The 72089-nt window shown below is 43.5% G+C and overlaps 1 pseudogene; it reads right to left on the bottom strand.

Moving 5' to 3' along the window:
- Positions 1-15565: 15565 nt before the first annotated feature.
- On the bottom strand, positions 15566-42217 carry LOC144797980 (melanocortin receptor 4-like; annotated as a pseudogene).
- Positions 42218-72089: the final 29872 nt, after the last annotated feature.

Below are 72089 nucleotides of genomic sequence, written 5' to 3'. Positions count from 1 at the left end.
AACAGGAAAAAATATTTGCTGCCAATACTGTGCAATTTGGGTTTTACACAGGTAAAACCAGCTTTGTTGTTCCTGCAACTTCTCCCGAACTTAAAAGTAGCATTCCATGTTGCTAGCTTTTTGGTTGCAGGTGCTCGTACAAATAAGCACCGTTCTAAAACCAGGCACCTTGTCCCAGGTTAATGTTTACTTTTTATATTGTACCGATTTTACTCTTTTTAATATTAATGTATAAATGTATTCTGTATAATGTGATTTTAGGGTTTTTTAAACAAAATATGTGTTTTGATGAAATGAAATGTTGTTATGTATCATTGCTCGCTCTTTTATGATTTTTAATAATCGAATAAAGATAATTGACTGACTGACTGAGTGATAGTGTAAGTAAGTGAGACTAAGTGAGTTAGAGGGAGTGGCAAAAAGTGAGTTTAAGTTAGAATTAGAGAGTGAGTAAAAGTGAGTGCAAGTGAGTGTGAGCTAGAGCGACTGAGTAAGTGAGAATGAAGAAGGGTGAAGGAGGTAATTATTGGTATGTGATGTACTTAGGTAAAATGCAGACACATAAGCGGTAATTCTTGGCATATGGGACAGCTGTGTAAAATCCTGTTGCTGACCTACTGGGCATAATTCTTGGTACAAGGGGAACCTATGGCAAAATGCAGGCACGCAGATATTGTAGGTAATTCTTGGCATATGGTATGGGGCACCCATTGCACAATGCTGGTGCTGGCACACTAGAGGTATTTTGTTGTCTATAGGATACCAGTGGTAAAATGCTGGCACTGACATAGTGGAGATTCTCCTTGGCATTTGGGACACCTATAGGAAAATGCTGGTGTTACCATACTCAAGATAATTCTAGGAGTTAACAATGGAATATTGGGCAGGAGACACAGCCTACCACAACAAAATTCTGGCCATGACATACTATTGGTAATTTTGACCTAAGGGTCACCCATCATATATATTTGGATGCATTCAATGGTAGCATTCTGCCACCGGTATGCTGTATGCATTCTTGGCATTAACAGAGTGCCCGTGGCATATGGGACCCATCCATATCAACATTCTAGCCCTAGGTAATTATTGACATACAGGGGCAGCCGCTGCACATTTTGAAATAAATGGGTCGCTTCCAGGGGAGTGTCTGCCTTCATTGACTTAGCACATCATTAAAGTACTTCAGTATTTAATAAGTGCACTTTTAGAGACTGTGTATTATGAGCAAGTTTATGTGAAAATTCTGCTTTGAAATACTATATTTGACCCTGTTTAAAAAAGAAAAAAATAAGGGGAGACACCCCCTGGCAACCTTCCTTGAAGCAGGTTTATCCTCACTTAGCTTGCTCACTGAAGTTCAGAGCAAGTGTTACACCACTCCACTTAAAAATGCAGCTTTTTAACAGAACAGGGCATTAAAGAGGAAGAGAGAGGATAAGTCGAAATGGCTAGTCTGGCCATCGATGAAGCTGGGGAACCGGGTTTGAGTCTCGGCAGGTGGCTCAACATCCTGTGGTTCTGGGCAAAATACTTAATCTCTTTTCTTCTTACCAAAAGATGAATGTGTCTGTGTGTAATGCAGCTGGCTCATGTATAGCACTCCCATACCTTCGGAGAGTGGCGACAAAAGTTAAAAAAACATTTAGTCGACAAACACTTATGAGCACAAAGAAAAAGTAGTGCTATAAAAGGTGGATGGAACAGTTTGAAGGGAGTACTTTGTTCAAGCTCCACTGATAAGAAAACACAATGAGAAAGACGAACACAACAGGAAATAGAACACTGCAACCAACAGAAATCAGGAGAACAGAACGAGAAGCATGCAAACAAATAAAAAGTAAGGGCTGGATATAACCTCCTTTTAAGATTTTTTCTTTTTCATTACAAAAGATTTCAGAAGCACAGAGCAACCACTGGGCAGGCGAAGCCTAAAAAAGTCTAGAGACTGCTTACCTGGTATTGAAAATGAATGAAACCTGTCCACAATTACAAAATATTTAGAGACTTTTACCAATATTGACAAGCATGCTCACAAAGCCCACAACTTGCTATGGCCAGAATTTGAATCTGCGCAAGAAAACCTGATTGAATTTCAAGTCCTTGTGTAATGTAACTGGTGCTCTTGTAATGCTCTCCAGTCGAGTCGCTAAAACTGCAAAAATAAAAGTACAGTGGCTCAAGATATTGATCCTCACAGTAATTATGAGAAGTTTGTAGCATCTACAGCTGCCACCTGGACAGATTTTACTGACATGACCAGTATTTTTATGCGGATACAAAAATTAGGAAAAGCACCTAACACAGTTATTCTGTATCCCTTATTAGTGCGTACCTTAACAAGTAAGTGTAGCATCCTCCCCAGCCCAAGAGAATGCAAATAAATACACCACCCACAGAGCTCTTTAACATACCTCTTTATTTCTCAGTATACAACCACACACAGGGCCGTTTCTACCATTAGGCAGGACTAGGCAGCCGCCTAGGGTGGCAAAAGGAGGAGGGCGGCAACAGTGGCGTCACTGGGGTTGGTGTCACCCGGTGCGGGTAACTCATGGTGTCACCCCCTCACGACTTACCGCATGGACCACCTCTGTCAGAAATGTACGGCGCTAGGTACTGTCTTACTCCCTCTAGCTCCCTCTCTCTGTCTAGCTCCCTCTAGCTCCCTCTAGCTCCCTCTTTCTGTCTTACTCCCTCTAGCTCCCTCTGGTTCCCTCTCTCTCTCTGGCTTACTCCCTCTAGCTCCCTCTCTCTCTGTCTTACTCCCTCTAGCTCCCTCTCCCTCTGTCTTACTCCCTCTAGCTCCCTCTCTCTGTCTTGCTCCCTCTAGCTCCCTCTCCTACTCCTTCTAGCTCCCTCTCTCTCTGTCTTACTCCCTCTAGCTCCCTCTCTCTCTGTCTTGCTCCCTCTAGCTCCCTCTCTCTGTTTTACTCCCTGTAGCTCCCTCTCTCTGTCTTACTCCCTCTAGCTCCCTCTCACTCTGTCTTGCTCCCTCTAGCTCCCTCTCTCTCTCTTACTCCCTCTAGTTCCCTCTCTCTGTCTAGCGCCCTCTAGCTCACTCTCTCTCCCTCTTACTCCCTCTAGCTCCCTCTCTCTCTGTCTTGCTCGCTCTAGCTCCCTCTCTCTCTATCTTACTCCCTCTAGCTCCCTCTCTCTGTCTAGCTCCCTCTCTCGCTGTCTTACTCCCTCCAGCTCCCTCTGTCTCCCTCGCGCTATGTCTTACTCTCTCTAGCTCCCTCTCTCTCTGTCTTACTCCCTCAAGCTCCCTCTCTCTGTCTAGCTTCCTCTAGCTCCCTCTAGCTCCCTCTCTCTTACTCCCTCTAGCTCCCTCTCTCTTACTCCCTCTAGCTCCCTCTCTCTCTGCCTTGCTCCGTCTAGCTCCCTCTCTCTCTGTCTTACTCCCTCTAGCGCCCTCTCTCTCCGTCTTAGTCCCTCTAGCTCCCTCTCTCTGTCTTGCTCCCTCTAGCTCCCTCTCTCTCTCTTACTCCCTCTAGCTCCCTCTCTCTCTGTCTTGCTCGCTCTAGCTCCCTCTCTCTCTATCTTACTCCCTCTAGCTCCCTCTCACTGTCTAGCTCCCTCTCTCGCTGTCTTACTCCCTCTAGCTCCCTCTGTCTCCCTCGCTCTATGTCTTACTCTCTCCAGCTCCCTCTCTCTCTGTCTTACTCCCTCAAGCTCCCTCTCTCTGTCTAGCTCCCTCTAGCTCCCTCTCTCTTGCTCCCTCTAGCTCCCTCTGTCTCCCTCTCTCTCTGTCTTACTCCCTCTAGCTCCCTCTCTCTCTGTCTTACTCCCTCTAGCTCCCTCTCTCTCTGTTGTACTCCCTCTAGCTCCCTCTCTGTCTGTCTTCCTCCCTCTAGCTCCCTCTCTCTGTCTAGCACCCTCTATCTCCCTCTAGCTCCCTCTTTCTGTCTTACTCCCTCTAGCTCCCTCTCTCTCTGTCTTTCTCACTCTAGCTCCCTCTCTCTCTGTCTTTCTCATTCTAGCTCTCTCTCTCTCTGTTTTACTCTCTCTAGCTCCCTCTCTCTCTCTGTCTTACTCCCTTTATCTTCCTCTCTCTCTGTCTTACTCTCTCTAGCTCCCGCTCTCTGTCTAGCACCCTCTAGCTCCCTCTCTCTCTGTCTTACTCCCTCTAGCTCCATCTCTCTCTGTCCAGCTCCCTCTCTCTCTCTATCTTACTCCCTCTAGCTCCTCTGTCTCCCTCTCTCTCTGTCTTACTCCATCTAGCTCTCTCTCTCTCTGTCTAGCTCCCTCTAGCTCGCTCCCTCTGTGTCTTGCTCCCTCTAGCTCCCTCTCTGTTATTCCCTCTAGCTCCCTCTCTCTCTGTCTTGCTCCCTCTAGCTCCCTCTCTCTCTATCTTACTCCCTCTAGCTCCCTCTCTCTGTCTTACTTCCTCTAGCTACCTCTGTCTCCCTCTCGCTGTCTTACTCCCTCTAGCTCCCTCTCTCTCTGTCTTTCTCACTCTAGTTCCCTCTCTCTCTGTCTTTCTTACTCTAGCTCTCTCTCTGTCTTACTCCCTCTAGCTCCCGCTCTCTCTATCTTACTCCCTTATCTCCCTCTCTCTCTGTCTTACTCTCTCTAGCTCCCTCTCTCTGTCTTACTCCCTCTAGCTCCCTCTCTCTCTGTCTTGCTTCCTCTAGCTCCCTCTCTCTCTATCTTACTCCCTCTAGCTCCCTCTCTCTGTCTAGCTCCCTCTCTCTCTCTGTCTTACTTCCTCTAGCTCCCTCTCTCTCTCTGTCTTAGTCCCCTTATCTCCCTCTCTCTCTGTCTTACTCTCTCTAGCTCCCTCTCTCTTATTCCATCTAGCTCCCTCTCTCTCTGTCTTGCTCCCTCTAGCTCCCTTTCTCTCTATCTTACTCCCTCTAGCTCCCTCTTTCTCTGTCTTTCTCACTCTAGCTCCCTCTCTCTCTGTCTTTCGCACTCTAGCTCTCTCTCTCTCTCTCTCTCTCTCTCTCTCTCTCTCTCTCTCTGTCTTACTCCCTCTAGCTCCCTCTCTCTCTGTCTTACTCCCTCTAGCTCCCTCTCTCTGTCTAGCTCCCTCTAGCTCCCTCTCTCTTGCACCCTCTAGCTCCCTCTGTCTCCCTCTCTCTCTGTCTTACTCCCTCTGTCTCCCTCTCTCTCTGTCTTACTCCCTCTAGCTCCCTCTCTCTCTGTCTTACTCCCTCTAGCTCCCTCTCTCTGTGCCTTGCTCCCTCTAGCTCCACCTCTCTCTATCTTACTCCCTCTAGCTCCCTCTCTCTGTCTAGCTCCCTCTCTCTCTGTCTTACTTCCTCTAGCTACCTCTGTCTCCCTCTCGCTGTCTTACTCCCTCTAGCTCCCTCTCTCTCTGTCTTTCTCACTCTAGCTCCCTCTCGCTCTGTCTTTCTCATTCTAGCTCTCTCTCTCTCTGTCTTACTCTCTCTAGCTCCCTCTCTCTCTCTCTGTCTTACTCCCTCTAGCTCCCTCTCTCTGTCTTACTCCCTCTAGCTCCCTCTCTCTCTGTCCTGCTCCCTCTAGCTCCCTCTCTCTTATTCCCTCTAGCTCCCTCTCTCTCTGTCTTGCTCTCTCTAGCTCCCTCTCTCTCTATCTTACTCCCTCTAGCTCCCTCTCTCTGTCTTACTCCCTCTAGCTCCCTCTCTCTCTATCTTATCCCCTCTAGTCCCTCTCTCTGTCTAGCTCCCTCTCTGTCTTACTTCCTCTAGCTACCTCTGCAAGATAGAGAGAGAGGGAGCTAGAGGAAGCAAGACAGAGAGAGAGGGAGCTAGAGGGAGTAAGACAGAGAGAGGGAGCTAGAGAGAGTAAGACAGAGAGAGAGGGAGCTAGAGGGAGTAAGACAGAAAGAGGGAGCTAGAGGGAGATAGAGGGTGCTAGACAGAGAGAGGGAGCTAGAGGGAGGAAGACAGACAGAGAGGGAGCTAGAGGGAGTACAACAGAGAGAGAGGGAGCTAGAGGGAGTAAGACACAGAGAGAGGGAGCTAGAGGGAGTAAGACAGAGAGAGAGGGAGACAGAGGGAGCTAGAGGGAGCAAGAGAGAGGGAGCTAGAGGGAGCTAGACAGAGAGAGGGAGCTTGAGGGAGTAAGACAGAGAGAGAGGGAGCTGGAGAGAGTAAGACATAGAGCGAGGGAGACAGAGGGAGCTAGAGGGAGTAAGACAGCGAGAGAGGGAGCTAGACAGAGAGAGGGAGCTAGAGGGAGTAAGATAGAGAGAGAGGGAGCTAGAGCGAGCAAGACAGAGAGAGAGGGAGCTAGAGGGAGTAAGAGAGAGAGAGGGAGCTAGAGGGAGCAAGACAGAGAGAGGGAGCTAGAGGGACTAAGACGGAGAGAGAGGGAGCTAGAGGGAGTAAGACAGAGAGAGAGGGAGCTAGACGGAGCAAGGCAGAGAGAGAGAGGGAGCTAGAGGGAGCAAGACACAGAGAGGGAGCTAGAGGGAGTAAGAGAGAGGGAGCTAGAGGGAGTAAGAGAGAGGGAGCTAGAGGGAGCTAGAGGAAGCTAGACAGAGAGAGGGAGCTTGAGGGAGTAAGACAGAGAGAGAGGGAGCTAGAGAGAGTAAGACATAGCGCGAGGGAGACAGAGGGAGCTGGAGGGAGTAAGACAGCGAGAGAGGGAGCTAGACAGAGAGAGGGAGCTAGAGGGAGTAAGATAGAGAGAGAGGGAGCTAGAGCGAGCAAGACAGAGAGAGAGGGAGCTAGAGGGAGTAAGAGGGAGAGAGAGTGAGCTAGAGGGCGCTAGACAGAGAGAGGGAACTAGAGGGAGTAAGAGAGAGAGAGGGAGCTAGAGGGAGCAAGACAGAGTGAGAGGGAGCTAGAGGGAGTAAGACAGAGAGAGAGAGCTAGAGGGAGCAAGACAGAGAGAGAGGGGGCTAGAAGGAGTAAGAGAGAGAGAGGGAGCAAGACGGAGGAAGAGAGAGGAAGCTAGAGGGAGTAAGACAGAGAGAGGGAGCTACAGGGAGTAAAACAGAGAGAGGGAGCTAGAGGGAGCAAGACAGAGAGAGAGGGAGCTAGAGGGAGTAAGACAGAGAGAGGGAGCTAGAAGGAGTAGGAGAGGGAGCTAGAGGGAGCAAGACAGAGAGAGGGAGCTAGAGGGAGTAAGACAGAGGGAGAGGGAGCTAGAGGGAGTAAGACAGAGAGAGAGGGAGCTAGAGGGAGTAAGCCAGAGAGAGAGAGAGAACCAGAGGGAGCTAGAGGGAGTAAGACAGAAAGAGGGAGCTAGAGGGAGCTAGAGGGAGCTAGACAGAGAGAGGGAGCTAGAGGGAGTAAGACAGTACCTAGCGCCGTACATTTCTGACAGAGGTGGTCCATGCGGTAAGTCGTGAGGGGGTGACACCATGAGTTACCCGCACCGGGTGACACCAACCCCAGTGACGCCACTGCGGCAAAATAACCTAGAAACTGCCCTGCGTGAGGTATAGAAGAGGGCAGGGGTCACTGTCATTAAGCCCCCCTCTCAAGGTGCAGGGATTCCGAGCACTGCCAAGGGAGTGTACATGTGAGGCGCAGTAAGGGGCTCATCAATTACGCCACTATCAGAGTGCAGGGACCCTCATACCGGCCAGGGTGGCAAAGTGCTTGGCAAAGGTCTTTCTTCAGTCATGCTCCTCATGCACGCGCTCAGCCCGGGGTCCCTCTTTTGTCTCAGTTATTTGCATTCATTGTTAAAAGGCGCCGGAAACAAATGTGGCCGAAATCCGGCAGCAAAAGTGGGTCGGTGGCCGGGAGAGGTGCCATACATCAGGCTCGGCACGGACAGGGATGAAAGAGCTCTGCGCCACCCTGGAGCTGCGCGGCATCAGTAATTCAGTGCGCCAAGAAGATTATACTAGTGGATGAGGAATGAGGACTCAGGCGCTTGCTACTGGTGTTTTCTGGTTTCCTGGCGTTGTAAATGATGGTAATAACATGTTACTAATTCCCAAATGGTTTTAGCAAGTAAGTGCTTATCCACACTTTGGCCAAGTATTGTAGTTTTTGCATTAGGTGGAGATTGTTCGTGCTATGATTAAAGTAAAGTAACTTTTATAGCGTTGTTCTAGGTAGCACCCAAAATTACCAGCTGTGTAATTTCCATGTATAATGTGATGGAGCAATAGTGTTTTAAGGCACCTTCAGAATGATGAGAAACAATAGATACACGTAAAAACATGGTAATTGCTATAACAATTATTAAATAACGTGTTATGATACTTTTATCATAATATTAATTACAAAGGAATGCAAAAAGTGTAAAAACACGTTTTGTTAATCCATTTAAAAAAAAAAAACAGTGTAATAACACTTTATCGAAATATGTTTATCACATCCCCAGTACTAAGTAAACTATTACTTTTATTGTAAAAATAGTGTAAAAAAAGGGAAATTAAATATTTTTTATTGTAAATAATTTTCTAACAAAAATATCAAAGTATTTTATTATGGCGAGAGTTATAAAAATAACAATGTGAAAGTACGTTCGATTGTAGTAACTTTAACACAAACCAATGACAAAGGTGGGTGATACTTTTATTGGCGTACTACTAAACAGGCGAAAAGAAAATGGGAAGGCAGGATTTTTGTAAGAGCCACAACAAAGTGAAATTCCATTTAAAGGAGCAGAAGATATTCACTGTCGGATGCTTGATAGTAGGCATAGTGTGTAAATAAATATAATATTCACTGATGCGTATACAGCCTGAATTATTAGTAATAATATTAATTTATTATTCATGCTCGCCTTGAATACATTTCTCCTTCCCAAGTTGAATATTGAAATAAAATTTTACTGCTTCAATCTATTTACCAATTGCATCTTACAGTCGGTGAGTTCATAACTCAAACAGATAGACCTTTAGAAAGCGCCTCATGAAACCCAAGTTGAGGCCCTGCAAATTAGCTTCCCATGCACTAGCGCACTGACTGACGCTCTTCTTTCTGGTCACTTGATCGAGCGAAGACTATATCATGTGATGTCAAAGAACGCTGCTAGCTCCACCCACCCAACCATCCCCATCCCGTCCTTTTGCCACCCGCAAACAGAAATAATACAGTTATTTTCATATAGCGCTTTATACGATGCGTATACAGTTTCCAAAGGCTGCAAATAACAGGTTTCACGATTGCTCTATTTACCTACCTCGGCAGGATGGAAGACCGAGTGTGCTTAGCAAGGATTACAAACTTGTGGCTGATGAGTGAAAGGGAGGGGGGCGGCATTTTTCAATTGTCGCCTAGGGTGGCAAAACGCCTAGAAACGGCCCACACACTGCACTCTGATTACGTCATAACTATTAATAATTACACCTTAACACATCACAGCAAATTACGTAAATCCTCTTTTGAGTCTTCCCAGAGCCACAAGGGTCCTAGTGCACAAAGTCTCACAACACTACATCTGCCCGTCTGTTAAATAAAAAGTATAAACAACAGTCACACTATATTTCTTCAATAGATCGTGGACCGCACTCTGATTGTGCACCGATGGCATTAGCTCTGATGCTTGATTTGGACTTTTAGGTGGGATCGCCTCATTCATAATTGCTTTGGCTGATGAACGTTGCAGTAGGTGCTTAAAGTGTGACACGTCACGTGTAATGGGCTTTTCGGGCCGATGCGCCATCACCATGTGTCCTTTGCATGTCAAAACCCTCAGAGGATTGACAGCAAACAAAGTGTCTGCTTTCTTTTCTGTAGGAAAGTGGCTATTTTTGCATGGTTACCCCTAAACCTTTGCCAGATACCTGATGCAAACTTGACTGAGTGTGTGCTGGGGTCCTGCTAACCAGGCCCCAACACCTGTGTTCTTTCCCAAAACTGTACTTTTGTTACCCACAATTGGCACACCTCAGGGCCACCTGTAAGTACACTGAAAAAGGTACCCCTGGTACCAAGAGACTTATGACCATAAAGGGCCTCGTAGGGCTGCAGCACCCTCAGAGACCCTCACCTTAACACCCACACACTGCCGTTGCAGGCTGAGTGTTTTGGTGCAGACCAAACTGAAGAGTCAACATGGCACACATCCCTGTGTGCTATGCCCATCTACACTGACTGTGGCATGGGTAAGTCACCCCTCTAACAGGCAGGGTGTACCATACCACAGGTGAGGGCATAGCTGCATGAGCAATATGGCCTTACAGTGTTTGTGCCATTCACAGACATTGTAAGTGCAGTGAAGCCATTTTGAGTATATGGGCTGGGAGTTTGTCAACACGAACTCCTTAGCTCCTTGGTGGCTTTACTTAAGTCTGAGAAGTTTATTATCAAACTTTCCAGCACATTAAACTCACACTGATGCAAGTGTTGTATTTAAATAAAAATCCATACAGAGGGCAACTTATAGACGTACCCGGAAAAACAACCAACTATGGTGTAGTTCCTGACTAGCTCCCAGCCATCTGCCACCACCAGATAGGTTTCTAGCCCCCTTGGTACTGAGCCCTCCACTATCTGGTAACAAAGCATATCCTGGGCAGAGCTGTCTTGCCTCCTCCCCAAGGATGGGCAGGTACTTCGAAGAGGGAGCTTCAAAGGACTGCCACCTTTGTTAGCTGCCCCTTCTACTGCTATCAGCTACTGGGTCCCACCGGTTCTGACCCCTATTTTGGGTGCGAGTACAGGTGGGAAAACCTAGCTAGGAAGGGAGGTGTGCCCGTCTTTGCCAACCCGACCCCTCATGTGGGGTAGGCAAGGAGAAGCACACATCTCAGTCCCCGCCATCTTGATGATGAGGAGATCCAGCCAATATGGAGGAGGTCTATGCCCCCCTTCTACTGGAGGATGACATACTAGGGGGCGTAGAAACGCCAGGGAAGGGACCCATTGTTCCAAACCTGCACACCCAATGTAAGGTCCCTGAATCTAATATTTAGGGGCACCCCTGAACCTTGCCTCTTCAGATTTGGCATGACAAGAAGAACAAGGACTGATGAGCCGCGCTGCAGAAGAGGAGGACAATGACAACTGCTTTCGGCGCAATCCTACCAGCCTGGTTCCTGCTCTGAAACTCCTGCGAGCTGAACCCAGCATGTCCAGCAGGCAGCAGCCTCCAAAAACCCTGGAGACCTGCCCTGCTTTCCCAGAGAACTGTGATCTTCTATGGACACCAGATTTGTCCAACACAAACCCAAGCCAGAACTCTAGATCTGTCCAGATCCGCAAGTTCTTACCACTCTGCACTCAAGTGTCCCAACACCTCAGCGAGGTCCCCCCGTGATCCTGAGCTGTGACTCAGCTTTGGACGACCACCACCGACTTTCTGCTCGACACCTACAGCCTCATTCCTAATTGGTCGCCCCAACCACGACCGGATCCTGTGAAAAGAATCCGACATGAAAGGACACCTCTGCACCTGTACCTCCTGAGTCCTGCGGTGCCTGACCGACAGTGTCTTGGGGTCCAGAAATTGTTCATCTTCATCCTCCAGTCATTGGTTCCCTCCATCCAGTCTCCTGGCTTCAGCCCACAGTCCTTTTTCGCGACCGACATCCTCTATTGAAATGCACAGTGCTCCTGACACCTATTGAGCACCCTGCACCGGGCCGCTCCAGTGCCGCTGGTGGTGTGGAATTGGTACTAACCTGGGACCCCCTTTACTCTGATCCCAACCCTAGGAGTTTGGCTCCTGAGACCGAGTGGCCTGCACGTGAGCGGGCCAAAACCGACGTACCCCTTAGCCCCATTGGCTAACATTGGCACCCTGCACGCTACACCCAGTCACCCAAGTGCCGCTGGTGGTGCCCTCTGAGTGCCAACCTGAACCTTGGTTCTATCCCCCAAAACTCCTATTCTAAAACCATTTTACTCATCTGTAAACTTAACACTTTGTTTTCTCCATAGGACTGAATGGTGGGTTTTCTCTGAAAATTCTCCTTTGTTGAAATGTCTTATATTGTAACAAAAGTAACTTAGTACCTGCAAAAAATTGAACCTGCCTGCTAATGCCCTGTGTTGCTAAAGCAGTGTTGGGATTGTGTTTCAGCCAAAGGAATGAAGTAATCTTGAAGTAATCAAAACGTATTCTAACAGTAATTTCAAGTGCTTTTAAACACTTTATCAATGTTTTTCTCAACTGCAAAAGTAATCTAAATGTTCCTACCAAACCTGGGTACACTACATTTTGAACAGTAACATTTTATGAGTATCACTTACCTTCTACTAAGAATATCTTGGTTCTTAGAAATAAAATAATACAAATTACTTCTATAAAAACAATTGGTCTGGATTCAGTCTTTGAGTGAATGATATCATTTCTTGCCCGATTGTGCACAAGAAATTCTTAACACTGCCCTCCTGATAAGCCTGACTGCTCAACCACACTCCCACAAAAGAGAGTAAGGTATTATCTACTTTAGCCTCTGCTATACCTTTGGGGATTCACTGGACTCTGTGCACACTATACCTTACTTTATTATAGTATATACATACCAGCTTCCTACAGTTTCTGCTTGAACAGACCCAGTCACTTTCATCAAAGACTGTTTACTGAACTATTTGATGCCAATCGGCATATGTTTTAATTTTTCACTTTCGAAGAGTGTCTGTGTCACGAACCTTATCATCATTCAAGGATCGGCATACTGTCAAATGTGGCAGGTTGGTTCTGATAGCTCTTCCCAAATAGCAAGCTGGCTTAACTCTCACCAGTTGTGGAGTGAGGTGTTGAACGATAAGCATGGAGGGCTTGTCACAGGGCTAGGTTTAACTCAATCCCCCTCCATTGATGCTCGTTGAATTGCCCTTTGGAGGGTAGCCATGAATCGTTCTACAACACCATTTGCTTGGGGCCACAGAGCTGTACTCCTTTAATGCTTGACATTTAGTCTATCTAGAAGATCTTTGAATTATTTGCTATTGAACGGCAGACCACTGTAAGATTTGAGAATGTTGGGGATACCCTACGCTGTAACGATGTCATCCAGATGCTCAATGACATTGTTATGGGTTGTTGATGATAATTCCTCTACTAAACGAAAGTGTGAATACTCATCAATGACTACCATGAGGTGATGTCCATGTCTTAAAGGCCCAAAGAAATCACTTGGAAGGTCAGACATTGTCAATGGATGCTGCATCACTTTGGGGGAAAGGCAGTTGCAAAAATGGAACTCTTATCATTCCCTCTCAACTCGCTTGTCTAAGCTCGGGCCCAACACTCAGTCTCTTAGGGCTCTTTTGGTGGCTACAATGCCACTATGACCTTCATGGGCTAGTTCAATGACTTGCTGTCTTAGACTCTGAGGTATGACTATTCTTGAGCCTCTCAGTACAGCACATTCCCTAGTCACAGACAGCTCATCTTGAACAGTTTTGAACTTTTGAAAATCAACATTGTCAGCCAAAGGTTGAGCACTCTTCGTCCACGATTGAGTTAAAATGATGTATTTGAGGATAAGCACGTTCTTGTCGGCATTACTAGCAGCAATAATCTTTTCAATGGATAGGGATGCTGGCTTCCTGGACCTCAAAATTAGGTTCATGTACTCCTTGGCCTTTTTGGATGTTAAACTGTGACAATGTCGCGACACTCGTAAAAAAGTAATCAGCAGGGTTCTGATCTTTACTTGGCTTGTGTACAATTGCATAGTCGCACTCTTACAATAGTAACCCCTACCTCTCAATGAAAGGGGGCATCTTGGCTTTTGGGTTTCCAAAAATAGTGAGCAGCGCTTGGTGGTCTGTAAAGATAGTGAAATATTTTCCATATATAAACACATTAAAATGTTTGTAGTCTCACACTACAGCCAGACTCCTTTTATGGCTGAGAATAGGTACTTTCTGTTTCAGGCAGGCCACGACTGGCACAGACTACAATGTGTCTCTGAGCAATCGGAATACCATTGTGTTGGGCAAGGTTTGACCCCAGCCCCAAGGGCTCATATCTACTGTGATCTCAGAATGTAACATGGGGACTAAATAGGCCATATAGGTTACATCCTCAATCACATGTTTTAGTTTTATTATTTTGAAACTTTGATCACATTCAGCAGACCACTGGAAAGGGAAATTTCATATTATCATGTCTCTCAATGGGGCACCCACAGTACCAAAGTCATGAATGTACCTTGAGCAGTAACTGCCCAAGAAGGATCACGGCATGGTGACATCTTCTGGTGACAAGCAGCTGACAGGGCTTGCACTTTATTTGGGCCAGGAGTCATTCCCCCATCTGAGAATATGTGCCCAAAGAATTTTAGTTTGGTCTTGTGAAACTCACACTTTGCTACTTTCAGAGTGTGACCTGTATCAGTAAGTAACTGGCACAGTTGTGTAAAAGCCTTGTCATGCTTATTTTGTGTTGCTCAAAATACCAGTGTGCCATCACTGTAATTAAAAGCACGTGTGACAGGTTAAAATTATTCAATGTATAACTTCCAGAAATATTTCTGCAACTGACGACACTCCTAAACTCAACCTTTTGTATCTAAACAAACCAATATGAGTCGAAAAAGTAGTGACGTAGCTACAGTTCTCTTCCAAAATGAGTTGATGGTATCCCCTGTTCAGGTCAAGACAGGAGAAAACTTTTGCACCGTTCAGTTGCATGATCATGTCCACTATGTGTGGAAAAGGATGGATTTCTCTCTAAATTGCTTTGTTAACCTGGTACATATAAACACAGATGTATTGCACCTCCACTGTCCATTTTTAGAACCAACACTATGGGCGAAACCCATGGCGTAGGACCAGTGGAGTGCCTAATGATGTCATACTTCAACAGAGTTTCTAGTGCTTTCTCAACGGCTTCTTGCAAGTGAAAAGTGACTCTGTGGTGCCACTGGGCAACAGGGCGAATGTCCTCAGTAATGTGAAATTGCACTTTTATTGTCTTTAGCCTTCCTACGCCATAAAACAATGACAAAAACTGGCTCACAATTTCAGATTGAGTGTGGAGGTTGTTATTGAGAGATAGCCGTCCCATGGCAGCAGCAGTGGCAAAACAGAGTAGGCATGCACTGACAGGAGTTCCTTGAAGAACATGAATTGGTGCTTGCACTGGTACTGCTTTATGTCACATTGTCGCTGTGAATGACCCGTGACTCTGCAATGGTTTAGAAGCAGCCCACATGTATCCCTTCGTGTTTGACAGGTTGAGATGTGGCACAGGAGACAGGCTATTGAGCTTTTAGACTGGCATGTTGATAATCGACTCACCATTGTCTGTGATGAAGGATTATAGGGCAACCGTTGAAGTTTATTGTTATCTTGGGGCAATGTCCAAGTAAATTCAGTTGTTCTGTTTGGTGGTTTGTGCTTGTCTTTTGTTTCTCCTTGCCAAGAGCTAAACCTACATGTGCCTGTCATTCCTTGGTCAATACCATCATCACACATCCATCTTCTTCACTGGCACTTGATAATGAGGTTGAAGAGCCTTTGTAGGATGAACTTGACGATGATCGACCTTGTCTGGTTTCTACTTGTCGTAACTGATGTTGCTATTTGGCTTTGTGGGTGTGGCAAGAATGCTTTTGGAAAGTTATGGAACCCATGTTCTCTTCTCCCTGTGATGTATTTGGTTTCTCTTTCACTTTGCAAACCGTTATGAAGTGGGTTTCTTTCCTGCAACCTTTGCATGTCTGTCCTATGGCTGGACATTTGCCTTCATGGAAAAAGGACAACTCTCATCAGAAATCTAACTTTTTGTTCTTTGGAGACATTGACTTGTGTGCATCTACCTTGAGCTTGCTTTTCATGACCAATGCGGATTCATTTTTCGTTATCCAAGCTTCCATATCAGCAACTTGTTGATTTGCTCTTTCATCAGCCCCTGCAGCCATTAGTACTTTCTCTAAACTGAGCATCTCTTTCAACGTGCATCTTCTGAAAGAGTGAGAAAGACAGTTATCAATGAATTCGAGGCATATGGCTTCTTTATCATTATATTCACTAAACATACAGTGTTAGCTAAGCACATCAAGTCTTTCAACAAACTTAGCCATTGTTTCACCAGCTTGATGTCTCGATGATTAAAATTGTACCTTTCATAGTTGACATTCGGCATCGTATTGAACTTGGTACCCAATACTTATTTGATCTCAGGGTATGATATTGAATCAACTGCCAGACTTTATTCAGCACTTCTTTTACTCCGTCACGGGCATGATTTTTAAAGTACTTATAGATTTTCTCATATCTTCTTCTTCTAGGGCATTTATGAAGTCATTGATCCATGCAGTCCACCTGGCGCCAATATTTTGCTTCTTGGCGGGCCATTTTCAGAAACACAGCTGCATCATACTATGCACTCTTTTCTACTATCGTTGACAGCATATATATTTGTTCAGATGACTGCCGCTGTTCACCTGGACCTGCAACTTCTGCAAGTACTGGTTGTGTGCTCACACTTGGGTCATCACACCCGATCCGAGGTTGTAGATCATTATCTTTTCCTATCGGTGTGCAATGGTTTCATTTCTCGCACTTGCCCAATGTTGTGTTTAGATTTTTGCATTGCACCGGGTGTCACTGCTTGTAGCATTTTGCTTTGCATCGATGACAGCTCTATGTTATCATGTATGGTACATTATCTCTTCTTTTGACCTTACCAGTGGGCTTCTGGGGCGCTTTTGAAGGTGCTCCTTTGCAAGGCCGTCAATTTCTTCAACAGCTGTGTCGGGGCTAGAGCAGGGCTTTGACTTCAAACTATTACTCAACAATTTGGGCGCATGTTGATTGCATTAGCAATTTGCTGTATTGTTGCAAACTCTCAGGGAGGGCAGCCTCTTTTCTTTCGGGCACGTAACCCCTACTCGTCACCAGTTGTCGCGTCCTTCCCAGTAAATGAATATGCCACACATGGATCTCTGTGACAGATGTCTTTATTCCTCAGCATTAATCATATTACACAGTGCACTCTGATTACGCAATAACCATTAATAACCACACCTTAGCACCTCCCAGCAAGTTACGTAATTTCTCTGTAGATTCCGCCTGGACCCACAAGGGTCCTAGCGCACATAGTCTCATGCCACTACAGTACATATACAAAGAAAGCAACAGAAAAATTGTTTTAGAGGAGTCTTTACCTTAATAGTCTGTGACTGTTAAATAATTAAAATAACCGAAGACAGAAAGCCCATGTTAAAAATAAATACAGATACTTTTTTGTAAAGTTGTTTTTAGGAGTCAAGTCCAGGCCCTTCCAGAATCAAAAACATGAACAAATGGCTGGTATTTCTCTCTGGGAAAGGTGAAATCTCCTGCTCCATACAGCTGAGTTATTGGAATATATAGAGTGCTAAATAATGGTGACTTATAGGTGCTTATTTACCTACCACATTCATGGCCCTCTATATCTCTATCTATCTATCTATCTATCTATCTATCTATCTATCTATCTATCTATCTATCTATCTATCTATCTATCTATCTATCTATCTATCTATCTATCTATCTATCTATCTATCTATCTATCTATCTATCTATCTATCTATCTATCTATCTATCTATCTATCTATCTATCTATCTGTCTGTCTGTCTGTCTGTCTGTCTGTCTGTCTGTCTGTCTGTCTGTCTGTCTGTCTGTCTATCTGTCTATCTGTCTATCTATCTATCTATCTATCTATCTATCTATCTATCTATCTATCTATCTATCTATCTATTACATTTATAACATTTAAACATTATAAGCAGACTGATTAAACATTACTAAGGTCTGTGGAAGGGCTAGTGCCCTTCAGAGTGTCTCATTCACTCGTGTTTTCCTCTTAACACCAATTTCTTCTGCAGGTGTCAGCTAAACACTTACACCCTTTTTCTTTCTGAAGAACTCCATATGCATAGCTCACACCTCATCTATTGCCTCTTCAGCATCTTCTTTTCAATCTTCTGCACGTACTTCCTTTTATTGCCTTCATTCTACACCCTGTCACACACACACACACACTGTTCCCACTCACCTGTAAGCACTGCGTTTTCTTTAACTTTTACCCTCTCAATATTTCAACAGCTGTGCACCTCCTTAATACACTTTCGCATTGAATCACAATTACAATTGTCATAGTTGACTGTTGCTGTGTGCGTGCTTCAGAGGCCAAGGTCTGGATAAGAATTTATTCTGAATCCCTGTAACACCCATTGACGGGCACTGCGAGAAATTCACATTGCAGCAACTCATACTCCAAAGCTCCCAATCGTGGTCCATTACAAACACCCACCAACAACCTGAACTCACACAGAAACTTGGAGAGGACTCTTTTCACAGTGCACACTATGCATGAGTAATATGTTGCATGTAAAGAAATAATACAGAAACACAAGATTAAGTAAAATGTGAAATGTAAACAGGAGCAACACCACTGTTCCAGGGCAGAGGGAGCAGTGTCTTTTTTACACCTGTGGCTGCCGCCCAGTTGTGTGGAACAAGTAGGTGACAGGACAGTACAGATGGGCACTGGCTTCACTCGCCCCCAGCGACACCACAAGTGCAGTGCATATTTGGGAGACTAAATGCATATAATACATGGACTACAAGCTGGATTGCTGACAAACACTTTTGTATAAGTTTTGGTGAAAGGGATTTTTATTTTCAATCATTATAAATACATTCTTCAAACATATCACACATAATACTAAGTGACAATACCATGCCAGAAAAAAAATCTAATCAAATTTAGAGATTCTGAGTTTCCCTCAAAAACAGCCCAAAAATGTAAAAGGGAAAACTCCATGAACAAATCTGGAGCACAGTATCATCCAAATCGTAAATATAATATTTGAGCCCAGTTCTCAGACATGTTAGGGCCTAATTCTCAGCGCCCCATTGTAGGTTAGGAGTACACATCCATACACTCTTGAGTTAACTTCAGAAGGGCAGGATTAATGGGTGATCTGGGTTGAACTCTGAAAACTCTCTGAGTAACAAGGGTTTGCAGGGGAAGTTTGTACTTCCCTATCTGATTGGCCGGTTAGGTTCTGATTCTTCTCCACAGTTTCGACTGGAGAGTTGGGCTGCTTTCAAGGAAACGTGGGAGATCTGCAGTGACTTGATGGACCGCGTCATTTCCAACTGTGTCAGTATCTTAAAATTGGCCAGTTGTGGGATTAATTTTCAGTAGGCTGGGCACTTATGGGAAGGAAGTACACACTAGACCCAAGGCTGAACCAATCCCAACTCAGAATGAAATTGATGCTCAGCGATACTCAGGAGTGAAATTTTCTTCAAACCAGCATAGGACTGCATAATTTCCGGTATTTCCTATTAATCGAGTGATGTGTTATTCCTTTTTTTTTAAGTTCAAATAAGTTTTATTGAAGAAAGGTAAGATGTCTACAAACAGCATGTAATACTAAAACCAAAACAATTCATCACAATGTAAACCTTTTACCATAAAACCTTATGAATCGGACTTAACACTGGAGGAGAATGAAATCAAATAACTAAATATGATGTATATATCATTGGAGTATAAAAACTTAATTGGAAAGATCAAGGTAGTTTCGATACTTCTTGCTGGGATGACAGAGGTTTGGAAAATCTTTTGGCATATATATCGATATACAGAGTAACTGGTGACCATAGGACCGAGCGCTTTGTTGCCATACATAAAGGATAAACAAAGGTGGCGTCCTATCTGTGATTATGGCAAACAGCATACCACCAAGCCTTATATGAAATCTTAGTGGAATCTTTCCAATTAATAGTAATTTGCTGAAAAGCAATTGCTAATAATAAGTCAATAATTTTGACACTAGATACTACGTTCTCCCAAATGGAAGAGAGGCTACCCAAGAAAACATGTTCAAAGGAAAAAGAAAATTTGGTTCCAAAAGTCATGTTAACCTGAGACCATACTTGTTGCCAAAAAGTATAGACAGAATTACAAGAAAATAACATATGGAATAAATCAGCCATTGATGTTTTACAAGACCAACATAAGTCCGGTACATTAGGAAACCTTCTGTTCAAAGTAACTGGTGTGAATACAAGTCTGTTATAAACAAAAAACAGTGTTTGTGTTGTACTTGCTGCTCTGGATGACTTGTGGATTTTATTCCATATTTTCTCCCAAAAAGGTACTAGTCAAACCGTATTAAAATCCCTTTCCCAAGCTTCTTCTGTTTTGGAGTTTTGACTATCAACAACAGAATCATGTAAAAATCTATAAATAATAGATGCTTTGGGGACTGTTTTTAGTAAAGTATGAAGTCTTAGAGAGGAATCCAAACTAGTAGGATTATCGTGTGATTGCGGAAGATGAGTGTAAACATCCATAATCGTCTTCTTCAGCAAATCATATTTGTGAGTAAATGAGGAGGGCAGACTGAAAGAATGACTAAGCAGATTAAAGGAGACAAACTTTGAATCAGAGAATAACTGATTAATCCAAATTATTCCTTTATGTCTCCATGTTTTCCAGAAAAAAGGTTTACCTCGTATGGTTCGACTTTTGTTGTGCCAGATCATTGAGTTTAGAAAAGAGTCAGCGGTGAGGTGAGTTGAAGGCGGGGCTTAGGTAAGGAGTTTGGAAGTATGCTTTATTATAGGTGTAGAGAGATGTTGTGGTTTACGTGAGAAGGATAAGTACTCGTGAAAAGAAAAAGGAGATAATAAAAGGTGTTCAATGGAGGTCCATTAAGGGCATTCCTTAATACAGTCAAGCAGCCAAAGAGAAGCTTGCCGTAGAAGAAAAGCTTTCTGATAAGCATGGAAATCCGGATAATTGACACCACCTCCTGCTTTAGGGCGTGATCATTTTGAAATAGATATACGAGGCTTCTTATTACTCCATAGAAAGGAGGACAATATAGAATTAACTTTTTGAAAAAGTTTGGCAGTAACAGGAATTGGCATGTTAGAGACCATATATAAAACTATGGGCGTTAACATCATTTTAATAGTATCTAAACGGCCCCACCATGATAAATATAGGGGATGCCATTTAGCAGTTAACTCAGAGATTTTTTGAATAATTTGTTCATGCAGAGTGTTATTGTGTCCGAAAATGAAGTATAGACCTAAATAATTTAATGTGAGTGGAACTCCAGGTAAAATTAGAGGCATTGAATTATGTTTTAAAAGTATATTTAGTTAGGGGTGGAATTTCCCATTTATCATTGTTTAATTTATAGCCGGATACAAGGGAATATGACTTTACTTCGTCTAAGAAAGCAGGGATTGATACGTCTGGTTTTGATAGAAATAACAAAATATCGTCAGCATAGGCTGCAAGTTTAATATGGACTTTAAAAGTTTGAAAACCATGTATATTTGGATTTTGGCGTAATTTGGACAAGAAAGGCTCTAAAGCCAAATTAAAAAGGAAAGGAGAAAGGGGGCATCCTTGGCGTATCCCTCTACCTAAATTGAAATAAGGGGAAATCAAACCGTTGGCAAAAACTGCAGGATTAGAATAAAGGAGAGAGATTAAAGATATAAAATTCGGACCGAAACCAAGCCATCTGAGAATGCGAAATAAATATTTCCATTGAACTCTATTGAAAGCTTTCTCTGCATCCAAAGCTATTGCTGCTAGGGAGGTTTTGAGACGTGAAGATTTGGATAAAACATTGAAAAATAATTGTGTATTGTCTGTTATGACCCATCCCTTAAAAGATCTGGATTGTTCTTTCCCTAATAGGGTCGGCAAGTGAGAGTCTAAACGTATGGCTAATGTTTTGGAAAAGGTTTTATAGTCAATAATGACCAGTGAAATGGGCCTATATTTTTTACAAAATGTATCATCTTTACCTTCCTTGGAAATAAGGCATATGTGTGCTTCTGAGAAGGAACCAGTGGAACTATTTGCTGAGTGAAAAAAGCCTATCAAGGTATGTAATTTGGACAAGAGAAGCTTAGCTAAATGCAAATAAAACTCAACTGTAAAACCATCTTGCCCAGGAGCTTTGTCTTTTTTCAGGATTTGAAGGGCCTTTTGGAGTTCTTGTTGTGCTATTTCGGTTTCTAGGGGAGACAATATTGATGGATCATAATGTGGCTTTTGAATATTGGAAAAAAACTGTGACAAAGAATGATCGAAGGGTTCTGCTTCAGATGTATATAGGGACTGATAAAAGAGGGAGAATTTATTTAAAATTTCGGTATCCTTGAATTTCAAAGAGGATTGATTATCGTATACAGATTCAATATTTAATTTGTTTTGCCGTACTTTAAAATAATTGGTTAAAATCTTCCCTGCCTTCTTTTTACCACCATAAAATTTAGCACTTGAGTTTAAAAGATATGGAGAGGCATCATCAGTTGATTTTTTGTTAAATTGTAATTTGGCATTTATTAGAGCTGTTAAACTTTCTTGTGAATGCGAGGTATAATAGGAGTGCTCTAGTTTCTTAATGTCATTAAGGAGGTTGAAGTTTACGTGCAATTCTCTGTTTCCTTGCTACAAAGTTGATGATGAAATCTCTGGCTGAGGCTTTGAAAGCATCCCAGACAGTGGAGAAAGGTAAGGAGTCAGACTGATTTATCATATAATACTTATTAGAAAATTCAGTAAATGATGCAGAAAATGTTGGGTCTAAGAGGAGTGCGTTATTAAAACGCCAACATTCAGAAGAATTTATCTTAGGTATTATATCAATGCCAATTGAAACCAGGGCGTGATCGAACAAAAGGATAGGGCCAATATCAGCATACACAAGGGACTGTGAGATAATATGTGAAACAAAGATGTAATCAATCCTAGATTGAGTATGATGTATTGGAGAATAAAAGGTATATTCCCTAGTGGTTGGATTACATAGACGCCAAGCGTCTAATAGCTTATGCTGGGTTATAGTGTGGACAAAAGACTTATGGGGTTAATGGGGAATAAAAGGCACTTTGGAATTTCTATCTATAAATGGGTTAAACACTTGATTACAGTGCCCAGCTAGTACAAAATTATCGTTGATGCTTTGAGAAATGTGTTTGGCTAGCATAGGGCAGAATGAGGCATCTGCTACTGTAGGAGCATAGACATAAAGGCAAGAAACTGGAACACCCCTCATCAATAACTTAACCAGAAACCATCTGCCATAAGCATCTGATTCTTGTGAGACAGTCATAATTCGGAGAGATTTGCAACGCAAAATCATAACTCTGTTTCATTTTCCGTCACCTTGAGAGACACAAATTTCCCCAACCCAACCTTTTTTCAACTTCAAATATTCCACCTCTGTGAGGTGCATTTCTTGCAAAAAAACAACATCAGCACCTAATTTGGCGAGGTGGGTTAAAACTCTTTGTCGCTTAATGGAGTTGAATCCTCTAACATTCCAAGAAACCAGTTTTAACAACATATTAAATCAGCAGATAAATTATAAAGAAATCGACAGCGTAAGTCCAATGCAGTAAAATCGTATTGAAGAATGCATGAGAAGAAGAAAAAGAAGTAATTAGAGAAAAAATCCCCATACCAAAAAATGTTAGGAGAAACTTGTGACTAAATCTCATGAAAGAACTTAGGTAAGATAGAGTACAAAGAGAAAGAAATCATTAGTGACTGCTGAGAGAGTAATAAGAAAGAAGAGTTCAGGGATTTGTTAATGTAAACATTTCTAGTATGAGAATGAAGAAAGGGAAAGAGAAAACTTAGACATCTGAAGGAAGAAAGATAGAGACGATAAGAACAATACAAAAAAAACACAGACAAAACAGTTAACATACCTACAAAAAGGGAATACACAAGTGGGGGAGGGTAGAGCCACATGGAGTAGACAGAACATCTGAAGAAAACCGGACAAAACCAGGAAAGCAGCACTCCAGACCGTAGACAGAACTATGGAAAGAGCGAGAGTACCGTATTAATACATTAAAAAAAAGCCAAAAGAACAGGGAACAAGGAGTAATAGATCTAAAATAACATGGGACTCTGAAAAAATAGACCCATAACATCTTTAAACATTTTTTAGATGTAGGATATCTAAGCATAACTGCAGAAAAAGCATCCAGATAAATCCTGCAATGTAAGAAAGGAGGACATATCAGGAGTACAATTCAAAAACGTCAGGTAATACTTGAGGAAGTCGAGCTAGAGGAATCCATAGGAACCAACTTATGTGAGTTAATGAAGCTTTATAGGCGAACTGGATTTTCATAAGAAGCAGTTTTATTATTGTAAGTGACTTTAAATAAACATGGATGGAAGAGACCATATCTGGCACCCATAGAGCGTAGATCTGGCCTCATATTCAGAAAAGCTTTGCGCCTGGCAGCAGTAGCCCCGGAGTAATCTTGTGCGAAGAACAACGGAGAGCCAGGCGACCATGAAATACTTTGAATAGCTTTAGCAGCTGATAATACTTTCAACAAATCTGTGTACTCGAGAAAATACAGACCTCTAGACCGTTGAGAAGAGGAGTTGTTAATGGAAGCTTGACCCAGTCTCTGTGCTCGTTGTAGATTCAACGTTACATCCTCTGGTAAATGAAGAATCTTGGGAAGGAAGGATTTGAAGAAGCCGATAGGGTCTGCTCCTTCTGCTCCTTCCACCAGACCATCAATATAAATGTTATTTCTCCTGTTTCGATTTTCAAGATCTTTGACCTGCTTTTGAAGCGACGATACTTGGGTCTGCATAAGGGACCCACATTTGGAGGTTTCAGTGAAGGAGGAGACATTTTGTTCCACTGTCGTGAGCCTGGTATCGAGTAGAAACCAATTCTCAGAAATAAATTGCAATTTGGAGTTTGTTTCTTTGACAAAAGGTCTAAGTGCTCTTATCTCCCGTAGCAGTAATTTCATAGAAACTGAAGAGGGTGGTTTCGACGTTTAAGGAGGATCTTTCTTTAAGTGTTTTACATTTGTCTTACCCATAGGGGCCAGGGCGGAATCCATAGTTGTCATGTTATCCTCCAATTGAAGCACACCTGAGTCCTCAAGTCTAGAAAGCTCTGAAAAGAGTTTTGAATTCTTGATAAAAGATTGCTTAGGCTTAGAGGAAGTGTAAACATTTTCGCTTATCCTGTCCATCAATTTATAGAATGGGTGAGGCACGGAGACAAGCTATCCAGCAAAAAACGTATTGTACTGATACAAATGGCAGATGAAGAAGAATTACGCAACATGGGTGAATGGGTTTCACAAGAATGTGCGTGAGGAAGAATAAACACCCATCATAATAATTTCTCGAGATGCTGGGGAACCAACAAATAATTAAATACCTGTAGTTATAGCCTGCTCGACAAACTATATGTAAACTGATAATGTGCCTTTTGAAAGTGAGATAAACCTGCGCGCAAAAAATAGGGCATTTGCAGTAAAAATTCCAAGCCATTAGCATTAATGTAGAAGACATCATTATACTTGGAAGAAAGTGAAGCCCATGTATGAGGAAGATTGCACTGCGGTGTAAAATGGGCTCCACAAAATGGCGGCTGCTCAGTATTGCCTCAGAAGCTATCTGAAGTAAAGTAAAACAACACTTTTGCACTTTCTTTCATTCGCCGGGTTGTAGACATCAAACGACCCAGAGATGGTATCTGAGCAGGCAAAAAGGCTGAGAATAGTACCTTTTGGGTTCCAAACAACGCTGTGATTGGAAGGAGAGCAGTTGCAGCGCAAAGATTGGATTCAAAATAGCAGCCGCTGCAAATTCAGTGCCGCCGGCGTAAAATTATTGCTAATTAAACCATCGTGGTTGTCTGAAACACAGTAAATAGGACGTCCTGAAGGTGAGGCTCCTCTCATGGTCGCATTTCTTTGTCGCAAATCGCACTGGTGGCACTCAAAGCGCGTCTGCTTTCCCTCATTGACCGGAGCTCTACTCAAGCGCCGCCATACTCGACAGGCGCAAGCACACCCCTGTGATGTGTTATTCCTGATATTACATCATTGTGGCAGGAGGCACAAATCAAATTTATTTCAGGCAAAAACCCTATTGTCGAAACAATTGAACAGTGCTATTAGGCTTTAATGAACGTGAGTGGCTAAAGTTTTTAACACCGGGCACTGATAACGTAAATATAATTTCAAGTTACATTTTTTCCAGAGCCAACCATTTGGGTAACATTTTTAGTGTAAAATAAATTTTTAATAACATTATGCAATGTTTTCTTTTACATGGAAGTGCAATAGAAAATTAAGTTACTGTATACAGTTATTAACAACAATCAACTAACAATTATTCTAGGGTTCAAGGGGTGTGTTTTAAGACCAGGGCACAGTTATATCCCCCATGTAAGCATACAGAAAAACAACAAATAACTGTGGGTCTGACAGAGAATTCAAAACATGCTAAGTGTAGCTGGCTATGTGTCTGCTATTCCTCTTGAGATGGAAGACAGACTGGACAGTAAACCACTGTGGAAAAATGTCCATCAGTTACGCGTTCGTGGGCGCCCAGTACATCATATGGTCTACTCCACAGTAGTATAACCACCACTCTATCACCATAGATCAATATTGGAGAAGAAGAGTGATGGGTGGATGTCTGGTGGATTGAGTTATCGTAACTGTGAGCAGTGCACAAAAATAAGAGTGTGAAAATTGAAAAGTATAAGATTGGATGGTGCATACGATTATGCTTTATTCTAGGGTTATGCACCTCCAAGGTTAAAAATAACGTGCAAGTAAGTCAGGTGGTTCAAACAAATAACTTCTGACTGGGCTATCTGGTCGACATGTTTCTGCGGTTACTGGTCAAATGTTACCATCCGCTTCCTCAGGACCCATTAACTTAGTTGCTACTGCTGAATAAATGATAAGTGAAAAAAGGACATTATACAAACATACAAAGTGTCACCTGTACACTTCCATTTTTCTCCTCAATTTGTAAGGGAAAACGCCTCACCTCACCTGGCAAACAGCTCAGGAAAATGAAGCACCGCTCTATCCGTCGGTACTGCTGTCAGAAGTACCGACGGATAGAGCGGTGCTTCATTTTCCTGAGCTGTTTGCCAGGTGAGGTGAGGCGTTTTCCCTTACAAATTGAGGAGAAAAATGGAAGTGTACAGGTGACACTTTGTATGTTTGTATAATGTCCTTTTTTCACTTATCATTTATTCAGCAGTAGCAACTAAGTTAATGGGTCCTGAGGAAGCGGATGGTAACATTTGACCAGTAACCGCAGAAACATGTCGACCAGATAGCCCAGTCAGAAGTTATTTGTTTGAACCACCTGACTTACTTGCACGTTATTTTTAACCTTGGAGGTGCATAACCCTAGAATAAAGCATAATCGTATGCACCATCCAATCTTATACTTTTCAATTTTCACACTCTTATTTTTGTGCACTGCTCACAGTTACGATAACTCAATCCACCAGACATCCACCCATCACTCTTCTTCTCCAATATTGATCTATGGTGATAGAGTGGTGGTTATACTACTGTGGAGTAGACCATATGATGTACTGGGCGCCCACGAACGCGTAACTGATGGACATTTTTCCACAGTGGTTTACTGTCCAGTCTGTCTTCCATCTCAAGAGGAATAGCAGACACATAGCCAGCTACACTTAGCATGTTTTGAATTCTCTGTCAGACCCACAGTTATTTGTTGTTTTTCTGTATACAGTTATTAACATCCTCTTCCCTACCGGAAGACTCCTCCCTGTACTATGTTGAGCCATTGGTCATTTTGGATTTTGATTCTGGAGGGAAAGCAGAACATATTCTTTCTCTTCAATCCTTTCTGCATCCTTGACCTTTGGAGTTTTATTTTATATTAATTTGAAGGAAAATCAAGTAAGTTACATTGCAGCAAATTCAAAAAGTTGATGTTAGAGGAAGGGGAGGCTCATCCATTTGTTTCCTTTTTCAATTGTTTACATTTTGTTTGTTGCTGAATTGCCTTGTGCATGGCAGGCTCATGTGAAGATTATGGGAAAAGAGTGTAAAAGAAATGGACATGATGTGGGTCCTTAGGTTATATTTCTTCCTTTTCCTTGTGTTTTCGATTAGATTTGTGATTGTACTGTGGCGTTTTACTCTTTGGGGCCTAGACTGCTGCATGCTATTTTTTATGGTGCTTTCACATTCTCATTGCTTTGTGTGATGGCCGGTGGATGGCCTTGCAGTCGTGCCAAATCTAGTGCTTGTTGGTGGTTGTGGTAGGGGTGGCTCAAGGAGTACAGGCCCATTGTTCTTATTCTCCTCCTTAGTCATTTGATTGGTCGCTAGTGTGTGCGTGTACACGTGTGGGTGTGATTGGCTAGCGTAATTGTTGCTTGTGGCTGTCTTTGAGTTGGGGCATTTTGAAAGATTATTTTGTACAATTTATCGTCAAATGCCATTTTCATTGTTTCTTTAGTGATTGTTCATAGGCCAATGGAAAGGCCCAGGGCACGTACTGGCGCAATCCTCTCCTCAATGCTGCAAGAGTTTCTTGGTGGAGGGGGAGGAAGGGGCTCGGGCCAGGGTAAACAGACAAGTTCTCTTTGTCCTTCATGTCCCTTACTTGCTTGCTATGTACTTGTCTACTATTCTGTGAAACCAGTGAGTACCTCATGGATAGTCATCTTTTATTTGCTATCAATGCCTCAGCTCCATAACATGGACTGATATGTGGCCACAGAGAGACCCCCGACACTCTCCCAGCATCCTCAGCATCCTTGAGCGTCTTCAGCATCCTGCATCCCTTGCATCAAGACCACGCTATTGATTCCTATATATTTTCGCCCAATAGTCCCTGGAATTGGACTTGGGACTGCTTTAACTGTGAGATGCCTGTTCAACTGGACTTTATTGGTCCCTGTGACTGGCTCCCTGCCACAGTTGGGCGTCACAAGAGTGCTCTTATAGCCTTTTTCAAGTTACTCGTGAGTAGTGGTATATAACAATGATTATTGTGCTAGGTGTAAATTTGAGATTTATTGTTTCTTTAAAAATTCATATATCTAGCCCCTCTAGTAGATTTTTGTCATTGAGCTATATATTTAAAGACAAAAATACAACCACATTTTTAAAAATACGTTTTTGTCGGATGTTTATTGCTATGCTTTTTTCCCTTGCTGATAAACTGTTTAGGTACATCTAAATTCTTCACACTTGTTCCTTTGATGAAACCTGAATGGACTAATCCACAGCTACCTTGGACTGAGCTAGAGTTTTACAAAGAAACCCAAATAAAACTGATAGGGAATTGTGACTTTTTTGCACATTAAGATTGCACAACTGCACCATTTTTAATTTGCCCCACAGGGCCCACGTGGGTGTATTTATTAATATTAATATTAAGAAAACAAATCAGGCAGCATTTCAACATCACATACATAAAGGAAGGCACTGGTCAAATACGCGTACACATGTTTTGATGAATGGGCTCAAACTGGATGAACTTGTTGTAGGAAGTTAAAAGTTTGATATGTTTGATACAAGTAGATTTCATGAGCAACATAAGTGAGTTGATCAAATTTATGCAGCTAAAAACACTATGAGGCCTCTCTGGTCACAAATGGCGGAGATATCTAACGTGCATCTGGTTCTCTTGGTTCAGTAGCAGCCTGGCAGGTCATACAGTCCTACTGGGCTCATGTAGCAGATCATTTCCTTGAAGGTTTTTCTTATGTCCTGACTACAGAGTGTGTAGATCAGGAGGTCAATGACCCAATTGCACATGATAACAATGAGGTATACGTTGAAGTGTGACATGAAGCACACGCAGTATGGATTCTGGGGGCAGGAGATGTCGAAATTGAAGTGGAGGAAGCAGGATGCCTAGCACACCACAAATGCCACTGTGATGTATTCCTATAGGTTCTGTATCGATCCCCCTATTCCTGACCCTGTTCTGGTTAATAATTAACTAGCAGCCATCCCACGGTACAAAAAACCGTTATCTGATTAAGCCACACCACGGCACAGGAACGCGTTATCTGATTAGGTCATAACGCTTGCCATCTAATTAGGCAAGCACTATTCCTCCAGCCCCTGATAAGGCATACGGAGATCTCAAAACAAATCAAACCTATGACAACCTGGGAAAATCCCTGCGGCCATTGTTTTGATTTCACCGAGAACTTCAGCAAAAGAATGTGCGAACAAGCCCGTTCGTATGACATCCTTATTGACGTATCCATGTCCATCCTTACATCAATCTCGGCACCTTACAGGTATAAATATTACCGACATTGCCTTAAGCAAACACACGCGGTGGTGACGAGATTGGAGCAGCGAGACGTGCTGAGGAGCCCAGCAGAGAGCGAAGCCCACACGCGCTGCCCCGCCTTCCTGACGCGCTGAGAATGAGACGCTGCTTTTCTCCTACCGAGAAATCCAGCTCCGGCGCTTCCAAGCAGCCCTCGCAGGCAGCTGGAATATCAAGACCAGAGACGAGAGATACCAGCCCTCAATCATTCTAGATCTCAGGTACAGAACTGAACAACCCCTTGCAGAGAATTCTTGAGTCAGTCCCTTGGCAAAACAAACTTAACTTAAACTGCTACTTATCTACTCCCGCCCACGTATTAGGCTTAGGTCAGGTACACTGGGGTAGGCGTGGTTAGAAGCACCAGTTGAGTACGATTAGTCAAATGTATATATGTATGTATCTATTTTATCAGTTTTAAATATCATATGGCTTAGAAACCATATCAATGCTTCTGCAGTATTATTTTATACTTCTGCTTTTATTGTATGCACTTTACTTAACCATAAGTATCGCAATAATATCGATTCATTTCTCTTGTACGAGAAAAGAGACTGATCAATAAATACCATCTTTTATTGAACACGCCCATCTCTTCCTTTTCTCTACAATCTGGTGAAACTAAGAATGCACGTACTGACTGAGTAAAATAAGTTGTCTTTTGTTTTCACACGACTCTAGAGATACACTCTTGATTAGGGGAGAGCAAAGTTGTCATGTTCTATGGTTGTCAGAAACTAAATCCCTTCTTGTCTATCCAGGGAGGTTAAACTCCTCCTTGCCTATTCGAGAAAGTTTCTAGTGAACTCTGAGCTAGCTGGCAAAACCAAAAACTTTAAGTCTAATATCGTCAGTAGAAGACCTAGTTAACCTCTGCCCTAGGTCTATACTATTGAAGATATTATTCCAATGCGCAGAGCCTATTGGGATAATAGGAACTACACTACATGGCGCCCAAACGTTTGGATAGGCGATAAAACTAACGCAAGACATCAGAGTAACTCAGTCGTGCTTTTTCACACAGAACCCCTTTTTTCCCATAATACTCCAAAGACGTCTGGAGTGGGTGAAAGGTCATATCCGCCAAACCTCGCAGGAGGAGACTCCTATGTATGGTTCTTGGTTTAGTCAACGTTGAAGGATACACTGTTCCAAAATATTGTGCATCTAATCTTTGTTTCCATAGAAACCTGATCTGCAAATAAATAAAATAATCTTCTTGACAATAGTATGTCAGAAACTGAAGAAGAAAGGGAGACAGCTAGAATAGCAGCTGAACTCCTAGCAGCAGACAATACTCTGCTGGAAAATGACCTAAATGCAATACTCATCCCGGTCAACATAAGGAAATCTATAACCTTAAAACTTATAGAAAATGGACTGACACCAAGAGGTGGTACAGTCATATTCGTAATTGAGGCACACGAATATCGGCAGACAGAGGTATTCTATTCATGGATAAACTTTCCAGCAGCAAACGCTGTAACAAAAGAGTTTCACTATTATAAAATAGAGGAACCACCGGATATCTACACTCCTTTCGAGGAGGTGGAAATACCACTCAAATTCCAAGAGCACCTGCTCTTGTTTCATGGCGCCCTAAAACATAATAATCACATCACCAGGCTCGGTCCACTAGGTAGACCAGGAGCAACGTGGCCGGTCCTAGCCGGATATACACCACATCCAGACATTGAAGAAATGCCTGCAGCAGAGCTTTTAATACAGCTAAAACAACTAATCAAAATACATAGACACTTAGTCCAATATGTAATGCGGACTTCAACAGTCCAACCAGCAGTTAAAATTCCACAGCTGAACCCTCATCAGGGTAACACAAATAAAATTACACCACAGAACATACAGTCCTGTCTGGGTAAAGTACCCGCAAAACGGGAACAAATACCCTTCTGGCTAGCACAAAAAATCACTCAAATAGAGGCGGTGTTTCCAGACACCACCCCGGTAGAAAAACACAGGATTCTGACTATCTGTCTTCCAATGGGAATCGCACCACACGTGGAAGACTGTGACACTTGGGGTACAGTCTTTGCTTCCATATGCACAAAAACACATGGTGTACCATCCATGTCAGTAATACCAGATGTGCTAAAACAAATTCAAGATGAATACGGTCCAGAACCCGCTTTAACTCTCGGTATGAAATTACTGAAGGACTTCAAGCAGGTCTCGGCTATATTATTAGCCAACATAAAGGGAGAAGCAGCAAACGTGGCGATCCGCCAAAGGTTAAAAGAGACAGATATAGCAGACCAACCAACTGAAATTGCCAGAATCATAGAGAAATCCTATGAAGAACTAGGAAGAGAAAGTCTGGGTGGAATACCGGTAAAACCTCAACTGATTGAAAGTCCTGAAAAGATATTTATTAAAAAAATTCTAAACACTCAAAAAAAGAGCTGGGATGGAAATAAACAATCCAATCCTAAAGAAAAAAGATTCCAGTCCAGAGGAAGGTCTCCTCGGCGGAGAGAAAGATCTCCGAACCAAGGACGCAGGTCTCCCCAAAGTGAGCCCTCTGGGAAAAAATACAACCTTAGAAATAGGGATAATATAAAGAAACCTGATAGATATCAAGATTTTGATACACGTCCCTCTCAATCTTTTCCTCGCAGAAATCGGAAAGAAGAGGACGATCAGAACACAGGGAAGAGCACGTCAAGTCCAAAGACAAGGAACCTGCTCATCCAAATAAAAAGTTACAATTTCCAAAAAAGAAGGTAGCCAGTATTAAAGTAATCAAAGATGCCGAGAATACTAAGAACACAGCTGAAAAACGGAGAATGGGCTCAGACAATGCTAGACAGCGCAGCAGAAGTGAGCATAGCTCGCAAAGTCCTTATGAATCATCTGGAGACAGTGGACACGAATGAATACATTCAGGTGGAAACTGCAGACACCAGAGTTAGCAAACCTCACAAAATATATGAAATAACATTACGTATAGAGGGGGATAAGACTAGAAAAATAAGGGGACTATTTTGGGATAATCTCTCCCAGGGCTATGACATCCTTCTAGCTGAGAAAGACTGGCCACCAGAGTTTGTCAGGGAGTGTCCTCATGGCGAAGAAATAATTATGCCTGCCTTCTCAAATCATATTCCAATTCATAAAAAATATACACTTGCTAGAAAGTGGGCAATAGCTCAAGCTCCTGCTTTATATAAAAATCATGTAGGATGGGATGAGGACTCTCCTCCCCACAAAATCCAGTCAAAATCACAACCTACTGCACAGAGGCAGTACCCAATTAAGCAAGAAGCTAAAAAACAGGTAAAAGAGATCCTAGATCAACTTGAATACCAGGGGGTGATTGAAACTTGCACCTCACAAATGAACAATCCTTTGTTTCCTGTCTCCAAACCAGACAACTCATATCGTCTAGTTTTGGATTACAGACACCTTAACTCATGTTGCAAAACATTTGCAGTACAAAACTCGCATAGTGCTGCACTAATGAATAACATAGTGCGCAAAAAATACAAAACAACATTAGACATCTCTAATGGATTCTTTTGTCAAAATATAGCACCAGAGAGCAGATATTTGACTGCGTTCTCGGTAAATGGCTCGCAAAAAGCTTCTGCCGTTTACCCCAGGGGCACAAGAACAGCCCAGGATTATTCTCAAAGAGAGTAACAGAATTACTACAAACATACGATGACGAGGCATTATCATATGTCGACGACATTTACCTAACAGATGATGACTTGGATACTCACTTGAAGAGAGTGAACACCATAATACTTGGGTTCGCAGCAGAGGGCTACAAATTCAACTTTAAAAAATCAAGAATTGCCCATCTAACAGTCCTGTTTTTAGGATATGAATTATCAAGTGAAGGCAAAAGCCTGGCTGACAATTTCCTAGAGAAATGTGCTGTACTCCAAGCTCCTAGAACACAAAAAAATTTACAATCAATTCTAGGCTTCCTAAATTTCGGAAGAACATACATTGCAAATTACGCAGAAAGGATCAAACCCCTTTATGATCTAATAAAACCAGATTTTAAAAGAATCAATTGGACTCAAAAACACACAGAAATTTTGAGATCTTTACAAACAGACATGTTAATTAAAACAAAATTAGAAACACGTGACAACACACGCAATCTTGTGATTCGAGTCATCCCAGGAAGATGCGGATTCACATACCTGACCTCTAATGAGGGAGAAAAGGTACCAATTGCATACAAATCACACTTGTACACAAAGGCTGAAATGAAATTTAGTCCAACGGAAAAAATTCTGACCGCGGTACAGACTGCTGTAGCAAAGGAGCGGGCCCTAGCACAAGGTAAACGAATAATCATCGTGACACCGATACCAGCCCTGGAGGCGGTAACAAAGGCAAGCATTCCGAATGCCAAAGCACTCCATCCAAGGTGGATACAGTGGGCTAATTCTCTTGCTGCAACAGACGTGGTATACGAATTTGATCCCAACTTAAAAACACAAGAATTTCTCCAATACGAATTTGAATGTCCTCCGCCAATCGAAATTCTGCCTCTGGAACATTACGGCTGTATAATATATACAGACGGGTCAGCACAACCCGCAGTAGGGGGTAAACAAGCTTACAGTGCTGCGTGCGCGATTGTTAAAGGTCGCTGGCACGAAGGGAAATTTAAACCAGCGGTCACTAAAACACAATCTCTAGGAGATTGTACAGCTCAGCGAGCTGAACTACTGGCATTCAAGATGGCGCTTGAAAATACGGATCGAGAATTCCCCACACTCATAGTGTGCGATTCGTATTATTGCGTTCAGTCTTACAATGAATACTTGCAGATCTGGCTTCAGAATGGTTTTAAGGATGCAAAAGGAGGCACAATCAAGCATAAAATGCTTTGGGAACAAGTAGTTCATTTGCAAAAAGAACTACCAAAGACTCACGTGATACATACACTGAGTCATCAGCGTGATGGCGTTCACGTTGCAGGGAATTCATTGGCTGAGAAAGCCACAACGGCAGCAACTGAATCGGCTTCCGTAGTCAAGAAAAAGCATACAGTAAAACACATTGACGGTGAAACAGTGCTGGCGGTGAAAACGTCATCAAAAGGCGACTGCTCAGCACTACCGATCAACTATCCACTCAATTATACATACATAATCGATGCAAACTCAGTCCCTTTTGCTCGAATCCCTGGAGTGGGGGACAGAGTGATTCCAAACACGGACAGGAGAGGCTTGTTAATAGCAGACGCACATATGGGTGAAGGTCTCAGACACCTTAAACTAAAAGATTCTCTGGAAGAATTACAATCAGTGTACTGGTGGCCAGGTATGAGCCTGCATCATCACATCTTTGTAAATAACTGCCCAGACTGCAATAGAGATCGCAGTGGCGAGAGAAACGGTATATTAGCATGGCGTTTCACTCCAGAATTGATCAACAATAAAAATTAATGCGTCCAATTAACATATAAAGACTAGTTTCCACTTGTGATGTAGACCCCAGCACTCGGCTGACGTCTGGACTGTTATAAAAAGATTTGCGAGTCTATAATGGCATATACGCTAGAAGCATGCTACGTTTGGCTGAATGTTTTTTCTTCTTGCCCTAAAGCGTATGAAAAACATGGCCAAATGAGCATAGCATAGCGGGACTCTTCTCACTTCCTACCTGAGGGAACGGGATGGTGTAAAGAAAAAACCAAAGGCATAAATCAATCTATAACAGCGAAGGTATTAGGTTCGGGAGCTGGGTGGGTCAAACATCTAATAAGTGTCCAACGTAGTCTAAATAACCTGCCAAGAAATTCTCTGAGGGGATTCAGTCTGTACGAATTATTGTTTGGAACTAGGATGATGATCTTAGATCTTGACAGTCAGACTTCAGTGGTTAAAGAAAAAAGCTTTGTTATCAAAGATCGTTTGGCTATTTTACAGGACTTAAACGAAACAAGGAAAGACCTGAGCAACATAAAGTTGAAACAACAGCCAACGACCACTGAAGAAAAACCACCTGTCCCAGCAAGACCTGTCTGGATTCCAAAAGTCGGGGATCTAGTCAGAGAAAAGATCGCGGTAAAGAAGGAATTTGGGCCTTCTTACAGAAAAGCAGTTCCTGTCTTGTCTATCAACGGGACAAGATCAGTAGTACTACCGCCCCTTGCTGGTAAAAAGGAGAACAGGGTTGTATCAATCGACCTGATAAAACCACAATCATGTGGCCGATAACGAACAGTAGGCCAAGTGGACTCCCGATAAGTAGTAGAACACCAAGGTTTGCTACAAACACAGAGGTTCAATCTAAGAGGCTACTCACATTTGAAATGCCAACAGAACAACAACAAGGACTATGCAACAATGCTATGGAACTTAAACCTCTAAAAACCCAAATAAAAACATTTAGCAGAGACACACCAATCTACAATGAAGTAACAAATGACTATGCTGCTGCAACAAAACACAATAATAAAGCAAACAGCAATCCTGAAACAATAGGAACAATAGACAGAACGGCATCTGGTTACTTCATCAACTTCAATGATTCATCTGAAAACCTGAGTGAATCAAAGGAACAAACATCAACAAAAACCTTTAAAGACAAAGCTAAGGAACTTTTTCAACATCTGAAAGAAACCTATCTGATTTCTCCATGGATTGAATTCTGGGTGGCCTTAGGTGCTCTTATCCTCATACTTTGGCTCATCATGGTACTATGTTTGGGACACTTCATTGAGGGAAAATATGCTAAAATGGACACAGCAAGCCAGAAAATCAACCTGGTCCTAAAACCACACACGTCTTCACACGTCGAGAAAAGAGAACTTTCTTCAGTCAACTTCACAGCCAATCCTATACCCGGTGGGGTAGCATGGGACAATACTGATTATGAAATCTATGGTCCGGTTGAAATCCTGAAGTATCCACATCAAATCAAGATCTCATTGAGTGACTTTGTAAAACCAAGCTCAGTTGCTGATGATTGGGACGTTGAAAGCATTAATAATATGATGTCTGACCTAGTGATGTCTGCTAAATTTACAAAACATGATTATTTGCAGGGTTCGTCTAATTATGATAAAATGTTCTGCTATAATCACTATAGTAATCATTATCTGCATAAATCTGCACAACCTAGAAATGTTTTAAATTATAATCAATGGGAACACTGTGCAACCCCTCCAAAAGGTAGCTCAAGAACTTTTTATGACAAATATTCATATTTTTCAGGGTTCAACACAAGCAATGCAGAAACATTTTATTTCAAATTATCAAATAAGACAGGTACAAAGACCATGCTTACAAACACTAAATTGATATATTCAGACTCGTTTTTTGAGCAAATGAGTACATTTGGTTTTGATTACTGGGACACAAATTTTGAAGTAAAAAGTGTTTGGGGTACCAAGGAATGGCAAGTACAAGGTATAGAATCATTGTTTAGAGCCTGCATGATCCCAGAACAAATTATATTTTTGAATGACACTGTTCAACAAACTACCTGTCTTGGCCTAGCCAAAATCAAAGACTTAAACAAACCGTCTATTCCAAAGCCATCAATGAACAGTAATAGCTCTATAGATGTTGAGATAGACGTAAACCATATATTAAGCCAAAACAGAACACATCCTGATTGGAAAAAGTGGTTGATCTGACCCACAGATACAAATAACTGTCAAGACAGATTCCTGAACAAAATCCAAGGGTTCACATTGACCAGGCCAGACCCTAGATATTCCCAAAGACAACACCCAGGGATAATTACCACGTACAGTGTGGGCAAGCTCTGCCTTCAATGGCTACAAACATCCACACTGGCAGAAATTAAGCAACACCTGACTTTACTTACTGATGGTGCTGACTTGCGTGATTTCATTATGGGACCGCGCAAACAGCGTCAAAAACGCTTCATAGCAGCCTCTGTATATGCATCTTATAACGAAGCCTGGAAAATAACTCAAATTGAAACATCAGAGAGAATACGGGAAATTGACCGTATTAATTTGGAAAAATCACTTTCTGTAGTGGACAATGGGTTAATGACTCTGTCCTCCAGAATATACTCTTTGGACAGCATTGTGTCTTCAGCAATCGACATAATATCGCAAGACTTACTGTTGTTACAACACGGTCAGTCTCAATTGCGTTCTATTGTACAACTTGGCTGGACGTTACAAAATCTGCGTTCATGCTATGTGCCTTGGCGTTTAATCAACACAACGTCACTGTTCAATATCTTTAACCTTACTGATAAACAAATCAGTATGGCACAGAAGGGTGCTGATTATACAATCCTGAGCATTGAGAAACTCGAGAGATTACCATTGACAATGTCGGAACGACCTGTCAGTGAATGGATAATACATGGAATAATATTCCAATATCTACTTTCAGGTTTCAATATTGCCAAAAATATATACAGGCTGGCATGTACGAAAAATTGGGTAAAGGGTACATTAAGTCAACATGGAACTTGCCCTATTCACATGCTTGTGTCAGTAATAAAAGCCGGAAAGTGTTTCTTAGTGGCAATGATTGTGCGATGTCACTAAGCGGTACACTTCTGTGTAATGGTATTAGTTTACACGGAGCCTGTGAAGGGTCCTCAAATAACCTTTCATGTCACCAGCGACACAAATAGAACCATTCTTTAGGAGACTATAGAACGGGAGTTACATTATAATCGTAGACCGCAGATGTTGTAGCTTGGTGCCCGGAATAGCTTATCTCATAACTACGACTGCGAAGGTTATGTGCTGTGAACGAGTATTGTTCCCCAGCGCAATGCCAGACAGGGAGGCAAGGTTATGGCCGAATTTGAAAATTGCTTCCATTCGAGTTGATACTTTAAGCAGAATGAAAACAGTGCTCCTTCAGACGCCGACCAGGCTCACGTCATCAAAAGAAACGTATGATCTCCAAGTTGCAAGGACAACGGCAGAGATTCATTCATTGTTATCAACTAATTCCCCCATACATTTCGCAGAAATCCTGAACGAAATCTTAAATATTTCTGATACCAGTGGAGTCTCAAATGTATTTAAGACAGTGTTTTCGGGGGCTTTAACACCATTTAAAGCCATTCTGGGTATTTTTCCGGACTTTGTCCATTCCATCTTTGGTGGACTTCCTCTCCTTTTGGGACTAGTGGCAGGAATCCTATTTTTGATCCTGTTATTTCGCTATGGTAAACCGTGTCACAGACAAAACACCTGCGACAAGGGAAGAAACAATCCTAGCCATTGGATACCGGGACCGGATATCTAAAATCCTTGGACTGTCCCGGCTTAGAGACCTGAACATGACTTGGTTTCTTTCATTTAGACCAATGTGGCAAAGCTGTGTTTTACCTGTATTAAGGTGCTTGCTATGCGGAGAAGAATGCGTGTTGGACACCTGTCTGACGCTACAATCGGATGCGCCAATGGATGCAGAAACTTTGTTGGGTCCGGTCACGGCTCATGCATTGTGCTGTCCCCAGCGGCTACCAATCCTGATGACGGCATTCGTGGAGACTTCACCACTACGATTGAGGGGTAGTGAGGTTCAAGATGAAAGCAGCATCGATCAGGTACGACCTTCTGTCAGCTATGCTGATCGAAACATCAATGAAGGCAATCATGCTCATGAATGCATGGTAACATCTTTTTCCGAGTTAATGGAACTTTCACAGGAAGCTGTTGACAGTTTTTTCGAGAGTCTAAATGATATGATGTTCTCACCAGAGCAGAAATAATGACTTTTGAGCAGGCTAGCACACGGCGTTCCCAACACCCTGAATTTGGCCTTCAACTTTGATAATAAAGTATTGTGAACAATTTTTTCCAGTTTATGGACAGCGGAACATAAATTTTTCAGCGGCCCCAAAATATTTTGCAGTTTTTCGGGACACTTATCTTCTGCTTAAAGTAGAAACTATTCTTAGGGAACTAAATTTCTATTTTAGGAACTTTAGAGACATTAGCTGCCCTCTGGCATGTTCATAAATATTTTATTTTGTGATGAAATGGTCTCGCATTTTTTTTTCTCTTCTGTATTAAGAGCCATTTCATGTGTTAATCTTCATATTTTATTAATAATGATGTATGAATATGCGTAATTTATTTAGCATTGTTATACTGCTTGAGTGCATATAATGCATATATATATATCTTTTCGTATATTTCATGGTTTCAAAATGCATATGGATGTATTTTGGGGTGGTACGGTATACACGTGCTCTACTAGTATATTTACTATGCCTAGATCTTGTAAATATGGACATAGTCTGCGTGGAGTGGGTGTGATGTATTCCTATAGGTTCTGTATCGATCCCCCTATTCCTGACCCTGTTCTGGTTAATAATTAACTAGCAGCCATCCCACGGTACAAAAAACCGTTATCTGATTAAGCCACACCACGGCACAGGAACGCGTTATCTGATTAGGTCATAACGCTTGCCATCTAATTAGGCAAGCACTATTCCTCCAGCCCCTGATAAGGCATACGGAGTTCTCAAAACAAATCAAACCTATGACAACCTGGGAAAATCCCTGCGGCCATTGTTTTGATTTCACCGAGAACTTCAGCAAAAGAATGTGCGAACAAGCCCGTTCGTATGACATCCTTATTGACGTATCCATGTCCATCCTTACGTCAATCTCGGCACCTTACAGGTATAAATATTACCGACATTGCCTTAAGCAAACACACGCGGTGGTGACGAGATCGGAGCAGCGAGACGTGCTGAGGAGCCCAGCAGAGAGCGAAGCCCACACGCGCTGCCCCGCCTTCCTGACGCGCTGAGAACGAGACGCTGCTTTTCTCCTACCGAGAAATCCAGCTCCGGCGCTTCCAAGCAGCCCTCGCAGGCAGCTGGAATATCAAGACCAGAGACGAGAGATACCAGCCCTCAATCATTCTAGATCTCAGGTACAGAACTGAACAACCCCTTGCAGAGAATTCTTGAGTCAGTCCCTTGGCAAAACAAACTTAACTTAAACTGCTACTTATGTACTCCCGCTCACGTATTAGGCTTAGGTCAGGTACACTGGGGGTAGGCGTGGTTAGAAGCACCAGTTGAGTACGATTAGTCAAATGTATATATGTATGTATCTATTTTATCAGTTTTAAATATCATATGGCTTAGAAACCATATCAATGCTTCTGCAGTATTATTTTATACTTCTGCTTTTATTGTATGCACTTTACTTAACCATAAGTATCGCAATAATATCGATTCATTTCTCTTGTATGAGAAAAGAGACTGATCAATAAATACCATCTTTTATTGAACACGCCCATCTCTTCCTTTTCTCTACAATCTGGTGAAACTAAGAATACACGTACTGACTGAGTAAAATAAGTTGTCTTTTGTTTTCACACGACTCTAGAGATACACTCTTGATTAGGGGAGAGCAAAGTTGTCATGTTCTATGGTTGTCAGAAACTAAATCCCTTCTTGTCTATCCAGGGAGGTTAAACTCCTCCTTGCCTATTCGAGAAAGTTTCTAGTGAACTCTGAGCTAGCTGGCAAAACCAAAAACTTTAAGTCTAATATCGTCAGTAGAAGACCTAGTTAACCTCTGCCCTAGGTCTATACTATTGAAGATATTATTCCAATGCGCAGAGCCTATTGGGATAATAGGAACTACACTACACCACGAACACCCAGAGCAGGTAATGGCACCCTTTATGTTGGGGGCTTGGCTGATGGTGCCCCTGCTAGGTAAGATGACAATGTGTTTCATGCTCATCTGGGCCAGCATGAACATATGCACATTGAGGGACGTCATGAGAGCGAACATCTTGAAGAACATGCCAATGAGGCATATGATAACCATGAGTAGATGACCAAATCGCTGTCCAAGTAGATGATGAATAGGATGGAGGCGGTTCACATGGGCCAGACGCAAGAGATGATGATCACTGCCCGCTTCACCATCCCAATGTTGTGCTACTGTAGTGCAGAGAAGATGGTGAAGCATCTGTCTACTAATATAGAGAGCAGGCTGCACATGAAGTCCAGCAGAGAACTGCAGATCACCCAATCGAGCAGGTTGTCAAGGTTGATGGTTAAGTTGGGTGCTCCTGACTCAGTATTGTTCAGAAGGTTGATAACTATGGTCACAGAACCATTGGATAAGCGCATGAGCATGTGCGCCATGGCCAGGCTGCAGATGAAGAAGTCCATAGGCGAGTAAAGATTTTTTTTCTTGGCGATCGCAATGATCACCTGCTTATTTGCCAGCAAGCTCACTATGCCCAGGATCACAAACACCTCTGGGGACACAAACATTTGCTTGTAGCACCCTTTGGAATAGTGACTCTTTCTAGCTGACTCATTAGTGCCCCCACATGAGTCCCATGACTGTTATTCCAGAAGTGGAGAAACAAGGGCATCCTTTGATAAAGAGAGGAGTGCATATTTGATTTGAGCTGTAATCTGTAGTCAGGTGAGTGTGATTTCCTGATGTTGTGACTAACTTGGCATTCTCCTGGCCAAGAGTAGAAAATAGTATCTAAGGTATCCATCCAAATGATAGAAATGCATATTAAGAAAGCTCATGAGGTAAGATACACAGTATATACCAAGTCCCGATAGTGGTCAGTTTTTTCCCTCTGACCTCTGTGGTCCTCAAATCTGACTGCATTCATCAGCTCAGCGGTAGCCCACCACAGCCTCATGCTTGCCATCCCAATGGGTCTCATCAACTGCACCTCCTTTGAGTGCATCTATAAAAATACATTCCTCTCACTTGCACGCCTGCATGTATGCCTGAAAAGCTCTCTAGCAGCACTGGTCCACCACTTATAGTGTAATGCCTGCGGAAAAAAGTAATGAGAAGCATCTGCTTGATATTTGACATTTGACCTTGGTTGTTAGGCGCTGACTGCCACAGACGTATTAATGCTCATGCAAGACACTCTTATATAAAACACCCCGTAAATTTGGTGTTCGAGGACATATATGTTTTTACTTGTAATTTCTTAGGCTGCTCCTCTGAAAACCTCACTAGATTGTCTTGAGAGATGTCCATGTGCTTAAATGCTGTTCATCAGAGGAATGTAGTGTTTGGTTTCTAAAATTCTTTTAAATGCTTCCTTCTTGAAACCATGAACAATCTGGATACAGTCTTGCTTAGACTATTTTTAAGCACTGTACAACCTCAAATGTAATTTGTTGGGTAATTAAATGATGCATTCCTGATGTCTTGTTCATTCGTTGGCCTCAGCTCAGAGCAGTAACACTTACAGTATTCTCACAATTGTCATGGTGCTGGGCATGGGTTTTCCTTTTGGAGCTTTGAGTATGCTTTAGTTGTGATTAAGGAATCTGTTTGTTGAGATATCCAAGGACCCGGTCCATATTTCCTTCCTGACTGCTGATGGCCTTCTTTAATGGGTGGGAAGTATTCGGCTTATCGAACAAACAGATGAATGTCTCCTGATGCCTGCAGGGTGTCTCCACGGAAATCATATCTTGGTAAGGTGAAGTCCAGCAACATGTCTCATAATATAATAAGGAAATATGATTTAAAAACTGTACAAATTCACAAAAAAGCAAAAGATTACATGGACAATATAGTTAGGAAATACCATTACAAAACCATAGAAATTCACTGAATATGACAAAGGTTACAGGTAAGTTATAGTTAGGAAATAAAATTAAGAAAAAACACAGAAATTCACAACAAGAATCATTTGTTACAGGGACAATATAGTTAGGAAATAAATTTAAAAAACCTTAGAAATGTATTGAAAAAAACAAAAGTTAAAGGGACGTTATAGTTAGGTTCCGGTTTTACACACATAAAACCATAGAAATTCTGCGGTTCTTGTTATCTGAGTTAAGTGTAGCTTTCACCACCGCAATGCACTGCTTATGACCTCACATATTACATCACTCATGGCATGGTCAGTGATTTCACTGATGACTTCACTCATGACATAACTTGTAACACCATTCAACAAAGTAAACTTCAATACACTTAATAAAATATAGATTTTTTTTTTAAATAAGAAGAAGACACAGGTGAGAGACGTACATCATGTAACTCACTGTAATCTTATCAATTACTACACTCACTTATCAGGTAAGGGGCAGTTGTGAGTAGGGGTGCGCGGAACTCTTGGAATTTAACTCTGTGGAATTCCATGTTACATAAAGACTCAGCGTTATTCAGTGGAGTTTCGCCCTCTCCTACTTGTTGTAAGCTGATCATAGACCAGGGTTCTTCTGGCAGAATGGCTCCTTGAATCACATAGGTGTGGTGTTTTTGATGCCTCCCAAATAGCAGGTGGTTCTCGCCAAGTCACATTTGGTCCTCATGGCCACAATTGTGTCCAACTTGTGTTTGAGAACCCGCTACATATTGAAGGTGGCATGTAGGGTTGCTGCACCTGATTCAGGGGGCTGTGTGCAACCTGCTGATCACCGACTCGCATCGTGACTGGCTAGCCTAGACTTTCTCCATACTAGAGTCGATAAAAAAGTAATGTTGAGTGGGGCAATACACTGATCGCTGAACAGCTGCAGCACAGTTGAGATTGTGGTATGCGCACCATGTAAATGGTGCATTTTCATGAATAATATTGTTCATTTTTTAGTCAGTCGTGGGGATCCTATCTATGGTTACGACAGGTGGATCTTGGCTTTTCTCTGGGTGTACTGGGGGTGCCAATGTGGCAAAGTTGCAGTGCAAGTCACAGGCTTCTGTGTTCAGGGACTCAAGAGATCAAGGGGGGAGGTACAGCTGAAATGATGAAATTGCCCATGTTTGGCACCAGTATAGAGTGAACCTGTTCCTCCAGAATATGGCAGAGACGTTATCCTTTGGACTGCCATATTTCAAGGGGAGACAGGGGACCATGAGGCACATGACAGTTTAAGATTTCATGTTTTCATTATTTCCTGCAATCTAGGTTTCTTGTTCTCTCACTTTCCCAGGTCCTGTTTTCTTTGCTATCTATATACCGACAGCCTTTATTTTAATTTTATTACTGAAACTTTGATTATATGTTTTTGTTTTCATTTTCTTTCTAGTCCACATTTTCCCTCTTCCCTTTCTCATATAAACCAGATTTGCCCTGAAACCCTTGTGCCAGCATTTCTAAAGTTACGATAACAATCGTTCTAAGTGAAGTTTCCTTCCCCATTGATTTTGCACAATGGCAGAAAACACACATTATCTGCTGATGCAGAAGGAAATTTTCCATTTGAGCTTGCACTCTGGTGCAAGTGCAGCCATGTAACTTAAAAGTCATACATCCAGTGCTACTCAGAAAATACTGCACTGTGCTCGGCTAACTGCACACATCTGTATACCAAACACATGTATTACTGATCTTCAATAGGCACAATCCACAGATGATTCCACCTTTGTGCCCACTTTTATTGTATTTAACAGTCCTATTACAGTTGTGTCCACACACTTGTGAGAATCAGGACGTGCCCTGTATAGGAACCCAGCATGAATGGGCAGGAGTGCCAAAATTCTTAGGAAGCACACAGTGGCAAACATCATAAGGGGCGCTACTGAGCACACTGATCAAAAGATACTTTTTCGACTACTTCCAGGAAGCTTATAGTCGCCCCGTTAGGGAAGCTGGTGTCAGAATCTGCCTCCATTTTGTCCACGTTTAGGCCTGTCGATCTGCCCAGCTCTCTAAGAATCCTTAAGGCACTAATGTCGGGATCACCTAATGACCCGTGTGCGGCCAGGCTTCTGTCCGAAGAGGCGGATACTATTAATCCAGAGGTGAATCTAATGGTTAACATGTCGCTTCTCGAGGCGTTCGTTCCAATGTCATGGAAGCAGGCGCTGATTCTTCCCCTTGTCAAAAAGCCATTGCTTGACCCTCTGTTACCTGAGAACTACCGCCCTATCTCGCTTTTGCCAAGCTTGGCTAAGGTCTGCGAGAAGGTGGTCACGACTCAACTTACCAACTATGTAGACGCTTCAGGTCTGCTTCATCCGGTTTCCGTGCCTCGTATAGTACGGAGTCAGCATTGTTAGAGATGACAGAGGTGATCCGGGAGTGTTTGGATGCCGGCGGGAGAGGAGCCTTGGTTTTGCTAGACCACTCGGTGGCATTCGACACTGTGCCCCACTCCCTTCTCCTTGATCGTCTATCAATCAATCAATCAATCAATCAATGCATTTGTATAGCGCGCTACTCACCCGGAGGGTCTCAAGGCGCTTGGGGGAGGGGGGTCCGCTACTGCTCAAACAGCCAGGTCTTGAGTTGCTTCCTGAAGGAGAGGTGGTCTTGGGTCAGGCGGAGGTGGATGGGGAGGGAGTTCCACGTCTTGGCAGCCAGGTAGGAGAAGGATCTTCCTCCCGTTGTGGCTCTTCGGATGCGGGGGATGGCGGCGAGGGCGTGGCTGGTCGATCGAAGCTGGCGGGTGGGAGTGTAGAAGGTCAGGCGGTCGTTCAGGTATCTTGGGCCTTGGTTGTGGAGAGCCTTGTGTGCGTGGGTGAGGAGTCGGAACGTGATTCTCTTGCTGACGGGGAGCCAGTGCAGGTTTCTTAGGTGTGCGGTGATGTGGCTGTGATGGGGAATGTCCAGGATGAGGCATGCTGAGGCGTTCTGGATGCGCTGGAGTCTTTTCTGGAGTTTGGCTGTGGTTCCGGCGTAGAGGGAGTTGCCGTAGTCCAGTCGGCTGGAGACGAGGGCCTGGGTGACCGTCTTCCTGGTTTCGGGGGGGATCCACCGGAAGATCTTACGTAGCATGCGTAGGATGTTGAAGCATGATGAGGAGACGGCGTTGACTTGTCTGGTCATGGAGAGGGAGGAGTCCAGGATGAAGCCCAGGTTGCGTGCGTGGTCTGTTGGTTTGGGTGCGCTGCCAAGGGCAGGGGGCCACCAGGAGTCGTCCCAGGCGGAGGGTGATGATCCCAGGATGAGGATTTCCGTCTTGTCTGAGTTCAGTTTCAGGCTGCTGTTCATCATCCACTCGGCTAAGTCTTTCATCCCTTCGTGTAGGTTGGTTCTGGCGGTGGCGGGGTCGTTGGTGAGGGAGAGGATCAGCTGGGTGTCGTCGGCGTAGGAGATGATGTTAAGGTTGTGTTGGCGTGCGATGGCTGCGAGGGGGCTAATGTAGACGTTGAAGAGGGTGGGGCTGAGTGATGATCCTTGTGGTACGCCGCAGATGACTTCGGTGGCCTCGGATCTGAACGGGGGGAGACGGACTCTCTGTGTTCTTCCAGCGAGGAAGGAGATGATCCATTCCAGTGCCTTCTCCTGGATTCCGATGTTGTTGAGGCGCTGCACTAGGGTGCGGTGGCAGACCGCGTCGAACGCCGCGGAGAGGTCCAGGAGGATGAGACCCGCTGTTTCCCCGTTGTCGAGCAGGGTTCGGATGTCGTCGGTGGCTGCGATGAGGGCGGTCTCGGTGCTGTGGTTGACCCGGAAGCCGGACTGCGAGTGGTCGAAGGATCCATTCGTCTCGAGGAAGGCGGCCAGCTGTCCGTTGACGGTCTTCTCGATGACTTTGGCCGGAAAAGGAAGGAGCAAGATGGGGCGGTAGTTTTTGAGGTTGGTGGGGTCCGCTGATGGTTTCTTCAGTAGGGCGCTGAGTTCGGCGTGCTTCCAGCTCTCTGGGAAGGTGGCGGTGTCGAAGGAGGCGTTGATGATGTCCTGTAGATGGGGTGCGATGATGGAGTAGGCCTTGTTGAAGACGTGGTGAGGGCAGGGGTCGATTGGAGATCCGGAATGGATGGAGTTCATCGTGCGGATGGTGTCTTCGGTGTTGACCGGGGTCCAGGCGCGGAGGGTGGTGGTGGGGGGCATTGGTAAGGTCATAGGGAGCGTCGGCCGTGTGCTGAAACTGTTGTGTATGTCTGCGATCTTGCTGTGGAAGAACGAGGCGAGCGAGTTGCAGAGGTCTTGCGAGGGAGTGATGTCGTTGTTTCCGGCGTTAGGATTCGAGAGCTCTTTGACGATGTTGAAGAGTTCCTTGCTGTTGTGGGCGTGGCCGTGGTGCCACACCTCTCCTGGGAGAGGTGTGGCGCAGCGGCCAGGGCGACTGACGCTGGAATCTGGGGCTCACGGTTCGATCCCCGGCTCCGGCGGCAGGTTAGCCCAGCACCATGCGACTCTGGGCAATAGCTTGCTTAATCTTCCCGACGGCCCCCAGCGCCTAGAGACCCTAACAGGTGATTGTGCGCTTTACAAATGTGGATTATTATTATTATTATTATTATTATTGTCCAGTCGTTCCTTGAATGCGGTTTTCTTGGTGGCGTGGATCAGCTGGTGATGTCTTCGAGTGGCGAGCTTGAGGGTGGTCATGTTGTCTGTGATTGGGTCTCTGCGCCAGGCTTTCTCGAGGGCCCGGCAGTTCTTCTTGGAGCTCTTGAGTTCGTCGGTAAACCAGGATGCTTTCTTGGTGCCGGGTCTGGCGGGGGGGTCTTCAGTGGAGCGAGGTCGTCTGCGCAGTTGCTGATCCACCTCATGAGGTTGTTGGCGGCTTGGTTGGGGTTCGCTGAGCTGGCGGGATGGTTCTGGCTCAGGGATGTGGTGAGCTGGTCGGCTGTGATCTTGTTCCGGCTTCTGCGGGGGACCTGTTGTGGGTGGTGGTGGAGCGTGGTCCTTCTGAAGCTGAAGTGGACGCAGCTGTGGTCTGTCCAGTGGAGTCCGGTGGCGTGACTGAAGGAGATGTCCTTGCTGGAGGAAAAGACGGGGTCAAGCGTGTGGCCGGCGTAGTGGGTGGGGGTGGTCACCAGTTGCTTGAGTCCGAGGTTGGCGAGGTTGTCCAGCAGGGTGGTGGTGTTGCGGTCGTTGTTGTTCTCCAGGTGGAAGTTGAGGTCCCTGAGGAGGATGTAGTCAGCGGAGGGGAGGGCGTGCGGGCTGATGAAGTCGGCGATGTCTTCGCTGAATTGTGTGCGTGGTCCTGGGGGTCTGTAGATGAGGGTGCCTCTGATGGTGGTCTTGGGGTCGGTGTGGATCTGGAAGTGCAGATGTTCGGCGGCTCTGAGGGTGTCTTCGGAGTTGGTCGTGATGCGGATGGTGTTCTTGTGGACGATGGCGATGCCTCCTCCCGTCTGGTTGCCGCGATCCCTCCGGGTGATCTTGTATCCGTCCGGGATGGCGATGGCGATGTCGGGTGCTGAGGAGGCGTTCATCCAGGTTTCCGTGAGGAAGGCGACGTCTGGAGATGTGGTGTCGAGGAGGTTCCAGAGTTCTACGGCGGGCCTGTGGACAGAGCGGGTGTTGAGCAGGATGCACTTCAGGTGGTTGCTGCTGGTGATTGTCTTGGCGGGTGCGGTGCAGGTCCGGATGCAGGAGAACTTGCAGGAATGGCAGCTGAAGGGTCCGTGGGTGCGTCCTGGGATGGCTCGGTGACAGCCGGGGATCCGGTCGGTGTTGAGTGTGTTGAGGGTGGCGTAGTCGTAAGTCCGGTGGGTGGGCTGGCATCCTCGGGGGCCAGGGCGTCTGGCGCTGGGCACGGTACAGGCGTGGACGGGCACAGACAGGCTTGCCTTTGGTGGCCTTCGGCGCACAATCGGCGCGCCTGCTGCACGTGAACGCTGCACGTACGCGCGGACTCTGCCATAAGTGGAGAGTGGAGGGGGCGGAGCGAGGGAGGAGCAGCTGGGAGGCGGGAGCGGGGTGGCGAGTGGGGAGGGGAGCGGTGATGCTGGAGGGAGCGGGGGTGGGGCCGACGGGAGCAGCGGCAGGGAGTGGGGTGGGTCAGCGGTGGAGGCACAGGAGCGGCCAGGGGCACAGATACGGCACAAAAATCAGGGGCGCAGAGGGCAGGCAAAACAATTACGGCACAATACTTATCACAGGGCACAGAGGATGAACTGGCAGTGGCAGTGGCGGCGGATACCAGGACCCTCGGGGTGGGCCACCCGGCGGGAGGAGCGACCGGCTCTGACCAGGTCAGGTAAGGTCAGAAATAGGTATTTCTGGATCGGCTCTGCAGTGGATCAGGTCCTTCTTGGAAGGCTGGTTGCAGCAGGTCTGGCTCCCCCCGTGTGCCTCCATGCCTATGCAGGTGACAACCGGCATGCCGCAGGCGTCATCACTTAGCCCCCTTCTTTTTAACATCTATGTGACTCCGCTGGTTTATCTTGCGGAGTCATTAGGGGCCAAAGTGATGGCATACGCTGATGATACTCAGCTTTTGTTTTCCTGGAGTAAGGAGGATGTCTCTGTCGTGGCTGCGCAACACTGTCTGTCTTCTGTCTTTCACTGGCCTGCGAATGCTCAGTTGAAGTGTAATGAAGGAAAGTCTGAGGAGCTCTTGTATGGCTCTTTCTCTGCGGATTTCAGAGAAAGGCTGTGGCCTTCTTGTTTTCCCCAGCCCATTGCGGGAAAAAGTGGCGTAAAAAATCTTGGCGTCTGGTTCGATGAAAATGTGAACTTTTCGACATAAGTGAAGAAGATGTCAGGGACCTGCTTTGGCACTTTGAAAATCCTGAGGAAGTTTCTGCCTAGAAGTGCCAAAGAAACTGTGGTCCGCGCACTGATCTTGTCCCACTTGGACTATGCCAACACCCTTCTGGTTGGTAGTCCGGGTTTTCTTGCGAAGAAATTGCAAGTAGTCCAAAACTCGGCAGCCAGACTGCTATTGGGTCTGTCATCTAGACATAGTTTATGCACTCACCTGCGCACCTTGCATTGGCTCCCAGTTGAATCTCATCTAAAATTCAAAATGCCGACCATCGCTCATTGGGCCCTCTACGGTTTAGGACCTATTTATCTTCAGAAGAGATTTCTGTTCTATAAATCGGGGAGACAGTGCGCTCATCTGCTCAGCTGCTGATACAGACCCCCAGGTTCAATCGCCAAAGGCTTGGTGGGAGCTCCTTTGTCCGGAAGGCTGGTGTGGCCTGGAACATGTTGCCCCTGGCGCTCCGGGGCACCCAGGATCCATTGCTTTTTAAGAAAAAATTAAAACGCTGCTCGTTAGCTTTTGATCTGTGTGCATCTTCTTTTCCGGAGCAAGCGCCGGGACACTCTTTGAGTAGCCGTACACTGTATAAAGTAAATATAACATAACATAACATAACATAAGGACACACTAACATAAATACAGCCTGGACTGAGAGTTAAACATCCTTACGTGAATGTGTTTTGCAGTAGCCTGCAGTCGGTCAATGCACCCCGCTATCAGGATGTGAGAGACAAATATGTCCACAGGAATTGTGCCGCGTAGCACGGTTCCAGTACAGACACTGAAAATTAAATCACCCGGCATTTATAAACCAGGGAAATAAAAAGAGGACAACACATTACAGTGCCCCTTGCACATCTGCTTCATGTTTTGTGAAATGCAGCTGCTGCTGATGTCATCTTTACCACTCAATTATTTACCCATTGCATCAAGTTTATGGGAAACATACACACACCAATACAGTCACTGATACATCCACTCAGAGACCCAGAGAAGTACTCATACACCTACTCAGATACCCACACAGGTCCTCCCACACCTACACACACTCAAACTCCTACTTACATACCCACACAACCACTCACACAAACTTACAGCCACTCGTACACCCCTTAGAGACCCAGAACTCCGCTTACACACCCATTAACGTACTCATTCGGCTACTCACACACCCAGAAACCACTCACACACCCATTACACACTCATACAGCCACTCACACACCCACTTTTATACCCATGTACATATTTATACAGCTAGTGACACACCCACATAGCCACCTATGCACACACACACACACCAACTCACACACCCATACATCTACTCACACCCACTCACACTTCCATATAGCCACCCACACCCACTCATCAACCCACAAAACCACTTACACATCCACTCCCTGACCCACACAGCCACTTACACAGCCATTCACACAGTAATTCATACACTCACATACTCATTTTTAGACCCACACAACCACTTATAAAATGTATGAAAAAATCATGGAAATTCACTCAAAAAAACAAAGGTTACAGGGACGTTATAGTTAGGAAATAAAATTTAAAAAACCTTAGAAAATCACAAAATAAACCAAAGGTTACAGGGAAGTTATAGATATTTTCAGATTTTAGAGACACAAAATCCCGAAATTTTAATTCGCCATCACCATGCACTGCAATTACCCCAATATTTCATCAGTCATGACATGTTTTATGATATCATTGATAATATCACTGCAAAATTTGCAATAAAATGATTGATGAGAAAACGATGCATGGCAGGGGTGTGAGTTATAGGTAGAGCTCCTGCTATGTTCCTACCACCCCTGAGAAATAAGTTGCTTCTGTGCCAGCACTGGCACGGGCAGACAAACCTGTGTTGGCTCTCAGTTGGCGGTACCAATTTTAAAGCTCCCACCAAGTGACAGCAAACAAGAAGTCCATTCCTTGGGATTCAATAAGTGCTTCACTTTGGACCGCTTTGGGTTTCCAAGTTTCGATAAATTCTTCGTTTGCAATATTTTGAATCTCGGATGAGGTCCAGGGTCCACCAAAAAACCTTCTTTTTTATTCCATCTTGCTGGCCAGAAGGGAAATCTGTAAGAAATGGAAGAACCCGACACCACCTGCCCTTTTTGACTGGCGTACTTCTGTTCTGCAAACGCCGAAGTTGGACTTGGCAAGGTCTGGAAACCACGACAAAAGAGCCTTTTGGCTCCTTCTGAATTGGGTGCAACCATGATCTTTGACTATGGGTTTTTTTTTCCCCCCAAGGTCCAGTGATTACGCTGCTTTGGTTTTCTATGCCTGCCTTTCCGTGATATACCTAAGTATAGTGGTCCGGTCCTAGTGACTGGTATATGACTGCAGCAATTTCACTCCTTAATGGTTTCTTTGGTGTGGCGCTTTTGGGTTGTAGAGATAGTACTGTGTGGTGACACCGAATAAATAGTTTGGTTGTCCCTGCCAGTCCATCTGTGGCAGTATGTCTCTCTCCTTGTGCTGCAACGCAAACCAGGGTGGAAAATGAGGACCAAACCCCCCCCCCCCAAAAAAGAAGTCCATTCCTAGCTGGCAAGAACTCTAAAAACTTCTGCAAACTAGGAGCGGATTTCTGATCTCTTTCCCCGCCTGCAGTGAAGCAGGCAGGGAAAAAGATCTTAATATTGCTCCCGCCCACAGGGAGGAGCATATTTAGTTGCTCACTGTGGGCAGAGCTAGCTCGGGCTGCGGGAGATTGAGTCTCGCCCCGTGACTCCCAACCAGAATATGATGGAGGCCCTAGGTGGGCACCAGAGCCCCACCCTTGGTTGGTCAGGTGGCAGTTAGATTAACATATACTAATTAAATACTACTATACATTAAAAGAACCATAGAAATTCACTGAATAAAACAAAGTTTACAGGGACGTCATTGTTAGGAAGTAGCATTAAAAACCATAGAAATTCACTGGAAAAAAACAAAGGTTACAGGAATGTTATAGTTAGGAAATAGAATTTAGAAAAACCTTAGAAATCACTAAAAAGCCAAAGGTTACAGGTTCAATATAGTTAGGTTCAGATTCAACACACACAAAGCCAAAGAAATTCAGTAGTTATAGTTATTTAAAGTAACTATAACTCATGCCCTAAGGTAACTATAACTCATGACTTCGCCATACAGTGCTAATTATCCCACATATTACATCACTCATAACATCTTCTTTTGCATCATTAATAATATCACTGCAACATTTGCTGTAAAATTATTGATGGAAAAACATTGCATGGCAGGGGCGTTAGTTAGAGTTACCTGACTGCACAATTATAGTTACTTAAGATAACTCTGAAATTGCTGAATTTCTATTTCTATGATTTTGTGTGTGCTAAATCTGAACCTAACTATAACATCCCTGCAACAATTTTTTTAGTGAAAAAATAAATAAATAAATATATATATATATATATATATATATATATATATATATATATATATATATATATATATATATATATATGTAACCACCTCTCCATGAAATGAAGAATTTGGAGTCGCACAACACATTGCTCACGTGCACTTTATTTTCATTTGTCTTTTGTTTGACAGTCCTGACGCGTTTCATTGGTCCTCCAACTTTCTCAAAGGTATGCCGTACACTGGGTCCCTGCTCCGATTACTACAACTATTGCCATTACAATTTTTCTACCTTCGGTGGGTTGTCCCTCTAGTGGGCGGGTGTAAATCACGGCATGCTGGATCTTGCAGTTAGGTGCAGGGCATTTTGAAACCCTCCATTGGGTGGTGCATAAGTTCATTTTAAAATAATGTCTCTTTTGCTTTTGAGCCAGAGTGCCCCGTTTCAGCCCATTTTAAAGGTTGATGCAGGAATTATACCGGAGCCAGTCTCCGGTGGCAGCCTCTTCCCTTGTCCGTTTTCACGAGTCTTCCTGTTCGGTTCCTGTCGGGAAGGTGTAGCGCTCTTGCTAACTGTGCGCTGCTCCCACGGCTGAACCACGCCGTTGAAATATGTAACCACCTCTCCATGAAATGAAGAATTTGGAGTCGCACATCACATTGCTCACGTGCACTTTATTTTCATTTGTCTTTTGTTTGGCAGTCCTGATGCGTTTCATTGGTCCTCCAACTTTCTCAAAGGTATGCCACACACTGGGTCCCTGCTCCGATTACTACAACAATTGCCATTACAATTTTTCTACCTTCGGTGGGTTGTCCCTCTAGTGGGCGGGTGTAAATTACGGCATGCTGGATCTTGTAGTTAGGTGCAGGGCATTTTGAAACCCTCCATTGGGTGGTGCATAAGTTCATTTTAAAACAATGTCTCTTGTGCCTTTGAGCCAGAGTGCCCCGTTTCAGCCCATTTTAAAGGTTGATATATATATACATACATATATATATATACATATATATATATATATTTTCTTCCTGGGATCCTGGGATTGTGAAGAGCGCAATATATATATATATATATATATATATATATGTATATATATATATATCAATGCTCGAAGGTGTCCACCTTTGAGTAGCACGCGAACAGCAGCTTGGTTTATGTATAGGTGAGGACGGGGATCCACTCGTAGACGCCGCTCCGTACGGGATCTGCCCGACGCGTTTCGAAGCTCCATGTGCTTCTCTTCAGGGGCTTTAACGGAAGCGGTGTGCGCAACCGCCGACCCACTTCCCCATTTTATATATAACACACCCACCGATGGGAGGCTCAAATGAGACTGTGCATTCTGGGAAGTGTGGTCCGGGAAGCACACAATCAAGTCCAGTATGGACTCCACAAGTGGGCCCGTCCTCGATTCCAAGTACGACTACTGCTACACTTTAGTGACCCCCAGGGTACCGGAGTGGTGCAAACTCCGCGGCTGGACGGCCGCGTATAAATCAATGCTCGAAGGTGTCCACCTTTGAGTAGCACGCGAACAGCAGCTTGGTTTATGTATAGGTGAGGACGGGGATCCACTCGTAGACGCCCCTCTGTACGGGATCTGCCCGACACGTTTCGAAGCCCCATGTGCTTCTCTTCAGGGGCTTTAACGGAATTATTTTGCTCTCGCTTGTTCAATGCGGAGCACACTTTGCTTTTTACATGCAGGAAGCTGCATGTCAGCAGCTCCCAGGGTATAAAAAGCAATATTGGCTCCCACAGGCGGCGGGAGCCGTCAGGACTGCTGGGGCCTTCAGGTCCCCCTGCAAGCCCCAACCAGCTAGCCTTTCCCCGTGGGATGGTGCCCCAGGGCCAAAAAAAGGCCCAGGAGGGGTCCCGCTCCCTTTAAGAATTTGTTTTAAAAAAAAAAAAAAAGGCTCACCTCGGAGCGTTCAGCCCTTCTCCCAGTTAAGAATTCTTTATTTTTTTAAATAGCCGGGCCCCGGGGGATGGTGTCAGCTTGGAATTTGTATTAGAGTGCTCTTTACCAGCAGGGCATTTTGGAACAGCGATATATACATATGTAGGGGCAGGCCCCGGGGTCCCCAGGGCTGAAAATGACCCAGAAAAGGGGGGCCACGTGCCCCTCCCTTTCTTTCATTCATTAAAAAAAATGTAAGGCTGGGCGTGGGGGATGGGGTCAATGGTCCAAAATCGGCCCGGGAGGGGGGCATGTGCCCCACTCTCATTTTTCAACAAACAAAATGTCAGTCACTGGGGAATGGGTTTGCTAGGGCCCAAAATGGTGGTTTAGGAAGGAGGGTCTTGCAGCCCTACATTCCTAAAAAATAGGAAAAAATAAAATAAAAAGCTGGCAAATTGCAGACGCCCGCCCCCTTTATCCACTACTCTGCAAATGAGCCTCCTGGCACGCTCTTGGTTGGGGGATGACATTCCCTTCATTGCCGAGGGTCCATAGAGGCCAAATAGCCCACCGCTTACCTCCAGTAAGCCCCACATAGTGGGATTGCTGAGAGGTGGCTGCAGGCCACGCCCGTTTCCCCACCACTCTGCAATTGTGACTCGGAGCCCTGTTGTTGGGGGATGTAGTCCCCTTGCCTCCTGAGGGCCTCAGGACGAAAGCAGACCATCCCACAAGCAGCAGTGCACCAGGAGAGACCTCCGACAAACATCGAGACCACAGAATCCAAAACATACACAAGACAAAGAAGAAATCAAAGACGACGGGCAAGGAGAAAACTCAGAAAACGTAAGAAGCAGGAAGTAACAAGGCAACAGATGGAGAAGAAAGCAAATGGGATGGACAATACAGTCATTAAATTGTCGAATATTGAATTGAACCAAACTGAGATTCAACTCTTGTCATTAGGTTTAACATTCTACCCTGAAAGTAATTTCAACTACGCCCAAACAAGAATACATGTTTTGAAATTCATAAGAAAACTCAAACGTATCAAATATTTCACAATTAAACAATCAGTTGCCATTAAACTAAGGAAGCATCTTCCAGTGATGTGAGCTTCGAAAATGTACAAGTGTCAGATGTACTAACACTACGAACATTACAAGATCTGTGAAATGAACAGAGTGCCAATGATGCAACAGTGTCAACTCAGACAGCAAGATGCAATGAAGGAATTCATCTTTATGCTCCTGCAACTAGTCCTTTTAAACCTGCATTGATGTTTATGCCCATGATTCCAAGGGATGCTGTGGATATTTTCCACGACGGTACAGTGGAAGAAATAAAAAAGTTAAATCATAAAACCCAGAAAACGTTCAGGAAATTCAAATATCAAGAAAAACAATATTGTTGTCTGATAAAAAAAACTGCAGGAAAATATTGAAGTAGTGATGAATAAATCAGACAAAAGAGGCAACATTGTTCTTTGGCCTAAAACCGAATATTTAAAAGAGGCATATAAATACCGTAATTATCCCAAATGTTATAAAAGATCAAATATGCAACAGGTTAAGTCCATCAAAAATTTGGTCAAACAAGATCTGACCAAATGGAAATGGGAGGGGGCTCATTTCTAAATATGAATATCATTTTTGCACAATTAGTTCCCTGTTTTGCCTGTAATCTATTCAATTCCAAAGATCCATAAAGAAGTGTCCCCAATACCGGGTAGACCAATTATATCAGCAAAGAATTGCCTTTTCAAAAAGATTTCCCAATATGTGGATTATTTTCTTCAAGATTTTGTAGTGGGTTGCCTTTGTACATTAAAGACACCATCGATTTTTAAAAAAAGCTGTATGATGTACCCTGGTCAGATGATTTATTCTTATGACTTTGAACTAGCATTGACCACAGAGATGGTTTAATGGCGTTAGAGCACTATTTGAAAACAAGATCAATGAAAATGTTTAATCATAACAAAATGCTCTTGGATATGATTAGCTGGTGTTTAAATAATAACTTTTTTCTGTTTGGGAAGGAGGTGTTCCAGCAGTTGAGGGGTGTGGCCATGGGAGCCAGCTTCTCCCCAAGTTATGCGTGCTTGCACGTAAGCTGGTGGGAGGAGCGGGTTCTCATGGCGGCTCACCGATCAGACTGGGAATCACATATAGTAAGCTAGTTACAGTACAACGATTATGTATTTATTATATGGAAAGGTTCCTAAGATAATGCAGCAGCCTTTCTGCAATGTATAAATACCAACACCCTTAATTTGGAATTTACTGCACACATAGATGACCATGCAATTGATTATTTGAATGTGAACATTTATGTTGCTGAAAATAAATTGGAATATAGATTACATCGTAAAAACACTGCAGGCAATTGCACACTACATGCATCTAGTTTTCACCCTAGACATTTGATTAATATTATCCCATACTGGGGATTTCTGACACTGCGTAAGATCTGCAGCTCAGATAAAGACCAGGTCCTGTACCAACAAGAAAAAAAAGACAGATTTTTGGAGCGAGGATATGATACAAAGATCATTGAATGGGCAATGTTAAAAGCCAATGACAAAACTAGAGAAACCATGCTTTTTCAAACACGTACAAAATTTACTCTAACCTGAACAAAAATACAAAAAAGCAAGATGAAGAGACCAATGTTACACTAATTACCACCTACAGCCAAAAGGAAAGGAAGATTAGATTTATTATTAACAATCAATGCCCTACAGTTTTAACAGATGCCACTTTAGGCCAAATATTACCTTACAAACCTACCCTTACTTTTCGGCGAGCTCTCTCTATGAGAAGTGCATTAGTTAAAAGCAGCCCTGAAATAGGTGTTAAAACGAATTGGCTTTCACCTAAAAATTTATTTTACAAATGCAGTTCCCTCCTGTTACCTACAGTAAGTCCCACACAGCAGGATTGCTGAGAAGTTGTCAGAGGCCACGGCCTCTTTCTCCACCACTCTACAAAAGTGCCTCATGATGCACTACTAGTTGGGGGATAAAGTCCTTTTGGCTGCAGAGGGACCTTGGGGACCAAGAATCCCTTCTGGTGCCTCCTGTAAGTTCTACGCAGCAGATTACCTGAGAGCTGGTCGGAGGCCCAGCCACCTTTCTTCACCCCTCTGCAAACATGACTGCTAGTTAAAAAACCTTAGAAATTCACTAAAAAAACAAAGGTTAGTGGGACGTTATAGTTATGAATTAGCATTTCAAAAAAACGTAGAAATTCACAAAAAAAAACAAAGGTTTCAAAGATAGTAGATTATTGATCTAGATCTAGATTATAGTGAGGGTCAGAATTTACTCATACAAAACCAGAGAAATTCAGCTGTTATAATTACCTGAGTTAACTATAATTGGCGCCCTTGCAATGCACTGCTTATGACCTCATGAATTACGTCACTGATCAGACCCTCCAGGATTTCGCGATTTCACAATTTCGCGGTTTGCCACGAAATCGGCACTTTTGTAAAAATGCCGTGATTTTTATAAAAGTACCCGCGATATCGGCACTTTTGTGAAAATGCAGCGATTTTCATAAAAGTGCCCGCGAAATGGACCTAAGTTCATTAAAAATGAAAAGCTATGTTACCAACTATGAGATGGAGCATATGAACCTCCTACATTACTGCCCTCTGCTGCCCCGGGCACTTCCGTAGAATAACGTTGTGGTATTATCCCAGAAACACAGTGAAAGTTATCAGTGCGGGATGACCCCTCCTGGGACATTCCCACGGACACTGTGTTGTGTCATCTGTTCAGCAGTGTGACCTCTGAGACCTTTGACTCGATGAGCGTCTTCTTAATGAAGTGTCCCTGCGATGGACACCGACACATACTCGGATACCTGAGCGGCCTCCAGGGAGGAGGCACTTTGTAGTTTACACTTCGACCTGTCAAGGATGAGAGCTCTCAGAGTGGGTCTGAATCCGGGTCACGTTTTCAGGGTCAGAGGCGCATTTCACAGGTCACGCGCATTTCCTGTCAGCGCACCTGTACATTACAGTATTTCTTCCATATGTTATTGTTTGCCGTTCAATGAAGCAGAGAAAGTAGGGTTGTAAGTGTCTGATTAATGGATGTCCTTGAGACCCAGGCGGACGGTGAATATTATTGCATGGGAAAGTGACCTCATCCCCAGACAGCTGAGGTGCCCTAGCACCCTCCACATAACCAGTGCTTAATTTGTAAAAAAAATAATAATAAGTGCCAGGGCCTTCAGCTAATAACAGTTGCAAGTGAAACAACAAAGAGGGACCTAAAAAGGACAATATTTAGAGGGGTCCAGTGTACCTGTCCTAAGAGCATATAACCAAGTAATGTACAAAGTTCCCCAAGAGGTCATGTTCGTGTGGCATAGTAGTCTCTCTCTCTCTGGATAGACGTGTAATCGATAGTCAGGGAACCAAGGGGATCCCTTGTCGGAACTAGGAAGCCTCACACAACTAATTAGCTGGATGACTTATTTTCATCCCGCAAGATGGTTGTCTTGCCTCATCAACAGCTTCCTGCTCCTACGTCAAGCCGGCGCTGCAATGCCTGACGGGTAGCACAAAGTGCTACGCTTTTATGGAGTTCTTTTGTTCCTTGCCGTAGTTGAGTGTGTATGAGGGACCTAGAAAAGTGGAGTAGTGAGCGTGAAGGGGTGTGTTAAAAAAGGTTAGTTTAGTCCACTAAGACAACTTTATTCGTGTGGCTAACTGCCTTATTAAAATAGTGAAAGGAGGGGTACAGAGACACAAAGTCAATGTATTTTGGCCTTGTTCAACCCTCGCATGTGGTCAACATGTTTCATGCCTTATTGGCAATTCTTCAGGACCTAATTGTGCTCATAAACTAATAAGGTACCCAAAGTGGGCTTACAGTGTATGCAGTATACAACCTGAGGGGTAAGTAACCAGCGCAGGCCGTTGGTCCTGCGTGGAAATCAGCCCTGGAGGAAAAAAGAAAAGAAAGGAGTGTGTCATACACAGAAGAGTGCATGCTGGTTGTTGTGTGACAGCACCATATACAGTAAAAACTCATCAACCAAGCGTAGGTTATCGCCCAGCGTTGGTAGGACGCGACTCCGGATAGTTTGCTGGTCGGTTCCACACCACCTCTTGCTTTTTGACTGGGTGATTTAAAACCCGTTTTTCTTCGCTCCACTTAACAGGTATTAACCTAGAAGCACAGGTCCCACAAGAACAGTCTGCGGGGATCTTTCTCAGGGTCTGATGGTAAGATCCTAGTTTTAAACCTTTCTTCTATCTTGGCGCTGATGGCTCCTCATAGTCGCATAACTAACTCACTGAGCTTGTCATATGAATAAAATGTAGACTATCAGTCCTAGTTAGCCACAAGGTGTTGATACACCTGTTTTTATAACAATGTGATGGGCATCCTTAGTCTCTCTCTCACGTTCAGATTACATGAACCCGCTGGGCGATAACCTAAGCTTGGTTGATGAGTTTTTACTGTATATGGTGCTGTCACACAACAACCAGCATGTACTCTTCTGTGTATGACACACTCCTTTCTTTTCTTTTTTCCTCCAGGGCTGATTTCCACGCAGGACCAACGGCCTGCCCTGGTTACTTACCCCTCAGGTTGTATACTGCATACACTGTAAGCCCACTTTGGGTACCTTATTAGTTTATGAGCACAATTAGGTCCTGAAGAATTGCCAATAAGGCATGAAACATGTTGACCACATGCGAGGGTTGAACGAGGCCAAAATACATTGACTTTGTGTCCCTGTACCCCTCCTTTCACTATTTTAATAAGGCAGTTAGCCACACGAATAAAGTTGTCTTAGTGGACTAAACTAACCTTTTTTAACACACCCCTTCACGCTCACTACTTCACTTTTCTAGGTCCCTCATACACACTCAACTACGGCAAGGAACAAAAGAACTCCATAAAAGCGTAGCACTTTGTGCTACCCATCAGGCATTGCAGCGCCGGCTTGACGTAGGAGCAGGAAGCCGTTGATGAGGCAAGACAACCATCTTGCGGGATGAAAATAAGTCATACAGCTAATTAGTTGTGTGAGGCTTCCTAGTTCCGACAAGGGATCCCCTTGGTTCCCTGACTATCGATTACACGTCTATCCAGAGAGAGAGAGAGACTACTATGCCACACGAACATGACCTCTTGGGGAACTTTGTACATTACTTGGTTAAATAACAGTTGCAACACAACTACCAACCATGGCACTTCTGTATGAGAATTCAGACAGTTTTAGGCCTCAAAAGCTATAAGAACGTCTTGGGCGGCAGGTATCAGTAATTTTAATGAATATTACGTTAATAAACAACTGCAAACATCCCCACCATGTGGCAGACTGTCATGAGTGGTGGTGTTGACAATTAAGTGCCAGTGCCCAGCACCGGAGACCACCGGCTCAAATTATGTGCTAATAATGGAAATATACGTGGGCAGGGACTCACTAGCTTAGAGTACCTTGTTGCTGAGAGATGCCAGTATTATCCCTTTAAAGGGATTGCACCAGTGCTAAGAAGTGCCTATACTATAGCGTTGAAATCAAAGATGGTCAAGTACTTAGTACCTGACCCAGGACCGGCCCTATATCGGATTGACCCTGGGATATTGCGCTGGGTGGAAAGAAAATGTAGTGTTTGTTGATGGGGAGTGGAGGGGGTGGTCATTATGGTGTGACTGCAGGAGGTGTCAGGAAGATGGGTGGAGGGCAGGGGGTTGATCGGGTGCTAATAATTACACTGAGGTAGATTAAGGGCTGATTACAAAGTCTTTACCAGGACCCCATTGAGACTAAGTGGGATGGACGAGCTGCTGTTTGCATGACATTAATTCATTCAGCTCCCTGCTGCACCCCTGGGAATACCTTACCATACCTACAGGGTGAGTATATTTTGAAATGAAAACCAAAAACCAGGAGCTTTCAAAAAAATAAAAGAAGGACTTCAGCTTTACATCAAGCGAGGGCCACAGAATGACAGCTTATCAACATAGAAACACACACAACAACACAATAAAGAAATAAATAAAAGGTAAGTTGAAACCCAGTATCATACCTGTTAATTAAATTGCTTTTTGATAACAGCTGCTAACTAGTCCTGCTTTGGAACACATAAACAGGCATCTCCCACTGCTTTCAGCCGACCCGTGCGGAAAACTGGGACATAAGCCAAATTTGCCTCACTATGCCGGGCCAGCTTGTGAAAAACCGGGACTGCTCGGCTAATCGGGGATGCCTGGTCACCCTATTCATACCCTACAGGTTTTCACGATTTCGATTCTACCGCATACCAGGGCCCCTGGTCCCACCCCAAAGGAGGCACTGACTGTCCCTGCCCGGGGTCCTCTCACCGCACAACAGAGTGAAACCAGAAAATCTGTATAAAATTGTGGCTACCACGCTGAAATTGTGTGATCTTAGGCAAAAATGTAATTTCACTAAGGTAGGTTCTGGAATACCATTTCCCATGGGATGCTACCAGCCCATCTTTTATGGGCTTCTCAGAACCTATACTAAAGCAAATGGAGGATTGCATTTCCAAGGGATAACAGCCTTCACCTATGGGCTGCTTCCTCTGTTCCATATCCCAGGTTGCCTATTTGAAAGCGGAATACTCTGCTAAAACATTTTCCATTGATTTAAGGCTGAGAATGAATGATTATGAGTAAAATAAAGTGCCGCAAAAATGCCGCTAAATTTCCATATTTGTGCCGCTAAATTTGCTAATTCATGCCGCTATATCCTGGGGGGTCTGACTGATGACATGGTCAGTGACATCACTGATGACATCTCAAATTACATCATCCACAGCATCTCTGATGTATCCACTCACACCCCTATAGAATTGTTTATACATCCACTGCCACTGCCACACAACCATTCACAAACCCATTCACAGAGCCATACCAGTACTTACACACCCATTCACTGATTCATAGAAAAAAACATCCACTTGCTCACCCATACAGCCACTCATACACCCACTCACTCACTAATACAGCCATTGATAATTCCACTCAGACATCTATACAAATACACACAATCTGATTGAGCCACCCATAGAACTACTCACACACCTAGGCACTCATAAAGTCAATCACAAAGCCACTTACTCACCTGAACAGTTACACACCCCCCCTTACTTACTCAAAACAATAGTCACTCACCTATACAGTCAAAGACAGAAGCACATACTCATCCATAAGCCACTCTCACATTTACTCACTCATGTATACAGTCACTCATATACCCAGTGACTCATCTATATGTCCTTCATATACTGAGTTACTCACCATACTGACACAAGCACTCAATCACTGACACAGCCATACAGACACTCACCCACTCACTACCCTATACAGGCACTGTCTCGCCCACTCACTCATCCATTCAGGCAGTCACACACCTCCTCACCCACATACAAAGACAACCATAGAGATAGTCAGACAACCTGTTAATCACCCATATAGCCATTCACATACCCTACCCACAAAAACACTCATACACCCAATTAAACATCAATTGACAGACAAATACACACATTCACACAACCAGTCACTCATCCATACATTCACTTAGACACCTAACCATTCACTTATACAGTCAGTCACACACCCACTGAGTCATCCATATAGTCACACATACACCCACTGATTCACTAATACACCTTGGGGTACATATATTTAACACTCAAACTTTTTTAAAACAGTCAGTCACTGGATGATGTCATCAGTGATGTCATCTGAGATGTCATCACTGATGTTATCAGTGCTTTCACTGACCATGTCATGAGTGATGCAATATGTGAGTTCATAAGCAGTGCATTGCGGGGCGCGAGTTATAGTTAAAACTCAAGTAACTATAACAGCTGAATTTCTCTGGTAATGTATGAGTAAAATCTGACCCTAAAAATAATGTCCCTGTAACCTTTGTTTTTTTTAGTGACGGTATATATATATACATATATATATATATATATATATATATATATATATATATATATATATATATATATATATATATATATATATATATGTATATGATCATGTGATCAAGCCTCTGGCTAGAGGCGAAACGCGTCATGCGGGCTTGCTGGGTGCTATTCTGTTCAAAGGAATAAAACACTGATTACGCACCAGAACTGGGTTTGACTTGTTCGTCTTGAAGGTCTGAGCAGAGTGACTGAGATGCAGGAGCGTCGGACGGAGTGAATGGAATATATATATATATATATATATATATATATATATATATATATATATATATATATATATATATTACCTACTGGCGGTCGCCAGTAGGTATATATAGTTAGGATTTTTTCTCTATGGGTTTTTTGAAAATTCTATGTCTAATAACTTTGGCGTTTGTGGACGGAATCGGCTGAAATTTTCAGGAAAATGGCACATTTTGTTTCTGAGCAGCCCTTGAAAATTTGGGGGGGTTCGTCCAGTGGGGGCCGAGAAAAAAGGGGGGTCCCAAAACGTGTTTTTAACATTGAGTTTTCCATAGGGCGGTTGGCCTCACTTTTAGCCCGAACGGCTGAATGGATTTGCACGAAACTTGGCAAAATTGTAGGGACTGGTAGCCCGATGTGCCTTTTGTAGGTCTCAATATATGTGCTCCAGTGGATTTTGAGAAATTAACGTTTAAAAAAAGATATATATCTGTAACAGCGGACCGGTTAGCGCTCTGGTTCGCGGACTTTTCGCGCAACGGAGCTTTGTGAAGCGAAGCTGATTGGTTCTCCGGCGTCTGTCAACATTCCAAACAGTCCGTAGCGGCCGCCATCTTGTCTCTCGGTAGGATCGAGAGACAAGAGGAGGTCAAAACAAAGGGGGAAATAACTATAAGGGGGCATAGTAGATCCTCGCTGACCCCCTAGGTTTGATGTGGAGGTTTTAAAAGGGCCCCGCGGGGCAAAAAAAAATAATAAAAATAATAATCGAACGGCTGAATGGATTTGCACGAAACTTGCCAAAATATTAGGGACTGGTAGCCCGATGTGCCTTTGCTAGGTCTCAATATATGTGCTCCAGTGGATTTTGAGAAATTAACGTTCAAAAAAAGATATATATCTGTAACAGCGCTCCGCTTCGCGTAACGGAGGTTTGCGAAGCTGATTGGTCATTCTGTCACTGGGCTATAGTTGGGCTACATCTGGCTGATATTTGGGCTACATTTGTTTTTTTGTGTGTCTGGCGGCCATCTTTGGGCTACATTGGGCTACATTGGGCTTCATTGGGCTACATTCGGCTAATTAGCAAATAGCTCATCGCAAACTAGGAATGGTAAAGAATCGCTATTTATTCCTTAAAGTTCGCTATTTAGGAAATGCAAATAACTTTGATGATACATATGGCGGTTCATCTCTAACAAGATAAGAAGCATAGGGATAGATTTATGATGACTGGCGCATCACCAGGGATGTGTTAGTCATTCTGTGCCGCTGTTCCGTCACCTATGGTGTGCTGCATTTACAATGCGGCGCATCACGGGGCAAAAACAGCACAGATGCGTGATGTATCTGTGCCGTAAAGGTGGCGCATTGCTGGAGTTGTATCGCAAGTGTGATGAAGCTCCAGCAAGGGTCGGGGGTGCCCCTGTCGCAGGGTTTCTGTTCTCACACAGAACTGTGGATAGAGGATTGGAACCTCGGCGAATTAGGGTGTCCCAAAACTCACGTTAGTAATCAAAAACTATTTAGCAAGCTAGGTACAGTGTCACATTGGATATAACAAACTCTCAATGTTTAGACAATCCAGAATATGAACTTATAGTACCTCAGGATACGTGGAACTCATGAACAGTCGGTCGTTATATATTTCTTAGAAACCAGAACATGGAGTTAAGAAGAACACATGTGTATTTGAAATGTTTATTTACTAATGCCGTCTTCTCAGGCGTAGTACCTTAGATAATAAAAGTACACATATTATCAGTAGCAAAATTACCAGCATAGTTACTAGTACATAAAAAGTGAATGGTGATAGTATGTTAACATGCTGTAAATGAATAAGAGTTAGCAACACTTATAAGCAGCCGCGGGCCGTGGAGGGAGTTACGGTGAGGCAGGGAGGCGGGGAGGGGGAGAAGCAGGGTGGAGAATACAAGTACACATATTATCAGTAGCAAAATTACCAGCATAGTTACTAGTACATAAAAAGCGAATGGTGACAGTATGTTAACATGCTGTAAATGAATAAGAGTTAGCAACACTTATAAGCAGCCGCGGGCCGTGGAGGGAGTTACGGTGGGGCAGGGAGGCGGGGAGGGGGAGGGGCAAGGTAGAGAGGGCTCCACCCTGCTTCTCCCCCTCCCCGCCTCCCTGCCTCACCGTAACTCCCTCCACGGCCCGCGGCTGCTTATATCTCACCCTCCCTAATACACATATTATATTATTTGCTAAGAAGGTCTCTTTGTGTTGGTTTAGGGCGTGCCCATACTTTAGTGTCTTAGATTTGAAGGAATCACATCAGCATACACCAGCTCTCTCTTCATGTGAACCGCATCAACTGTTGTGTATGTGTGTTCGGCAAAGCAATATAAAACCCGCCTCATGCCCAGAATTGGCAGAAGTTGCACTTATGTTATGAGTATGAAGTGGTGGAGATCAGACCTCATAACAATTCTGTATCGTGTTGTTCTTGAAACTTTAGCACTCGCTGTACAGATATAGTTTAACAAGTAAAGCAGATAGTAGACCAATAACATATTATTCTCATGTAAACCACGATGAACTACTAGGTGGAAAGCTAAAGCAACAACTAAATGTCGTGTGCAGAAGTTGCAAAAAAGGAAAAATGGCGTTTAAACCGGTAATGAGCCCATGCTAACTTAACACGGTGTAAAGATATCCAGGACCTAGATGACACCTCCCCATGATCCGGAAACGAACTGAATAAGATAATAGAAGTGCCATCTCATGAGAGCAGATTGCAAGTTTATATGTGGACGGTCCGCAAGGTAAAGCATTAAAAACTAGGAAAATTCAATGCTAAAGAAAAATAAAACAGCCAAGTACTTTATCGAGTCTTAAGCCAATAGGCAAGGTAAATAATAAAAACTTGACAATTAAGTCAATGAATTGTCAATGAAATGCTAGTACTCAGCATATGAAACATGAAAAAGGTCTATGACATAACTGTGTATGCAAAATAAGCTGCAACAGCCTCCAACAGGAAGTCACCGTCTTCATCCGAAAACAGTTCAGCCATCCAATTTAAAAGCGGAAAAGAACATACGTGCTCTCCCAGCACCGGATCCTCTATCACCATCAGAGGACAGCTCGGTGGGTTTTCAAGAAAGCTGTGTTCCAAGAAAGACTGTGCTGCCGCCAGTAAATTCCAGGGACCAAGTAGTCCATGCATCAATGCCACAGCCATAATCCTTTCGCCAGGACAAACCAACTCGTGAGTAATGATAGGAGTCATCAGCTGATTAAAGTCGACGTCAGGAGAAACCGGTCCGCAGAGACACAAATCAATGGCCCAATCGAAATCACAGGTCAGGCAGTGAAATACAGGCTGGACACAGGTGAAGTAGGAGAACCGAAAAGATAATCCATATGCTGTGCTTAATATCGCCAACGGCATTGTGCCATAATATTCTAGCATGCGATTGCGGAACAGTGTCAGCAGCTGCAGGGTCGGAGGTTGCATAGGAGGGACATCCATATTTAAAAATGTAAAAAAGCACAAGAGCGTCCGCTGGTAATGCAAGTAAAAATGCAATCCACGAACCAGAGTGGAGAAAATGGAATGAAAGGGAGCAGGGATGACTCCAAAGATTTTCTCAAATGAAGTCACGAGACCACTGGTAACAACTTTAAAAAAGTGTGCCAGGGATTTTGTGGAGGATGCGTTAAAGATAGTCGGAAACATGTTGCTGAAATTGAAAGGCAAACCTGTGTACGGGTGTTCGCTATGTGAAGTACGAAAGTTTCACGGGCCGAACTCAAGGCCACCTCTCTCTGAGACAAAAGAGCTCTTATTCTTGTCATGCCGTTGAAACGTGTCCCAAGGTTGGTATTTGTGGCCAGATTGAAAACTCCCTATGTTCATGTGTGGGAGGAAATAGAACATTTCTGCAGCAAATAACCCGTTCACTTACTGTTACGATAAAAGGAATACTTTTAATTAACTCAGAACAATCTTCATTATTGAGCATCAAATAACTACCATTTTCCAACAACTTGAACGTGGGGATGATAGCAGGAACTGGCGTGCCTTGCAACACGCAAGCCATATTTGGTCGGTGTTTGTTGCATGAATCGTGTAACTGTATGTGCCTACACATTAGTGAATGATCTGGCGTCTCAGTGCATTCCTCTCCATTCAGATAAACTTCTTGATCATCTTTGAAACATCTGTATGTGTATGGAAGCGACCAGACCTCATGAACAAAAGCACTACCTAAAGGTTCATAAAGACCTATTGGTATATATTTCATACAATTTGAAAACGTATATAAAGCAAAAGGCAGCGTTATTAAACCGTGGATAAGGCATGTTGCCAAAAAACCCGCAATCCTCTGCTGATGATGTCACTGAGCATGTCATGAATGATGTAATATGTGACATCATCAGTAGTGGATTATGGGTAATAGTATCTCTAGTTTACTCCCCTATAGCTGTCTTTCTTTTAACATAAGTGTGTGTTTCCTTCCCTTATACTTACTGTTTTTGGTTCGCTTCCAGTTCGCGTACCAGCGAGCGAACTAGGAAGCGAACTAAGAGAAATAGAGGTTGGCACAGTTCCAAATATTGTACCAATTTTTTAATAACGGGGAGGTAGTTCTGAAAAGAACTTTTTTTTTTATTTTTCTGAACATTTTTTTAATGTTTTTGAATTTTTCGGAACAGTTTTATATTTTTTTGGGTTTTTCTTGGAGGGGGCAATGAAAACGATTCATTGTAAAGGGCTCAACAGGAGCAACAAAACAAAAAAAAGAAGTATTTATTATTTTGGGCGTTTCGGACAAACTTGCATATGATAGTCAATAGCTCTGTTGATCAGAGTGATGCTTCTTTCTCCGTAGGAAATGAATCCATCGCAAAATACGCAGGTGTGTTTTACTTCACCAAATCTCATTTGTATATTTGGCACCATCTCCCTGCCCTCTGGTCCCGTTACTTCCGGTACAACAGATCTTCTGGCCATAATAGGGAGATTATCTAGGTCGTTCCGAAACTGTGCAGCACTGTAGTTGTTAGGATGCCACCTAGTCATATGGCGATGCATTGTGTAGTTTCCGAAACTGTATTTTTTGTCGGTCCCTCTGGACAGTCTATCTTGACATATAAGGCAAGTTACGTATCTTGCATTTACTTTTTTCTGACCTTTGGGAATTTTAAAAAATTGCCAAATGAAGTTTTCTTTCCGGTGAGACGTCTTGGGCTGCTCAGGCAAAAACTGCCTCTCTTCGTGCTCGTCCTCCTGTTCCTCTTCTTCTTCTTCTTGTTGAATTACAACTTGAGCAGGTGGTCCTCTCTTCCTTGGAGGTGGTGGAGGTGGTGGGGAAGCACCAGCTGAAGCTACTAAAGAAGCCATTGCTCAGTGATCACAAAGGGTCTTTCTCTCACAATGATGAAAGTCAGAGTGAGGAAAGAAGGAGGGATTTTCATCATTTGGGAAAAACAAGAGTTCTCAACCAATCAAAAGTGTTCATTTTAGATTATATGACCTAGTCTTACATCATTAGGAAACCAAAAGTGAAATGAACCAATGAAAAGTGTTATTACCAAGTCACATGACTTGCTGTGTTTACGTTAAGCGCTTTGCAGGGCCTCCCGGTTTGCTTCCAGAAACCTGCGCTTTGGCACTCGCTTCGCGTACCAGTTCGCTAACTCAGCACGTCATATGACGTATCACGCGACAACGTGGAACGTCATGCGGACGGGAGGCGTCACGATGTTGTTTTCTAACGCGGCACTTGCGGTAAAGAAACGTTTACCGGCTCGCGGTCTATTTCGCGGCATCAAGGTCAGCTAACGGGAAGCTTCCCGATTCGCGAAGCGGGAACGAAGAAAAAAAAATATTTAAAAAAAAAATTATTCATAAACATATAAAATATATTTTTGGATTTAAAGAAGAATACATTTTACAGCTACAGATATTAGCTGTTAAAAAACCAATGAAATTCACAGAAAAAACCATAGGTTATAGACCATATATAGTTAGGAATTAGCATTTACAAAACCTTGAAAATTCACTGAAAAAACCATAGGTTATAGACCATATATAGTTAGGAATTAGCATTTAGAAAACCTTATTTTACTCACACAAAACCATTGAAATTCCATATATAGTTAGTTGCACTAACTATATATCGCGCACCCGCAATCCACTGCTGATGATGTCACATATTACATCATTCATGACATGGTCAGTGACATCACTGATGACATCACTGATGACATCTCAAATGACATCACTGATGACAACATCCAGTGACTGTATGTTTCTGTAAAGTTAAAATATGTCTTAGATATTGAAGAATGAGTGGATGTATAAGTGTCTGGATGAAGGATTTAGTAGGTGCGTGACTGACTGTATGAGTGAGTGATTAAATGTGTCTCACTGAATGCATGGGTTAGTGACTAAACTGTCTTAATTTGTGCATCATTATGTCTGTTGTGATGTAAACTGCTGCATGTGTTGATCATTAGCTATACGAGAGGCTATATGTGTTATTAATTGGTTGCCCAAGTATTTCTATGGGAGATTGAGTTTGTGTGGGGGTGGCTGGGAGGTGTGTGACTCTGTGCATAGATGTGTGAGCAGTTGATTCACTAGGTGTATGAGTTCAAGAGTGCATGTGGAAAAAGCTACATGGGCGGTTGACTGTGTGCATGAGTGTATTGATGAGTGAATGGATATCTCAATGCTACATGTCATAGTAAGTACATATGTAAAACACAGTACATGTGAGAGTTGGCATATATAAATAACTGTGCATGAGAGCCACTGAATGTGTGAGTGGCTGTATGGATCATTGTGAACTTGTATCAGGGATTGTATAAGAGAGTAAATATGTGTTAGTATATGTTTGAATAAGTAAGGTGTGTATAACTGTATAGTTGAGGAAATGGAGGTGAGATTGTTTCTTTGCATGACTGACTAGGTGTGTGAGTAACTCCATGGATGAGTGACAGTGTGTGAGTGTCTGTATACACTGAGTGTATCTAAGGTTATATTAGAGTCTGAAGAGGTTTATCGTATTAGCACAAGAATGATGTCAAATGAGATGTCATCAGTGATGTCATCAGTGATGTCATTTGAGATGTCATCAGTGATGTCATCAGTGATGTCACTGACCATGTCATGAATGATGTAATATGTGACATCATCAGCAGTGGATTGCGGGTGCGCGATATATAGTTAGTGCAACTAACTATATATGGAATTTCAATGGTTTTGTGTGAGTAAAATAAGGTTTTCTAAATGCTAATTCCTAACT

The sequence above is a fragment of the Lissotriton helveticus genome, chromosome 12, assembly GCF_964261635.1.
Source record: "Lissotriton helveticus chromosome 12, aLisHel1.1, whole genome shotgun sequence".
Lineage (NCBI taxonomy): Eukaryota > Metazoa > Chordata > Amphibia > Caudata > Salamandridae > Lissotriton > Lissotriton helveticus.
Note: the sequence above shows the minus strand (reverse complement) of the source record. Positions and strands in the feature narration are given on the sequence as shown.